Here is a 72,089-nt window from a genome sequence, read left to right on the forward strand (position 1 = left end):
TTATCATAAAAATACATCGAAAAACCTTAATCAATACTTTGATTATTGTTTTTTTTTTTTGCTGTGTTATATCAGAAGCATTACGTTTTGTTAACAATCAGCTGATTTTGAGTTTTAATGGTCCACCCATCTTTGATATTTTTGCGGTATAATAAAAAAAAGATATAATGAATTTAAAAAGTACTATTTAATCTCGATGATTTTTAAGGCTTTTTCTTTAATCTGTATTATGTTCTCTTATGTTTTTTTTATAATTTTATACATGAGGTGTCACACCGTAGCTATCCAGTTGTATTTAATTCGTCAATATCTGAACGCGTATATATGTGTTTTGTACATAATAAACATACTTGTATCTGCAATAGAAATAGGATTTAAATGGCATAATATTAATCAAGCGATAGTTTACAATTTTTATATGTAAAAAAAAAAACAAGTTAAAAGCTTTCTACGAACTGTGTTGTAATAAGTTGCGCTGACCAATATGAGAAAATCGTTCAAATAATTATAAGTTACTAAGATATAGTTTGATGTGTAAAAATCGTTCCTTTAGAATAATTATCACTAATTTAGACTTGGAAAAGACTAATTATTTATACATCTATCATATTTTTATTGTATTAATTTGCCGTTCGTTTCGAAATGCACGAATTCAAAGACTGTATTCGCAAATTTTTATATTTTAACAGTTCATGCCAGAGTCGTTTAGTTAATGAGAGGATGTCTAGTATTTATTATTCGATTCTGAGTATGGAAACGTGTGAATTTTTAGTTTCTTTAAATTGAATATTTATTATTTTCTAATTTATTTGGAATGTCACCAGGAAAGATTGATAAACAAGATTGTTAAATGTTGCTGTAAAACCGTTTTTTGTGAGATCTAAAAATGTAGATAATGACCGCTGTGGTTAAAGCAAAATTATTCATTTTCAAGTATTGTCATGTCTTGAATTTGATGTATACTTCGAACCATAACGAAAAGAGTTACATATCTTAAGTAATCTCATAAGACGTATAACTCTTTTCCTCATATGGACTATATTTTGAATTGTTAATTTGAATTCAGAGTTCAAGTTATGAGCAATGGTAATTTCGTGTAAGAGATTAAGGAGCTTGTTTATTTCGTGTTATGTAAATAGTTGTTTTTTTAATTTTATTCGAGTCATAACATTATTTGTATTATTTTAAAACATTGGTGCATATCATGTGTATAGAACAGATGATTAATCAAATAAATTAGAATGGAAATATAGTTGATTAAGAATGTTTTATTTTCTTCTATATTTACCTAACATCGACTGGCTACAACTCTAGGGAATATGTCAGTTCATCAAGTAATACGTAAGTTTCGACAGACAAGGATAAATATCCTCAGCCATCCTCAGGTCAAATGACCCGGTGTGCATAAGTAAAACTAAATTATGACAGGTCACTAGCCCTCGTGTCGTTCGCAGATGTATGGGCAGGCTTAAGACAAGGTGGAAAGATCTAGTCCAAGTCTCGGACGAATATATTTTGTACAGAGCGAAATAAAAAAGACTAATTAAGAAAGCTGACCCCACCTTCATATGGTTTACAGGCTAGTCAAAGAGAGAGAGAGAGATAGCGAGGAGGGGGAGAGGGAAATAATTACTAGCGAACTCCTGTCATTGTCAAAAAAGGTTTATTTTTATACTGAACTGTCATTTCATTTTTTTTTTCATTTAATCTAATTTCAATGACCATGTAGGTTTTACTAATATTCTTAGGGATATTACCACCATAGCAGCGCCTCATCGAGAGAGACATCCTTGTTACTCGCTGCTTACTACCTCATTTCAGGTCTCAAGGTTCGAATAAAACAACATATTAATATAACATGTTAAATATATATTCATTTCAACGCTACAACATTTTATTTGTAAACATAAATGTCTATTTACAACAATTATTGCAAACCTTAAATAAAATCACAACATAAACCAATGGTGTTCATGAACCATGCCGTATATTAAATAATTATCTATGACTGTCAGTGTCAATACCTTTTATATAAACTTTGTCATTTTTTTTACTATGTTTAGTTATTTTTTTATTTTGTTCAATAACTATTTTCGACAACAGGAATAGAATTTTACATCGATCGGATTTTTCCCAACATCGATATGCTCTGTCGGTAAAACAGTATAATTAAGAAACTGTTTTACCGACATCTGTATTAATTTTCCGATCGATTCTTTGACAAAAACAGTAATTGCACCAAAGATAAACAAGTTTGCACTGACGTCATTAATGAGTAAATATTCATTTCTAGGTTAAACTAGTTTTTTTTATTATTTGACACATCTTTTTACACTATTGTAGATGGAAGTTCGGAATGATAATGTGAAAGTTATTTTTTTTTATATTTAGATTGTATAAAACAAAATATGTGATTGCAATATTTACAACGCAAATGTTAATCTAAAAATAACAAATATTTTATTCGGCTTTAAATTATCCGATATCTAAAAACTTAAGGACGGTGATTAGATGAATTAATGGACAAAATCTTGATTAATATAAAAAAAAATATAGGAAAATGTGCTATTAACAAACTTATTATTTTTATAAATTAAAAATTAAATTATTACGAAAACATAAAAATAACTATTAAAAACAATTTTACAAAAAAATATCACATTACAAAATTTAAAAAAAATTTAGTTGCTTGGTAAAACTTTCATGAAATGTTTATAACGCTGTCAAAAATTAAGACTAGGATTTTTTACGTCAATATTATATTGCAAAGATAAGAAAAATTTAAAGCAGATCTATTTTTCATATAGTCGTTAAAAAAAAACTGTGGTTACGTATGTGATTGAATTTTAACGATATGTTTATATGGACCAATGAAATTTGAACTTTAAGTTACAAACTATTCGATTTCTTTATCATTTTAATGATTCAGTTATACTTTAGATATAAGAATTGTAATACTTTTGAAATTTTCAAACAACTCAAAAAATTTACTACAAGAATGACAAATACGAAAGTTTTTTAGGAAAAATTTCTACGATTTCTGATTTTAAAAGCACAACACTGAAAATAAAAAATATACAAAAGGTTGAATTAAAAAAAAAATAGTGAAAATAAATTATTTTTAGTAAAATACTATTAATTTATTCTAGTTTTGGAAACTCCGGACCGACGTTAATACAAGACCAAAAAAATTATTTGTAACAATTTATCGTTACAAAATAACAAAGATCTAAAGTAAAAATGTATATAGTTCGACAAACTTATTTGCCCTGGTACAATGTTTTATGTGTGTTTATGTCAAGTATATTTTTGACTAACAGTTGTATCAACGCCACCCACCGGGCCAGATAAGTTTGTAGGACTATACTTGGATTTTATATAAGAATTAGTTAACTAAAGTGTCATATCAGCTTTTGAATTACACGAAAATTATTACAATACGTGTAAACCCGCAATGGAATTTAATGTCCAGTTACGTAGTCATTTCTCAACATAAGCTATTAGGACTATACGTCACTATGACGTCATTAGACAAATGTTATGTTATGGTCGAGTGTTTTTTTACAGTTTTTAGCAAAATTTCAAAATTAATTTTTTGGGAAAAAAAAATTTGGATTTTTTTTTTTGGAAAAACCTTCATTTTTTAAGCGTTCTGTAATCCAACACATCAAATGCGACCTAACGACAGATAACTCAGTTACTGTATACAAATAAACAAAAGTATCTTCACGCTACTGCATTTTGAGACAGTCCAGAATCAAGCATATTGCATAGATTATTTTCTTCATATGAAGATAATCTGCATAAATCCTTAAAACATTCGATTTCATACCTTACTGTGTTAGAAATAAAGGCTAATATCATATGGTCTCGACTATTCCCTTTCTTTTGTATCGCGGCACCTCTCCAGAGATGAAGGAAGTTTCTTCAGAGGATGTTGTAACCACTTTTAAAGGTTGACTCGATGTACTCGGTTGGCTCTGTAATATAATTAAAAAAAGTAGATTATGTGAATCAGTATCTTTGTAAATGAAGATTACGTGGGGTTTAACAAATAATTATATTGAAATTTTGAAAATCAACTGTTGAAATTGTACTTTAATCAAATATTTAACTGTGAATTTCCACTGCGGAGACTGTACAAAAAAAATTAAATTTTTCGCTATTTAAGTAACAAATAATAAGTTAAACGCCATCTTTTTTTACTTATTTTCACATCATAATCACTGAACGTCCCCACTGAGAGTCTCGGAACCTACCCCAAGTTAGGAGTGACTAGGCCATAGTCAACCACAGCTATGTGCGGGTTGACTTCACACATATCTTTGAATTTCTTCAGATATGTGCAGGTTGCATCACATAAATCACATCACATGGATAAATGTACATATGTAAATCGAAAATCGAAAAACACATCGGTACATGGCGGGATTTGAACCCAGGACCTGCTTATTGCAAGTCAAGTGCTTAACTCGTGAGGCACTGATCTACTTATTTTCACGTTTTCGTGAAAATATATTGCAAAAAAATTGTGTGATAAATAGTATTTGAGATACACGTTTGAATACGCTTGTGTAAAATTTGGTTTTTTAAGTTACTTAAGTTTACGTTGGAGCCGTCGATATTATCACTGTTTATCAAAATGTTATATGTTACTTACATCTTAAAAAAAATAATTTTCAAAGGAAAAAACTTATCCAATTATTTCTAAATAGTATTCCTTCTAGAAGATTCTGTAACAAACCTGTGTTGTGACAGGCGTTGCTGCTGCCATGTTCCTTCTGATATCTTCTAGAGGTATATCTTCAGATCGGGGACGCGGAGAGCCCTCTCGTGACCCCTGAGTACTGCTGCTTCTTGATACACTGCTGCAGTACATAAAACTAGTTTACATCAGTTATATATTCAAATATAATAAACCAAAAAAAAAAAGTTCAAAACAAAAAAAAACGCGATTAATACAATCAAAAGTAATGAAAAAAAAAATAGGTTACAAAATATTTTTTTTTATAATTAACAATTGATTCAAAGTTAATAATAATTATTGCACACAAATAAAAAGGAGGATTTCCACTAGCGACAAACAAAAACATTTATCACAATATGTATTTGAGAATGTTTCATCAGTGGAAACAGATTAACAACCAAAACATTACAAACAGAAATGATGTATAAAGTTACCTCTCTCTGCTGGTCCTCTCGCGGTACACAACAATGCCATCTTTAAGCAAATGTCCGCTCGGTCTGCGCAGCCGCCGCTCGCACTCCTCGCTCTCACCACCTGCAACAATATACAGCCTGGTGAAATACCACAAACACACAGAAGACAGCTGTGAAATGAAAATCTGATGAGTTTGGTGCCAAAAGTCTAATTTTAAACATCTTTCCTTTCCTTTTAAGGAAAGGATGGGAATAGGAAGTAGATTTGACAGAGAAATTGGAAATTTTCTTTGTCGATTATATGGCAACGGTCGCTATTTCGGCGAATTAAGTTGGCTACTCGCTCATTTGTCCTTATGATATAAAAAAAATTAGGTCTTTCATACACAAGACAACGTTAAATGGTAATTAATATAATATAGTTGCGCGATTAGAATCGCGTTGCGTACACTCCGGATATACAAAGTTGAATCGCCGACGCGAGTCGTCTATTCAGTTAGACATAGCGACTTTTTTAACTGTATTAGATTTGTTAGGCCATGTTTTTTTTATACCCGAAGATCTTCGCACGGTGGAAAGACCGGGTCTTGTGAACAGCGGGCGATGTCTTGTGGCGAGCGCGGGCGCGGAGATGCCCGACACCTCCAGCAGTCGCCCGATCTGCTGCATCTTCTTCTGACGGGCTTTCGTACGACCCTACACAAAATAATTACACAAATTGATATTATTTTTATTATATACTAGCTGTCGCACGCGACTTCGTTCACGCTGAATTAAAAAATAACTTATAATAAGCCCTAGTTTAAAGTCCGTCAAATTCAGTCCAGCCGGAGTTTACCCGGAACAGACGCTGCCTAACGAACATACAGATAGACAGACAAAGATTATAAAAAAAACAATTTTTGTTATAAACAACGCAAATTATCATGTTACGATATAACACACAGACAATCCAATTTAAATAATTGTATAGATGAAATGTGTAACTTAAAAGTGTTGTGTGTATGACCTTGGTGAGACGTTGTTTTGCGGCCATGCTGCGGATGTGGTCGTCAAACTTGAACTTAGCGCGCAGCAGCACAGTGCGGGGGGGCGCGCCCACGCCCACACGCGGCTTGTGCACCGTCAGCTGCAGGCAACGAGGGTCCTCCTTGTCGCCTTGGATCTGTCACACATCAATACGTAATGTATTCTAATATCTTAACGGCCGTTATCATAGAGTGAGTCACAGCTCAGAATATTAGGTGTAGCACTGCGCAGTGGGTGCAGCGCACTTGACCTTGGACCGACAAGATATATGAAAGTTTAACAATAAACTAAGAATATTTGAAACGAGCAAAAAAAAACAACCTGACTGTATATGGATGGAAGGAATACAATTTGGCATTACAATTTATAAGTGTGGATTTCTGTGAACTGTTTATACTCATATAAAAACATTTGTCCCTCTCATTCTTTCTGAAAAGACACAGATAACAAATGTTTTATTTGAAGTGTTTAAGCAGGACTTTTTAAGGGGGGGGGGGAGTACTGAATTTTAATTGTGTCTTACCGATCAATCAAATCACTAACGATCTTTTAATTATTTTTTCACATTGTAAATATCTATTTTGTTAATTATAATTTACTAGCTGTCGCCCGCGACTCCGTCTGCTCAGAATTAAAGGAAACCAAATAAGTAGCTTATGTGTTATTCCAGACTATGTTCTACATCTGTGCCAAATTTCATCAAGATCTGTTAAGCCGTTCCGGAGATACCTTCACACAAACATCCATCCATCCATCCATCTAAACATTCGCATTTATAATATTAGTATGATTATTAATTAATTATAAAATCTTATATACATACTTCTAGATCCTGCAAGCTGCCGACGAGATTGGCAACGCCCCAACCCATCTTCTGCTTGTCAGGCTCCACCAAGATGATCTGGAAATGGTCCACCGCCAGAAACCTATGGTGCCAAGTGCCGTCCTTCTGTATTATGTCGCATGAGATCAGATCTGAATCATCTGGAAAGGAAAAAAGTGCATGAATTGATAAAAATCCCATTCATTTTTCTGTAAATTGTCAGAAAGTAAAACTCAAGGTATAAAGTATCGAGATATATACTGACTGAGGTCGAGGACGTCGCCGACCTGCACGAAGTGTCCGGGGTTGGCGAGCGGCAGTTGTGTGTCCGCGCGACCACTCAACTTCAAGTGCAAGTCGCGGATGAGAAAGAAAGTTCGTATCGCACGACGAGCTCGCTCCATCTACGAATATCAATTATTTGTTTTTATAGTAGATTAGCTATCGCCCGCGACTTGGTCCGTGTGGTATAAAAAATAGTTAATTAGTAGCTTATGTGTTCTTTAAGACTATGTTATCTGTCAAATTTTGATTGTGATCAGTACAGCCTTTTTGGAGATAACTTCTAACAAACATCCATCCATCCATCTAATCTTTCGCATTTACAATATTAGTAAGCAGAAGGCAAAATAACGTCATATATCGTTATAAAATAGAGCAATTACATCTTGTGAAACCCTTTTTTTCAGTGAAAAACTATTAGATGTTTTGTAAAAAAAAACATTCAACCAGACCAGTTTTTCGTTAGATTTAAACTATATAAAATGTTGTGTAGTTTTTAGTTTTCTTATCTAAATTCTTATCATAGCTATATAGTTATTAACAAATAAAAAAAAACTTGCTCTATCCAAATCTATGTAGATGTAGAAATGGTGTTATCACTGACCTCTCCGCTGGGCAGTCGTTTCGCGAACGCAATCCCCGACATGGGCGTGCGAGTGGGCGGCAACAAAATGGCGGCGTCCATACACAACCATTCAACGTTTAATGGACGTTTGCTCATTTCACAATATCTGCAATAAATAGAAATAATACATCGGGAACTTTCTTCACTTATTACCGGGATTTTTAAGGCTATTCTATTTTGTACAAAAATTCTTCCTTGAGATAATAGAACTCAACAATTTCAATAATCATTAGGTTACCTCAATACGTGAACATATAAATATAAAGTAGGCTTTAACATTTATTTTAGACATTAGAAGGTTGCACAAATTAAGCCTTGTTTTTTTTTTGTTCGAATTTTTATTAATCTTAAATGCGAATGTTTAGATGGATGAATGTTTGTTTGAAGGTGTCTCCGGAACTGCTCAACGGATCTTGATAAAATTTGGCACAGATGCAGAGCATAGTTTGGAAGAACACAAAGGCTACTTATCAAGTTTTTTTTTTTAATAACGCGACACAGAATCACGGGCGACAGCTAGTTTCTTATAAATTGTCTGTTGATTACGTAAACATTAGTTTAGTACGCAAGTAAATACTAACTCGTCTTCGAACATATCTAGAAAGATATCATCACACTTGTAGAAATTCCTAGCCAATGCGGCTGCGCGTGCGCGTAACGTCTCCGCTGCGGCGATGTGATGTACACTTGGAACCCCGCTCGTACCTTGCAGCGCCATACGTAACAAACACACACTCAGCTCGCATGTCACCAATCTCACTTTGGATGCTATAGAAAAAAAAAAACACTTCTTTGTTTGTTAAACAAACAAAAAAAACCCTGACTGCATATGACACTCTTTGGTTGGATATAAATCGAATGACATGTCACTCATCGAAATAGGTTTAGTTTTTTAGGCTACAGGCTAATAGAACTTAGCGAGGAGCCTCTATAAGAGAGTCAATGTCCAGTTCCGACGAACGACTTCCGTAGAAACTCAGAGGGACCTCTCAAAGCGAGAAAAACATTGCGGTCTCTTGGACTCTCGCTTATCCAGGTTCGACTTTATTTAAAACGCAACACAAGATCCTTAAGTCAAATAGACTGCGATTTGCTTAAAGCGAAAATTCTTTCCTTGACATAAAAAAATTATTTTTATTATTTTGAAAGAAGTAACAAAATTATTTCATTGTCCTTTAAAAATTACTAATGCGATGAAAAAAAATAGTGCGATTAAATTAAAAAAAAATTTGATACTTGTACCAATAATTGATCAACTTTACCTGGCTTACAACTGAGGTTAGCGATAGCCATCAGCTTATTTATGAGAAGTGCATTGAAACTTTGTAGAGGTTGCTTTGTTCGCACTGGAGTATCTCTTTGTCCACTAGCGACATCTGATCCTTCTTCTTGAACACTTACGTTTGAATTCCTTGATGTGGTATCTTCTTCAGGACATAATAACGTATCCAACAGCTCAGTATTCACTCCTAGAAATAATGTTTTACTTTTTAATACTGTAAAAGATGTTTAAAATATTTCAACAACTTAAGAAATTCTTACCGACTAATACCAAAGGTAGGCAAAAAAAAAAAGAAATCAATTAGTTCATATCTTAGAATAAAACATTTATCCGACGTTATTACAGTGAAGGAAAACATCGTGATGCTGCACATATCTGAGAAGAAATTCAAAGATATGTGTGAAGTCAACCCGCACTTGACCAGCGTGGGCCTAGTCACCCCTAACTTGGGGTAGGCTTCGAGCCCCTCAGTGGGGATGTATAGTGAGCTGATGATGATGATGATAAGAACAAGATCGAGTAACATGTTAAAAATATTTTTGTAGACAATACTCACCTTTGTTATTTATTAAAGCAAATAACAGACATAAAGCGAACAACGCTTTGTAATCGTTTTCACTGCAATCTAAAGAATCTAGAACCGTCCTTAAGAATGGTCTTTTATCAATTTCTTTCAATTCTATCTCTAAAATATTTTCTATAGGCATATTCTTTTCAGCTGACGTACTGGGTATAACAGCTAACAATTTCTGTTTCTCTTCATCGGTAATATTATTTAAATCTGACATAGTTTTAGACGAGCTAGAATCAATACCGGAATCCGGTAATGGTGAATCGGGCATATTTTGTGCTGAAACTATAGAAGATTTAATAGATTGTATTTGTGTCACTAGATCTTCAGTAGAGTCATGAGCTATACTTGATGTTTCACTTATATGTGATGTTGAAGGTAGGGAAGTCGACACAAGTTCTGGATCAAGATCACAACTGGAATGATCTGTATCGTAGCCAAAAGCTTTTGCACCACTGTACTCTGGTGTAGTGTAATCTCTTTCTTGTCCGGATGTTTCTAGAGCTTTCTCTAAACTCAATTGTGGTTTCGAGAATTCCAATTTGACATTAGTTTTTGCTTTACTTAGATACATTTCTAATATTTTAGTTGCACCTTCTTCGAATACTGATAAATCTGATTGCAGAATAATCCAGGCTAGTGCATGGACTATTGGACCGTGGGTAATGATTAAGAATACTTGAGATAACAAGAATAAAGCCACGACACAAGATACTGAAGGTTTAGTTTCCTCTTCCGATTCTATTCTTTGTATAGGATAGTTCATTCTTGTTGGTATATCAGTGTTTTTGCCTTTTAAAATAGCTTCTAAGTTTCTTGTAATAACTTCTATACTTTGAATATGGTCTCTATTATAAGGGGACGAAGTGACAGGTCTTTTAGTCGGTTCACAAGTTAAAGAATAAATGTATAAAGGGATAAGCAGTTTGTGTAACAAATGTTCTGTCAAAACATCATTGAGATCTGGTATATTTAAACATAAAATATCATTTATATAATGCAGATGATCTAAATGCTCTGCAACTAAGTCGTCCAATTTTTGTTGAGATTGATGGCTGAAAAACAATAATTTACTAATTTACAAATAAATAATACGGAAATTTTACATATAATTATAACATTAATACATACTCAGCATCATTTCTGACACATGCGTCTAGTTCCAATATATGCTTTCCGATAAACCAAACTAAGTTACTGAAATAAGGCGCTGCAGTCCTGAAAATATATAATTTACCTTTTGATGTACATATGTATTTAAATACATAATATTAATGAATCAATCTCAATGCAAATGTAAAATTTTTTATTTTAAAGATTGTATAATTGACGAAAAATCTTACCGATCTCTTATAAACCGAAGCATACTGGCATCCTGCACCCTGTATACATTCAATGTAAGAGTGCGTACCGCGATTCGAACCATTGATTCAGGATGGTTGAAAAACTTTATTGCCTCAGTGTACAGTGGGAAATCTTTTGTATGCTGAAAGGCAGTCAACAAAAAACATACAGAGTGTTTTATTTATTTATAAACATATTGATTAAGAATTTAAATAATACTGTGAAGAATACAATTAAATGTAAGTAGAAAATTCAATCTAGTTGTATATATCATTACAACGCATTGGGTACATTTAGGGGTCACCCTTAACTTAAGGTAGTCTCCGAGCTGCTTGGTGGAGATGTACAGTGAACTGATGATGATGGGTACATTTAGAGAAAACATAGTTTTCCATAATTGAATGAATGAGGAGAACTACGTTTTCTCTAAATGGGCGTCAAATTATCTACAAAAAGATGTTCAACACAAAATAAAATAAAATTTATTAATTACATTGTTGGCATTTAGTTTACAATGTTTGCAGTTCAAGAAACATTTTTTTCTAATTAAGATAATTTCTTATCACAAAAGTCGTACGAGTATTCAATATCAGCATTATAAATAATTTTTATGTATGTTATAAAAATAATTTGATAAAGGGAGTCTTGCAAACACTCTGTACACAAAATTAATAAAAAAAAACATATAGTACAGCATTGGTGGTTGAGGGGTTAAGCACTTGAATTGCAATCTGCAGGTCTTGAGTTCAAATCGTGTCATGTATCAATGTGTCTTTACGGTGAAGGTAAACATCATGATGCAACCTGTACATATATCTGATAAGAAAGAAACCCGCACTGGGCCAGCGTGGTTCACTATGATGGCCTAGTCAACCCTAACCTAACCTAACCCTCGGTGATATGATAGGACAAGTTATGGTTCAAAAAATATCAGACTTTGGGTTGGTTAATGTTCCCAGCTTGCCAATATAATAAAACAATCTATCTTCACTTTTTACTACTTTTCTACATTTACTTATTTCTTCCTTATTTAAAATTTATCTATGGGTTCCCATCGCCAAAATACCATTTGCATTAAGTAGGCGCAACTACTGAACCGACTTGAAAAATTCTTTCACTATTGCCACACTATCACTGTGTGATGTAGGCTATATTTATTAGTACATTTTTTAATTCCGCACAGAGTTGCAAAGCAACTGCTATGTTTTTATACGAGTATGTATTTTGTCAGTAAAGGTCACATTTTACATACAATAGTGATAGTATTATTTTAATTTCTTACCTCATTATAAAAGAAATGTATGGTGTGATTATTTAATTTCAGGCTTAAAGTCTTCAAGAATGAAATATAATATGCCATAACTTCTTCATCTGATATATCAAACTTGTGAACTATTATTGAATTAACATGGTTGTTACTTAGTAAATAATCTGAAAATAACAAAGAAATCATTAAAACAGTGAGAGTACTATTCACTACCCAAGTATGGTTTGATGTGTTTTGTGATTTCCTGAGTAAAAATTTACATTTTGTAAGTCAAAATAATTTAATTTACATTTATTGAGAAAATTATCTCATACTTGCTTCTTTCCCAGACAAGACACTGAATAATATTTAAAGGGCTCGACACAAAAGGCAGTTATTGTAGAAACAGCATATATAGTAAGAAGATTTGTCTCTGCAGTCCTGAACTCTGGTTGCCTGGGTCATGGCATTCTGCAGCTGGTGGAGTACTATTTTTTTTTTATATATTTCAGTGTTGTTTTATATAATTTCATGAAATATATTATGTAAAAATAAATATGGATATAAGTTTTAAAATGATTAACATTAAATGTTAAGTATTACTTTAGGAGTTATTTACTTACATAAGGATGTTTCATTCCTAATATTCTCAAATAAAATGTTTAATGTCTGCAATAACTGAACACAGACATAAGAAGATCCGCCACATTTTTGTCTCATTATTTTAAGGAAATAAGAGAGCATATTCTTCTCTAGAAAGAAACTGGAAAGAGCATACAACTTTTAATCTTACAAAACACCCTGTAAAGATGATAAACATAGAATTCCAATAAAGTACATTGTAAAATGTTGGTAACTTAAATTACTTTGGCACATAAACATAAAGTTGTTTGTTTACATGTGGCACTAAGAAACTAAAAAGTAAGCATTTTAAAAGTTGTTTATAAATAATGGAAACTTTAACAAACATATATGTAGTTGGTTCACAATTATACCAAATGTTTTCACAACAGGGACATTAAACATGAAATTGTAAAGTACAACAATTTATAAAAATTACTGTTTTGCAATCATTTTCCATTTGCAGATAAGGTCACTTACTCAAACACAGAACTGTCATTCTGGTCACCCCATATCAGGATTTCTGCAATACATCTCAAAGATTCCACGAGGGTACCGCGGTTACTCTCTGATACGGTTGTGTTTTTAGACAGAATGTTATGTAGATATTTTAACCTCTCCAAAGAATGGGGATTTTTAGGCCTTCCCCAAGATGCACCAAACCAACTTCGACTCCGAAACATTGCGTTCAATTATATTAAACAAGAAAATAAAAAACACAGGTCATTCTACTCTTTTTGTTATTTAATAAACGTCACTTCAATTAACACACATGTTCGCGAATTACTATTTAAAGCTATACCAATAAGAAAATAAATATGCTACATAAATTGTTGCTAGTTTTTCTATTTTTATAGTTTTAGCTTTGTTTATATTTTAAAAGAGTTTCGTGTTATTTTAACATTTTCTTTTCTTACGTGCTAAAGTAATTTTGACAGTTTGTGTCTCGTTCAAAAACTGTCAATCGAACTGATTCTGATTTCACATAACTTTTTAATATTTGCGTATTTTTTTAAAAGTAATTATTAAGGTGTCTAATTATCTGTTTAAAAATTAAAAATAAGTAACTCGCAAAAGAAATAGTATTCATGATACGTAACAAGTTTTTCCTTTTACCCGATCTGGCAATACTTTTTAACTTGTCTTATTATCTCAACGGGCAGCACTATCATCTAATCCTCCTTACTCCACAGCGGGAAATTTATTTAAAGTTACTCGTGTAGTAATTTTATGCAATGTAAGCTTTTTTTATATTACAAATAAATAACATGACCCTTATTCGTGTAGGTAATAGAGTTCAAGTTAATAAAACGGCAATGCTTTTCGTTTCCAAAACCTGAAGTGGATTTGCTATATTCGTGCTGCTAAATGCTGATTGCTTTATAACTTTTTATTTTAAATTTCATAAATGTAAATTAAGGAAAAAAAATCTAGACATTTTTAATAAAAAAAAAATTGTTTACTATCTTTTAAAATGTTTAAAATATCTTGAGACATCTTTATAATTAAACAAAATTGACTACATTCACGTACATTGCATCCAGTGTCGTCAGTGACTTATTTCGAGCCCTAAGGGGGCTCCTTTTCATATTAAGGCAGTGGGATTGGTATTGTTTTCCGTTAGCGGTTCGTGTCTCATTTGATATCTTTTGACTTTTAAATCATAACTACAACTGTAATTTCGTACAGTTTTGACGTAAGGTACAAAAATAAAACAAACATAATATTTAAAAAAATGTATTTATTCTCACTCGTTTTAGGGTATTACATATTTTGTGTATTTGTGAAGTAAAAAAAAACGCAATTTTCCCACATTTGTGTGAAGAATATTATAAGATATTTATGAACTTCGTGACAAAAATGTACTTATTCAATAAACTCCTATTTGATTTATAGCTACGTTGATTTTATAAATTATTGTAAATTTTCAGCTGTCCTTGTTGTTATATTAATTGAACAACTACCACAATTTAAATGTAACAAAGAATTTTTTTTTGTAAAACTTTTTTTTATCAAAAATTACTAAATAATTTCTGAGTTAAAATTAAAGTAAATATTGATAAAATATATAATACTTATTTTAAGTGATGATATCACAATGATAATTTGTGAGAACATAATCGTACCACACTAACATTTCATTTCTAAATGTTTTTGCATTAAAATTGACCTTACATCATTCACTGCACAGTCGTAATACGTTTATTTTATCAAGAAATAATAATCTTTCCGTGAAAAGTTACGTAAAATATGACATAACTATATTCAAGATGAACGTAAAACAATTTAATTGAACTGTATTTTCTCTGTAATTTACGGTGATTATGAAAATTATGAGTATTTTGAATGAACTGTATTATTCAATTTGTATTACAGGTTTTTGGAATAAAGGATCAATACTCCGCTCTGTTTACATACCCTGTTCAACTTTGAGTAAGTACCAAATTACATTAGCCGTACTCGAAAGCAGTTTTGTATCAAAACATTATTTTTTTCGAACATATTGTGGTTTTCGTAAACTCTCTACGTATCTCGTTTACATATAATTCACGAGAGACTAGGAGGAGGCATAATTATATTATCTTAAATCTATCTAATATATGAAATAATTAAGTCTTTCATATGTCGTAAACTAAAAACTAAATTAATATTAAATTTATAAAGCACTGAGTTATAAAATGCAAGTAGTATAAAAGTATTATGTAACTATTTATAATATTATTTATTTTTAAACAATACATTTATTGTGTTGCAACACATTTCTATGTATTACTAGTGGATGGATTAAACATTGCAGTTTTTGTACTTACTTGTCTAAAATAAATTATAATTTTAAATAATCTCTACGTTTTAAAAGAATAAATTAAATTAGAGGCTTCTATCTTAATAATTAAGGACAAATTACTACTTAATTAAATTTATTAATTAATCAATCGTCTCACGACATTAATGAAAAAGACAAAAGTAAAAAGTTTGCTGTGATTTTTTAACAAATCTCGTTGAAGTCTTTTTCTTGATGAAAGGTTCTTTAACTTAAATCCTGTTGTAAACTTTCTTGTATGAAACAAAATAAATTCAATAATTGTATTTGTCCTTGGAATTCTGCAGAAACAAAAATCGGAAATTGCTAAAAAAAATTTAAATACAATCCATACTATTAAAAGTATAACATGTAAGGATAATAAGCTGATTGCATCATTGAACATAAAAACCAAAATTGTTTTTCTGAACACATAAGCTCGATACGAGCCATTAATTTATGTATATCCTATTAGCACCAACTATGTTTTAGGGGTAGAAGTTTTGGAGAGCGTCAGAGTATATTGAATTGTAAGTATCTCTTAGTACATAGACGTTATCGCCTGGCTTTCCATTGAAGACATATGGGCCTTTAAGATTGGTGATCTTAGAATTGCTTGGTGTTGGTTTCGGTTTGGGATATGTTGGAGGGTTGTAGGTCGGTCTCGGTGCGGGTATGATAGGTTGCGGGGCACCATATCCAAAAGGATCGACAGCTCCCATTTGGGGCACCTGGGGATAACCAGCGCCGCTCCACTGGTACACGCCAGTCGGTTTCCCATTCGACACGAAGTCTAAAGGTAGATTGATGAACGGATCGGCTACTTGAGGAACACCTTGAGACATTAGTGGGGACATCGGCGGGCCAAGAGAAGGCGGTTGTGATACATATCCTAAACCGGGAACAAACATGTAAGGTGTAGGGGGTAATCTAATATAGAAAATGGGTGAATTATCGTACTGCAGGGAGTTCAAGTTATCATTCTGATAGAGGTTTCCGTTGCCGTTCTTCTTCTTGTTTTGCTGTCTGCGTGTAGAAGGGATGGTTCTAGATAAATCTTCACCGCTAAAGTTATCATCGTTGACTGCGAAGGTGACGTCATCATCATCATCGTCCGCGTAGTCTAGGCCAGAAGACATGTAGGGTGGAAAGTAGCCGAATAAGTTTAGTGCCTTATTTCTTCTGTGCGTTGGTTCTGGCGCGCTTGTAGTGATATCTTCTTTGTATTTCTCTTCAAGCTTGCTCTCACGGATGGGTGCCTCTGATGTGCCTTCCGTAGGGAGGGCAGCAGCACGAGACCTTCTTCTCGGTGCGGTTTGGCCCGGGCATACCACCGCCAGGACTACTAGCCCAAATAGGAAACTGGACTTCACCATTTTCTTGGATCTGAAAATAAGAAACGATATCACATTACAATGTTATCTATTCAATACCTTAATTTAATAATTCTCAAGTAAATACATCGACTAATAGCTACAGCAAAAATCTATATATATAAAAAAGGCGTGTTAGTTACACTATTTATAACTCAAGAACGGCTGAATCGATTTGACTGAAAATTGGTGGGCAGGTAGCTTAGAACCAGGAAACGGACATAGGATAATTTTTACCCCGTTTTCGGTTTTTTATTCCGCGCGGACGGAGTCGCGGGTAAAAGCTAGTAGTATATAAATAAGTATATTTCATATCTTTGATTTAAATGCTTAGTGGTTTGTTAAAAAGGATAGAGTATGTTAATCATAATGATCATTTTCATAGACTTCCGACACTAATAAACCGGTCACTCATCTATAACAGATCCAGCGTTCGTTTACTTCATAACAAGCGAAGCGTTCTTAATTATAAAGATAAAAAAATAGAAGAGGTAGCGATGTTGTAAAATACTTCGTGTAGATGCTCGAATTAATTAACATCATAAGAACAATTAATTATCATAGCGCCAATTTCCTAGGTATCCAATTATTTATTTAATTAAAGCCGTTTTATAAACTGTAGTATTACTTAATCTTGATGTTTTGGGTTTCATAACATGTTTTGTTATACAAATATCACTGCAATTGAAACGTACTGTGCGTTTCGATTGCAGTGACATTTTTATTGAAAAATATTTTCATCCCTCACATTCTATTTGAAAATACGGAGGCAACATTAAGCAACTCAAAGTTATGTCAACGAAGGATTAGTTTTGCCGACATTACTAAATTTATACTCGTTACTTTTTCTTTATTCAAATTTAATGTTATCCTTAATGAATGATCGCCTTAATATTATTTATTTGTGATAAATGTGTTTGTAGTTATTAAGAATACAATATTCTCATCGTAACAAATTGCAACATAATTATATATTGCAATCACATGTGAATCGTGTTGCATACTTTTCTTGCCAATTTAACATTGGAGCAGTGAAATACCACAACCATACAGAAGACAAGGCTTAAGTAGAAACAAAGTTTTGTCTTATGAGTGCGTTTGCGTGTCGAAGGCTCAATATTAGTCCATTTTCCCTTCCCACTATTTTATTTTAAGGAGAGGATGGGAAGGGGAAGATCATTTGACGGTAGGAAGGAAAAATATCCTCTTTCTATGTGTGCCCTTCTCCATCTGTTAAAGGTAGCCAACGCATCTGAAATTTATGGGCAGCAGTTGCTTAGCGATTTTTGCAAATTCAGATGACCGCAAGCTCTTTTGTCATCTTATGATATAAAACAAAAATACGCTTGATAGGTAAATTGATGTGATATAATCTTCCATGTCCATATTCTATGAATCTTAAAAAAAAGAATCCGGTTAGTTTACTACCTTCTACAGAAAATAAAATAATCGGGTCATTGAACTGGTAGAGTAAACTAATAACAGTCATGTAAACGTATATTACGACAGTTATCAATAAAATAATGCACTATTATTATCTCACAGAAGAAACGTAACATTCGATCACAACACATTAAGATAGTAACAAATTAAAGATCACGAACCATTGCATCAAAATGATTGGGGCCTTATTAAATATGTCCGATTTAAAAAGCAATAAAAATCAAAGCTCGTTTATTATTACTTGGTTATATTAAGTAACGTTATATGAGTTACCGCACTATGTTTAGGCTGGCTGCACACGGTCAATATGAATTAAAAGTCCAGTCGTAAAAAAATCTATTATGGTTTAGTCCACAATAAATTAAATTAAATTAAATAACTAATCCGTAATACTTTTGTGGTATAATTAGACGCCCCCACCGAATAACCCCGTAATAGGAAAAATCAAATTTTTCAGGAGAAGCAAATAACCGTATTTCTTTAATAACTTCATCAATAATTATTGTACAAGAATCTTTTAGATACCAAAACAAAATTAATTTTTATAGCTTCATCGTATTTAATTTTCATTCATGTATTCCGGGCGTATTCTGTGCTATGGCGGAAAAATTATAATACCGGAAATAAATAAAAAAATCTGTTTCAATAATGACTTTTTATTTTCGTAATTAACATTAAGAAAAATATAAAAAAATATTCACAACGTTTAATAGGACCTTTAGATGAAGATTTCGACGGAAAAGCAAGAACCCGGTAAGAGTACATTACGGGATTATTCGATGGGGGCGTCGAATTTATTTATTAATTTTCACAAATGCATTTTACAGATTAGAAAATATCGGTTTCTGTTTTTTACATCTATTCTAATATAATCTGCTAAATTTAAATGAAAAATGGTCAATATGTGGTTCTCATATTAACTAGAATATTTTTCCAAAAAACTTAAATACTATTATATTATTAACTAAAAAGATATTAATGTTATGCACTTTTACAATGACTAAATTTTAATTTTAACGATTTTATAAAATCTCTCGTATCTCTATTTTAAGTATTAACATTACAAAAAATAATATAAGAAAATACTTCTAATCTTTATTGTACATAATTTGATCATGATTAGCGTTATTGTGACCGCAATTTCTAATATTCATGGCGTGTAATTTTCGAATTATTTAAATTTAAATATGGCTTGGCCACACTAAATAAATGTGGCTTGCATTAGACAGTTAAGAAGGTAATTGTAACCTTAAACGGTATCTTTACTGTACTCTACTAAGTTAAAAAAAAACTTAATGATCTCTTAAACTATAGATAGGTACTTAATAGTTTAACATTTTTAACACCTGTATCTAAAATCTATATATATATAAAAGAAAGTCGTGTTAGTTACACTACTTACAACTCAAGAATGGCTGAATCGATTTAACTGAAAATTGGTGGGCAGGTAGCTTAGAACCAGGAAACGGACATAGGATAATTTTTAACCCCGTTTTCTATTTTTTGTTCCGCGCGGACGAAGTCGCGGGTAAAAGCTAGTTACGAATAAAAGTATAACCATAGATTAACTCATCGAGTATATTCATAAGAGAAATGCCTATAGATGCAGTTAAAGTGATTGTATTAAATATTTTATTATTTTTATTTTTAATGAACTAAACGAGCTTCTGTAATCAATTTATGCATAACAGATTGACTTACCATTCCTGATAGACATATTTATCAATACTCAAAGTTTACTGGCTGATGACAAAAAAGTTGTATGAATAAAAAAAAGTAAACGAAGAGTTAATGTCCTCTTGAAATAAAACGTCAAGCAAAGTGAGATGTATTTCCGACCTCAATTATGCTTTTTGCGAAATCTTTTGCATTGCATTAATGATCTCAACACATTCACATGTCATTTTTTGTAACCATTATTGATATATTTATCGTAGATTATGTATGAAAATTGACCGAATCAGAAATATCTTTGTACGTTTTTTATCTGTGCAAATTAAAGGTTTATGTTTATTTTGTATGCTCTTTTGTAAATATTTGGGTCGAGTCATTTAAGTTGATGAAATTAATACGAGATATTTGTACCATTTTTTTAGTAATTTTTAATCTCATTTATGTTATGAAAACCTAGCTGTTGAAGTTAAATATGTTAAGCTAATTTTATTTTCTTTGTATGAGAGGATATATAACAACAGTTTTATTGTCCTTTAATCGATTTTGGTTTTGGCTTATAGAATTTAGAAGCTATCATTGATCTGTAAATTATACACCGCAATAAGTGTATCGTAATTCTGAGTAATAGTTTATCAATGGTTTAACATCATAAATCTTTTTGCCAACAGCTGTAGCTAACCGTTTGCTATAGAAGGCGACAACGCATTACGGTGCATTGCCTACAATTTGTCCACAAGGAGAAAGTCTCGGCCACACACGTTCATAAAACTATACAATTGTATTTATTATTTATGCATGTTTCGTTTCACGTAATCTGTAAATTGAAGTATTTCTCTCTATTCATATTTACCAGTTTCACTGTAAGACGTAAGCATAAAATGAATGTATAATATTACTTATGTATGGGTACCAAATGAAGGTCTAAATATTACAAACAATGTACTTTTTCGTTGTGATAACTACAACGGAATTTAATTTTAATATTTAAAAATAAAAATTTGTACCAGGTGTCCATTCATGTGTAAAACATTTACCTAATATTAAATCATACGGTACTTGAAACTTTAATTAATTATGATTTTTCATTTTAAGAACTTACAATATTGAAAAATGTAATTACGTTTTTTTTCATTTCTTTAAAGCGATTTTATCATCTTACTTATATTATAAGTGCGAAAGTTTAGATGGGTGGCTCTTGATAAAATTTGTACAGATGTAGAACATAGTCTGGAAGAACACGTAGGCTAGTTATTAAGTTTTTTCTTTATTCCGCGGGGACGGAGTCGGTGGGCAACTGCTAGTTTTTATATAAAATGTTTTTTATCAGTTCATATCAGAAAATGCATGTGGGCGTTTGAATAGATAAGCAGTTATTAGTAAGCACAATTGAACATCTAGGCGCAAGATCATTCATTTATAAGCTGTCAAAAATCAAGTGCACTATAGTATAAAAACCAATGAATAAAAAGCGTTAACGCGTATTTTTATTTATATTAATTAAACCTATAATTATGATATGTTAAGTATTTTTTATTTGACGACCGTAGCTCTGATGTCTTCATAAATACACTTATTAACAAATTTACGGGTCCGAAAAAGATAGTTATTTATATACGAGTATAATTAACGTGTGACTAAGAACAAATGTGAAAATTTATAGGTAAAAACAGATTTTCTATCGAGTAATAATTTTCTCTTTTTATATTAGTAATTTTAATTATGTTAGTCGCACTCAGAGAAGTGAAATGGTTCGTCTTCTTCGTCGCTGTAGTGTTTTCAGACTAGTCGTGGTTATAATGTACCAAATGGTTATTAGTGTAGATTCTTTATTTTCTTAGTGTCAATTAAAAGATTGTATTTAAAATTATACATTCTCAGTAGAAGTATAATTTAAATTAATATAAGACACGCAAACATCCGTAATATTTTTTGCAAATTATTTAGTATACCATTAAATTTGACTTGAAGTGTATAATTTATATTGATAAAGCGCGACCATTGACTGATTTGATTGACACTGGTTCTTGTTGTAAATAGTGGTGGTCGTTTAATGAACTTGCCATGTAATCGGATCGGTTCTACTTAGTAAATGCGAATAAGAACATGTTTGACAACTTATGTTCAGCAACTTTTAAACCGATATGGAAGTATACTTCAATGCAAGCTCATTATGGTATAAATTATATAAGAATCGTGTTAATTTATGCATTATATGTAGTACTTAATTTCCATTTACTACATTTAAAAAGATATTAAGTGAATAAACTAGTGTGCGAGATGAACGTATAAAATTAAACTTCAGAATTATTTTGCGCTTTACTCTTGAAATTAATTCCATTTTTTTTTGTATTATTATATCTGTTCATTTATGAGGATGATAATGTATCTCCAGAACGGCTTAACAAAACTCGATGAAATTTGGTATATATATAGAACATACACTGGACGAACATAGAGGCTACTTATTAAGTTTTTATTTTAATTTCGCGCAAACGTAGTTGCAGGCAAATGCTAGTTTAAGTTAATCTATGGATATTTCAAAGACATTTGTAAAGACCACGAGTTAACCGCAAATTAAGAAAACCAAAGTTAATCGATCACAGAAAATTTTGTACTTTGTTCTTATTGTTAAGTTTTCTAAAATCAGTCGTTTGATTAAGTTAATAAATTAATAAACTTGAGAACAATTTAAGTTTTTTGTGGTGATACAACCTCAAAGATTTTAAGTTTTTTTTTTTTGTCAACCACGTTGGCCTAGTGCGGGTTTACTTCACACATATCTTTGAATTTCTTCGCAGATATGTGTATATGTTGACTTAGGTTGTATGACGATGTTTTCTTTCACCGTAAGAACAACGGACAAATGTACATATGTAAATTTAAAATCGAAAAACACATTGGTTTTCCATGGTGGGATTCAAACCCAGGACCTGCAGATTACAAGTCAAGTGCTTAACCCCTGAGCCACCGACACTCCCATTATTTTCAATAACACATAATAAATGTGAAAAAAACCTTAAATAAAAATCAAATCCCAGTGTAAGCGTTGCTAAGTAATTAGTATTGAAGTGTTCTGGTATTTCGCGTACAAATAGAGATCTGCGCGCTTGCATTTCTTGAGGCAATTCTATGCCGTCGACCTGAGTGCAGTTAAAACGCGTTAAATTTTCACTGCACTGCTAAAAAGCCTAACCGATTTCCCAACTACGCGTGAAACTCTCTTTTGCATATAAGCATGTTACATTCGAGTTTAAATATACCTAAATAAAGTATATAAAAGTAATTTAATATATTTTGCTATCCAGACAACAATCATAAAACTTTTTTTTAAAACTTCTTGAAACGATGTTACTAAGAATTAAAGCAGCTCAGATACCTGTCTTTGGGATTGTAATCACTTGAACATTTGCAGGAACGTGATCTTCACTAAGCTTTTTATTTTATTTGTATTCTAACATCTTCAGTGAAAGATAACAAAATGTAAAGCGATCGGCCGTAACATTGCGTCCTGTTAATAGAAATCCAAAGGATTTAAATCTAAGCTCTTGACATTAGTTAATACTTTTCTTTTAATATGCATCTAAGTCTATACAGGATGTTCCATTGATTCACTAAGAATGTTTAAGAGTTAATTTAATATGAGAGATGAGATAACATTTCCTTTTTCAGATAACGTAATGGTAGTAAGGAATGTGAACGACATTTTTTTTAATCTACTTTCACTACGGTTCGTGGACATGAAAGGAAAAGATCCAACGTAATGACGTCATCAAGACACCGACAATCGAACCGCACTCAGACCTCGTTAAGTTTCTTATAAGATACAAGCATCGCAAGTGAATTACATCACTAATGATTGATATTAATGTTTTATGACAAAACCGACGATTACTTGGAATAACCATTGAAGTGAGACGAGAAATTGATTGCATTCCAATATTTATAAACGTGAAACATATACAGTAATGAATAAAATAGAGCATCGTAGCATTTAGATCATACTGTATATTAAATTAATATGCTTTTAACGTCACAATTCTAACAGCAGTATTAAACTGACCGTGGGTTTGTGAGACCAAACACCCCGTTTAAAACATATTGTTATACATATTTTAATACAAAGATTTTGGGTCTCAGAAGCCGACAGTTAGTAATTTGAAGCAGAGGACCAAGTAGGAATACTTTTTATTTCATTGATGATTTGGCCAGTTCACCAATTTGTTAAAGCAAGATCACATGCCCTGTAACAACTTTGCTTCTATAGTCTTCAGTAAACACGAATAGTTTAAGCATAGATCGGCTCTTTCATTATTCTAATGAGCAATTCAATGAAACTTTACTCATTTAAATACTAAGGCGTTATTTTGCACACAAGCACCTAATGATCTGACTAGTTTCTTAATACTAGTCAATGTGTATCACCGTTTTACTACGCATTGCCTCATAGTTAAAGACACTTTCCCTCATAATTCAGGCAATGCTTGACAGATACTAGTTTTAGAATTCAAAGGAAAGATTATTGTATTATCCAAGCTTGTATTTAACAATCAATAATTATAATTTAAAATTAAACATGTTTAGGATAACATAGAAGTATTAACGTAAGTAAGTACGTAAGTATTAAAATAATAATAATAATATGTTGTTATACGAATATTTTGCGAGCGGAGACTCAAAACATCAAAATTTAATAAAGAAAGTTTAAAAATGAGCCTAAATCTACGACCGGTGCGGTACTTTCTTTGGTTGGCGTTCTATAAACAAGTAGGCATCATATTTCTCGACCGCAAATTATTATCCATTTATGTAGTCAAAGGCTTTCCCTCCGACTGACCATTGACCACCAAACCATTACTGTCATGCGGTTCGGTCAAATTTTGCTGGAGACAATAACACTTTAGATTTTTTTTAGTTATGCTTAGAAACTTTAAAATGTACAGTTGCTTTCATTCGCGGTATACCAGTTATAAAAAAATTGCTCAGGACTTACCAAAGAACTTCATACCTTCTTATATATGAACAATTAGGGTGCAATCAATGTTTTTATCAAACAAACAATTGTCAGTTTTCTATGGTACAGTAACATTAGTGTTTAACATTTCAAGGCATACGAGTCGTTCAAACGATTATCGTGTTATGGAATACCGCCATTGGACGTGACTGTACCTTTTCAGTATGGTGTTTGTGTCCTCTATTATAATAATGCACAAGACATCCTGTGGGAACTTTGCCTTGTTAAACAAGTCTAACAAGAAGCGCTTTCCGATAGATTTTCTATAAAAAATAATGTTGAATATCATGATTTAGAATATGTAACAATGTACACATTCAAGCTTGTTAACCAAACTTGTAAAGTGAGTAAGGAGCTTGTTATTAAATATTATCTTGTTCTACGTTTAAATAAAATAAATAGGGCTTCAACCATTTTATGTTTTTTTTTATTCTTAAAATATTTGCAGATTAGAAACAAAATACAAACTTAGAATATTTTCCAGCCCTTTGATGAACCTTCCTTATTCTGAATGAGACAATTAGCAGATTTAGTACAATTTACTAACTTTTAACAATTCCAATTAGGCTTGTGTTTACTTTCACGACAATAGTCGTATGGCGTATTTAAACCATGACTTTGTGATAGGTAATCTGTATCCTTAACCATTAGGGTATTGCAGCTTCATCTTACTGATATTATAAATGCGAATGTTTAGATGGATGGACGGATGGATGTTTGTTTGGAGGTATCTCCATAAAGACTCAACGGATTTTGATGAAATTTGGCACGGTTGTAGAACATGTAGGCTACTTATAAAGTTTTTTTTAATGCCGCGCGAACAGAGTCGCGGGCTACAGCTAGTATGTCTATAAAATTAAAGTTTGTGTCTTAACTTTACCGTTAAATGATTGATAAAAATCAGTATGGAAAATTATTGATGACTTGTTTCTAGCCTAGTTTTCGGTCAATTGACTTGTTTTATAATACATCGCGACATTAACACATGGATTGAAAGGCAGACCACATACCACACGGTCATTGGATTGTGTGCTAATAGTTTATTTGGTGTCAACATATCTTGTTACATTAATAATTTTATACGATTTAAACGTACCTGATTAATTAACATCTTTAATAGAAGACTTATTTCCGGTATGTCAATTTACTGCCAATATTATATACTAATGGCTAATGTTACAGCATTTTGATTGTAAGATACTAAATTACGGGGTTTACATTCTAAAACTTGAATTATACTTAAGATAGAATTGTTAATACGTACTGTCAGTAGTGCAGTTGTTAAGTGCTTGACAGGAGAGAACCAAAATCTATACGTCCATGTTCGATCCTCGTTATGTACTAATGTGTTTTTCGATTTTTTCGAGATTTCATATATACATTTATCGCACAAGGAAAATATCGTGATACAACCTTATCTGGGAAGAAATTCAAACATGAGTCTGAAGTCACAAAACTCGCAATGGGCAAGCGTGGTTAATTATGGCCTAGTCACCCCTAACTTGTGTAGGCGAGCTTTTCGGTTGCGACATGTATCACCTGAAGACGATGACTGTAGATGCAAAATAAAGCTTTTTTTTAATAATAGAGGGATGATAACTTTGCAAGCAATCAATGCATTGCAATATTACAGTATTATTGATATTATAGAGCGGATCACTGAAAACCATTCATAATTATATACGTAAAACAATTATGTAACTTATTTCTATTGTTATGAATGTAACAAACACTTGTTTCTCTATTAAGGAAGTCCACGAACTGATTATTAAAACTATCTCTTTTGTTAATTCAGTGCCAACTAATAGCTAACAATTAGCATTAGTGCCGATAAGTTAGGGCTGTCCAAAAGCGCAACAAAGATAAATAATGATAAATATCGAGAGGCAACCCCAATGGTACTTTCATACATTTAGACTATGCATTAGTTTCAATAATTGAAATTGATTGCAGTGCAAATTACATGCGTTCATTTATTTATTGCAAACAATATTTATATTTATCAACAGTCATTTTTTTATTTACGTGCTTAATTTATTAAAGCATGTTAATAGAAAATTATAAAATATAAAAAATCCTAATTAATGTAGATTTATTAATTATTTTACATAATAAAATGTGTCACTGTGCTTTTGGTTGAATGCATTGTTACGTGATTTATATTCTTTGTCTAATATTTTTATTTCTATTTTATCACTCAATAATGTGAGAGGAATACAAAACTTATTGATAAATAGTTGGTATAACTTCTTTCCTTATAAAGAAAAAATTAACAACTTTTTTCATATCTAGTGGCCAATTTAATAAGATGGACCAACTAGTAAAAACTGTTTGATTTCTGAAGACAACAGTGGAGTAAGAAATAATTGAACGAAAGTAATAAATATCGTGAATCAATCAAAACAAAAAAAAAATCAGACTGAACATATCAATGCTCTAACCTAAATCACACGCTTCACTGGTTGCATAACCACCGCTCTTTTATGTTGTTAATACATACTAATTATGTTGCATTGCAAATTGATAGATTCCGTATTAGAACTACTTTATCATTAAACGTGGCGTTGTACGCACTAGAAATGTGAGCTCGATCGCCATTGACCCGGGACTTACAATTATCAATAAATACTGTAATAGAAAACGTTCAATTGATATTCAAACGTTAAAGAACAAGCGAAAGACTGGATTTATATTATTGCTTCACAAAACGACATTTATACACGAAGTAGAATTAGAGATTCTTAGTATTTGTATGACTTGTTTAAACAAAACTCATGCTATTCTATTATACAGTAGAATAAGGATTAATAATGAAAAATATATAAATTTACACTTACGTCTTAATTTAATAGTTGTAGCTGGAACAAGTCGGGACTGTAGGGATGTCCTACAATACACCTGTAAAAAACAAAGCTGCCGTTAGTGTTTAGTTCGCACAGGAAATGCCAGACGTGGCTTTGATAGAGTCAATGTTCATAAAACGCGACTAGTAGTTCAATATTAATTGTTTTAACCGTACCGGGGAAACTTATGCTTTTCATTAACACAGTATTACATTTAATAAGTCCAAACCGAAGTAGGTAATGTAATAAAATTAATGGTGTTAATTGAATAATGAATTGAAGTTGAAAAAGACAAACTAATCATTAAGACGATTCATAGTAGCCAAAACTCGATGAGGTTTTGTCGTTTCATAGCAATGCTATGGCCACCTTCCAGCTCTTTCAAATTGCAATTTCAGCTTAATCAGTAACCGAGAAGTAGATCAAATTTAATTAGGGACAGGTGAAACTAGATAAAAGCTTGTAAAAAGAAATTCATTCTTCTCAAGTAATCATATCTAGATAATTTTTCTTCGCGTCTAAAATACACAGTTTGTATTGAATTACTATATTATTATTTAGGTGCAGTTCCAAGTTGAAAAAAGGACACGAGACTGCTACGTAATTTTCTACAAAATCAAAAGGTAATGTTTGTAACATTTCCTTCTATTTCAAACTCTACATAAGACTGATTACGAGTAGACAAAAAAAAGTCTATAAAGGAAATTTTAAAAATACATAGTTTTATACAAACTAACCTAACTAAGCTACCTTGTTTAACTGATGCTTAGAGATGAGTAATGACCGAGGTCAACGACCGAAATCTGTTAGCGTTTAAAAAAAATTACCACAAACAGTTATTCAGTGTTTATTCGCGGATTATTGATTAGTTACATTTATTCGTCGACGCAGCGCAAAAAGAGGATTCAAATGTCTCGACTATGATGAATAAGAGAGATTATTCAAACACTATCTGAAATTTAAATTAATATGATATATGCATTTTAAACGCTTTATTTATTCAATGACTTGGTGACAGTAAGCTTTCCTGATCATTAAGTTCATGAACCGTATAACATGTAAACGTGAAGGTCTTCGAGAATTTAATAAATACTTGTTACTTTTAAGATGTTTTTGCAAAGATTTCTATTCTATTATAGAGCTTCTCACTATAGTTTTCTGCGAGAACGTGATAAAGTTAAGAAACCTCATTAAAGTTACTGGCCATTTTCATAAAAATATGTGACATTCAACATTTAAAAAACAATCAAGTCGACAACTGTTTGATTAATTTTAAATTACCAATTTGTTTTATCTTTAAATTTTTTTATAAATCTTTAAAATAGTAGGTGTAAAAAATATTGTCCAGTTAGAAATTTCGCGAGAATTTTAAAGCAGCAAAATTCCGCAGTGGCAAATAAATTAGCGATATTAATATGATTAATTGGCATTGTCTGCGCACGCGTCGGTATTTTTGGGTGCGTATCGAGAGACCGCAAGTCGCGTATTTGCATAACAATAATACGCCTATAATAAATTTGATTCGCTTTTACTGTAAACAAACTTTAAACAAATTAGCTACACGAAATTCATTTATTTTAATTGACGATAGATAGCACTTGGTTAAATAGGAAGGAAGCCATTTGCATTTTAAGAAATAATTTACCACACGTGTTTAAATCCCCTATGAATGCGATAGCCTTAAAAACTGACACTTTACTTATTTAGTTAACTGGTGGCTTAATATAATTTAATATATAAAAATGTAGATATAATTACCGTGAGATTTCTTTGATGTAACAATCTTATAAAAACAAAACAACGTATCTCTTAATCTCTTTGAAAAACTTGAGTTAATAAGTTTTTTTCACTGTTTCGACATAAGAAAAGTTCTTCTTGTTAAACAAAGTAGAACATACTGTATTTATATAACTTGAAACTTTTTGGTTTTTATTAATGGCGTTTGCAACTGTGCAGAATCATGGTAGCAATTACTTTACTTACGAACGTTATAACATAATTAATACAGACAATCCAGATTGCTATTCTGCTTAGAATAGAATAACTTCGGCGAAGCTTTTTCTTTCATTGTTAAATTATTCATTAACTACGTACTTACCGTAACAATATTTACATTCATGAAATAACTCATTATGCTACTTCTGTTGAGTTAATTCCGCGATCTTTTACAAAAGTAAGCACTTAATTAACAGCTGCTCGTTACTGATCATTGATAACGAATAATTGCCCCTCCATAGTGTTAATGACAGTTCTAATGAAAGCTTAGCGTCGCTGTCGGATTATAATCAATTAGAGCTGACGTAGGTTTTAGCTTCGTGCTCTTGATGGAAATCTAATTTAAAATATTCTGGAAATAAATTATTTTTTCTCCGCAATTTTACTCAAGTGATTATCAGGTTAAATAGCGTAAATAATGAATTGAAATCATTACATAAACATTAAAAGAACGAAAAATCCAATAGTTCATTACATAGTTATCATATTTTACATAAAGTAAACATAAGGCTTTTAATATTTACAATGATATGACTGTTCTATGATAGGATCTGAAATAATACAGTTTAAATAAAGAATAGATTAAAATAAAAACAAAAATTCAAATAGATAGCCCTGTCGTCTAAACTCCGACGTGTTTGGAGTATTTATAGTCAAGTTATATAAGGTTGGTTTCAAGATAAGCTATAACTGAAGGCAATCTGTGTGGATATAATAGAAATAAATCTCACACAATCGGAAACCGAACCCCATTAGTGGTTACTACGAGGTACAATGGTGGGTCGATCTGCCATTAAACAGGAACCGCATAATATTTAAGTGTACTCGTACACAAATCAACTGTAACAATAGAGGATCAATTGGACGCAGTATTTTATTATACTAGTATCATTTATATAGTAAACCTATTCATCATTATTAAAGGCTGTTTAGAATTTAAAGATGGAAGGAAAATGTTTATGTAGCACAATGGCAAATTAGCGCTAAAATAGTAGTGAGTTATTTTCATACTTATTTTCCGAATATTTTTCCTTCTTGTTTGTATTATTTTTATTTTTTTAAAGTTAGATGAAAAATTATGTAAAGATAAACTTCTATTTTTTTCTCACGAGATAAAGGATATAAAGGTTAAATTTGAAGTATATTATAATATATGTAAGTAAACATATATGATTATATAGCTTTCTCTTGTCTTTAAATGTTAATTCGTTTCCGATAACTACAGTTAATAAAGTTAATTATAAGCTTTACTCTCTTTACAAGGAAGTTGAAAGCCGTTCTTTCTTCCTGTGCGTACGAACACTAAACATTGACTTATAATGAAAGGAGATTTATAGTCTAATTGAACTGTATAAAAGTAAAGTATTAATTGTTGACATTACAGAACACTAATCTAGAAAATCATCTAAAGAGTAATAATATTAAAACTTTTTTTTATTATATAGTATTTTTTATGGTCAGTACCACTAAAGAATATGACGATCACTACCTAGCGTTCTTGTCGCTTAAAGATTCATTCTATTTATATTGTTTTATTACTCATTTTTATATTTTTAGAAGTATTTTTTAATTATTTAGTTTATATTAAATTTAATTTTAAGATATTCCTTCCAAGTAAGGTTGGCGACAGGCAGGCGACCGGCTGTAAAAAGTTAAGCCTTAAGTTTAACTTTAACTAAAACCTTGTACGCCAACACCACGTGAGTGGGATAAGGCCGGGAAGATGATGAGTATTTTTACGATCACATTTCTTCATCTCGAAATTGACTATTTCTGTCTCTCTAGTTGACATTATGTGTCAAAATAGTTGTATTACGGACTTGATTGACAGTGGTTATTTTGTAGCTATCATTATTGCTAAAACTACTTCTACAACTTAAATACTAAAACTAATCACTTTTCTATTTCAAAATATGTTTGTCTAGTACGATGTCCGTCCAGATAAGTTAACGGTAGTGCTAAATCTATGTCGAAATAGTTGATTTTATTAACATTTATTGAGCACAGGTCTATTGTGAGTCTGAACCGATGGTAACAGGACTGGGCACGCGACATGGGATTTAATGCTGTTGATACTTTGACGTGACGATCTACGAACACGACAACTGAACATGCAACGAGATATAACCCTGCAATGCTGTTTATTTGACGAAATACAGTACTTAATCGTGTCTTTGAGACATATCTAATAAACCATTGGAAAGCAAATGCAAAATTACATATTATTATCAATATTATACTACTAAAAATGAGACTACCAAATTTAATTAACGGAAAAATACTTATATACAAGTTTAAATCAACTTTATCTCAAATTTTTAATTCTAATATTAGTTCTAACTACTACTAAGATAACTAGTTTAATGTACAACAATCATCATCATCAACCTGCCCTTGTCCCTATGGAGGGTCGGCACAGTATGTACTACTCCTCCATACATCTCTATTATCATTACGCATATAATCTTTCACACAATCCATCCATACTTTCTTTGGTCTTCCTCTAACTTTATAGCCATTCACATTCAATCTCATTACTTTAATGTACAACAATATTTACAACAAATATGCAAACAGCAATGCCTTGCCAACGATCCTGTCATTCCTAAGACTAGCAGTTGAGAGCTGGATTAATATTTATCTGACTCATAATAATACATCATTCAAACACTCGTTGGGTAATTTGATTCTAGATGATAGTCCCTTTTATTAGACAGGCGATAGTGTCCGCAACTCATTACTGGTATCGCGATGCCTATGTTAGAACTTGTTTCTATTACTTATTGAATTGCTATTTAATCATTCTTAAAGATTATACAAAGGTAAAAAAAAAAAAACATTTACATAGTTTTTTTTAATTGCAGCTGATTTAAAATTAGGACGTGAAAAAGGTATAGCATATATTGATAATATATTTTAGCAAATCTTAGTTCTAATGGCGAAACACTCGTTTTAACATATACCTATTGTCTTAGTTTTTTTAAAGAGAACAAAAGATGTATGTTTGTACATACAGTGAAAATTTTCACAAAACGTGATAATAAAATAAAGCAAAAATAGATATAATATCTACGATGTAACGAACAAAGCGTAACATTGCACAATTTTCTTCGGCTTCCTTAATTCAAACGTGACTGAGAGCGATTCTAAAATCTTGTACTGGATGAAAAACTCAGAGTTATAATGCATTTTACTTCCACGAATTACTTGTTATTGTTTCGATTTATTGAACACGATACCTGATATTTTTTTTTATATTACAGTCGAACCTGGATAAGCGAGAGTGCAAGGGACCGCGACATCTTTATTACTTATGGAAGTTTCTGTCTTATCTGAGCTTCTCGCTTATGGAGGTCTTCCGTCGAGACACGATAATGTCTCCCCTTTTAGAAGTTTCTCGCTTATCCAATTCTCGGTTATCCAGGTTCGACTGTATCTCTTTTTACATCATGTTTAAAAAAATTATGAATCTTCCCTTTTAAATTTCTATTGGGAAAGGTTGGGATGGAGAGATTGGGTAGCGGAATCGACAGAGAAAAGATCGACACTTATTTTCTTATTATCATATATTTAGGTTATCAGCTCTCTTGTTTGTTACCATATTTCCGATATATAGTCAATTGCAAAAATACTATATACCTAACTAGGTAAGTATGTTAACTACATACTAAGTATTTTCAAACAAGTATTTTAATATCATATTAATATTAATTCGTAATATTAACATGTACTCAAATTTCCTAATCACACGTTAATACTATCTTCATCCGACTTGAAGTTGTTTTATGACTTTTTTTAATACTCTTCGATTGAGCTCTTTTATGCCTGATTATCATGATTTTACAATAAATATAACCGCATTTTCACTAAGGCATGACTATTAGATGTGTTAGTGTCGCATTTTATAGCTTTACAAGTATTTTATAGGTTATAAAAGCTATATTAGTTGTGCTATTAGAGTAACTAAACGGTTTAGTACAAAACATTATCATAATATAAGTCTGCAAGGCGCCTAAGCTTAGGAAATTATAAGGTTACTTCGAGGTATCATCGCTTTTTTTCCTATGTATAATTTTTATTAAAAATATACGATATAAAAAGAAAACTTACTTATGAGTAGTAAATTGTTCACCGTGTTACATTAATTTATTATAGTTCCGATTATTCAAATTGATTGAATTATCAAAAGTAAAAGCCGCTAAAGTCTTATATAAAACACGAACACTTCAATATCTCTGATTCAATGCAACAAAAGATTAAGCGTCAAGCAATAATTTCTATTTCCCGTTGATATAGAAGCGAATGTTTCCACCGACACCGGCTACGATTTACATATGACTACAACAAACTTTATTAGCTTGTTTTAGTATAACATTTACACGCACATTTACAAGCTATTATATCCTTAACCTGTATTAAAATAAAGGATATTTTCATTTGAAAATGTCTACCATGTTATTGGATGCAGTAAACAATTGGTGTCGATTGTACCTACATCTTAGTGAATTGAATTTATTTATCGCATATATCCGGGAACCCATAATTTTGTCTTTACATTCGCGGTAGCAATCTTTTATTTATTATACTTTTAAGTACATTACGTATTTTGTTTCGTGGAGGAAAGTGCTTACGTAAATATATAACTGCCACGACCAGATGTATGTTTTTTTTTATTCTTATAAGGTTGCAAGCGTGTAAACGGTCACCAGAATTCGCGATGCAATTGCAGATCTATCTACCTATAATCGACGGAGGAGGGGAAACACAGAAAGAAAATGTTTCCCCTACCTATGCATCCTCTCCTCCTTAAAATCCACTTCTCATAACTATCCTTTTCTTATAAGAATATAGTGGAAAGGCTAAGAGAACTAAAGTTAGGCCTTCGCACGCAGACTTATGAGACGAAACGCGGAATTACTTCCACTTCACGCCTTTCTTTTGATTGATACATTTAAAAGACGATTAAATTGCTGAAAATTATTTCGTATTATTTTCGATCATGACATAAAGTTTCCACTCCGTGACGTCATCGAAATCATTTTTTAAATGCATTTTCCCAATTTTTTACAAAAAAATCTGACTACATTGTTTTTTTTTTTCATTGTAAGCTCAACCGTTTATTCTTGGCGTCAAGAATAAAAAAGTGTAATTTAGAAAAACAGCACACACGATGTATGAGTTAACTATTCGAACCTGACTCTGCCTTAAGTGGATTCATAAATATTCCAGTACCAGTGTTCCCTTCATGATTAATATACTTGACGACGGGAGATACTTTTTTCCCTTGTTAAAAGATCGTTATAAATTCAGACTAAAATCAAGTTGACAAACTAGCTTGATCTATTATAAAACTTCTATCGATTTAACGCTGCTGGGAAAGTATTTACGAGGGTTTTTTAACTATATTGTGTTAAGTCTTACCGAATTTGCGAGATACTTACAATCATTCTTCGTCAATATTATTTAACATGCATGCAGCTTTGAGGTATTACATATTTCAAATGTTTGATCAAAGTTTACCACTAGAAAATAATCTGTGTAAATAAATCTACAAAGCGCTAGTTTCTAAATACGACTAATGTAAAATCAATTTATCATTTGAATAGTTAGAGAAAAATAACAGAATTATTCAATTAGTGTCATATAGTTACAACACTTAACTCGTGCTATTAAATGATAATAAATCAAATAGAGCGTCGGTGGCTCAGGGGTTAAGCACTTGACTTGCAATCTGCAGGTCCTGGGTTCGAATCCCGCCATGTACCAATGTGTTTTTCGATTTTCGATTTACTTACATATGTAAAAAAAAAATTATCCGAGGTTCTTACGGTGAAGGAAAACATCGTGATGCAACCTGCACATATCTGAGAAGAAATTCAATGATATGTGTGAAGTCAACCAACCCGCACTTGGCCAGCGTGGTTGACTATGGCCTAGTCACCCCTAAAATTGGGGTAGGCTCCGAGCCCCTCGGTGGGGACGTATAGTGAGCTGATGATGATGATGATGATGATGAAATCAAATGCCCATCGCTTTACTCTTCATACTTTTTTTAAAAGCAAGAAAAATAAAAATAAACGTACGTTCATGGCCAGTATTCAATAAAAAAAAGCATTTTAATCTTTTTGTATTTATTCCTTTACTATGTAGTGTTGACAATAGATTATAAAAACTGGGAGGTAATAAAACGGCTTAGTGCATCGTGTAATTAATCTGATATAGTAACCGCGACTAGACTCTATGAAAACTATTTTTATCGGTCTGATTAAGACAGTGTTGTTTTTCTAATATAAAAAGCAGAGAGCATGTCCGCTGCCAACAATTACTAATTCGCAATTTGTATAGTTTTCTTTTGCAAATTGCTTCTGTTTTAGAAAAAAATAAAATCCCACGACTATATTTATAATTACAATACCAGTTACATGTTATAATATAAAGTTATATATAGTATATAAAGTTTCGTTATATAAGTACTTCTTACTGAATCTTCTTTATTCAAGAATCGAAATGAAATATAATAAATAATAAGTACGCGTATCATTTTGTTATATGACAGAGAAGAAAAATATAATGTAGAGATATGAGAGAAAGAGATGTATTATCTTCTCTCTGTGTCTTTTTCTCCAATGTTTCTTATCCTTCACATAAGAAACTAAAATTTTGCCTGTGTTAGCGAAAATGAACAGTTCACTAAACAGCTATTGTTACCTTCAAATGTCATAATCTCACAAGGTTAGTAAACCGTGTAATAATTTTGTAGCATATCGAATTGTAATGGGTTTCGAAAGCGCCCTAAAGGTGTACAATTGATAATCATTACCTGAAATAATTTCACTTCAACGGATACCATTACAGAGGTACAGTTGTATGCAACAAGTATTAAGTAATAATAATTTTAATATTACTTTTTTGTAATATTAAGTATCATCAATATCTTTATTTATGAGTTAAATTATTGATAAAACTTTATACTTACTTTACCTAAAATAGTACCAATTTCATAACATAACTTGGGTATGTACAGCTCTTGAATTAAATAAATGAAAAAGACCGAAAAAGAAGAGATTATTTATTTATAAATAAGAGTAAATTTTAATTTTTGTCATTTTTGTAATTAATGTAATATTGTGATAAAAATATAAAGGTAATATATTTAATAGAAATATAAAGATAGTGCATGTAAGTGTACCAACCTATCGACTTATGCACGCCTCAAAGATCTCTAACTCCATTTCAAGAAAATCACGATCCTCTTTCCATCATAATCAATTTGAGATCTAAGTCTTTATTGTTTCAAATAAGTATGAAGTATAACTAACAATTCAACGTAGTACGAAGTTATATTTTATACTATAGAGTTATACATATAGAGTTAGCGTCTAGTAAAACATTTTCTAATCTTCACATCTACGTATGTTAATAGTTAATAACATTGGAGTGTCTGTTGGTAATATCGAAAAAAAAAAATTTGTACACATGATGTACTTGCGTAGCTTATAATGTGAAAACATCTTTCCTTAAGTCCGCGTTTATTCCTTTATAATCTCTGAAACCGCTGGCTCGATTTTGAAGAGAGTTTGACAAGATTTTGCGTCTCACGCGAACAATGTCACGACCAACGCCACGGTATAAAGTATCAAACATTATAATACACGTTCGTTTGTAAAAGACACTTACGTCATAATAGAATAAATAACAGAGGTCATCGGTCCAAAGATTTGCATATCAACAAATACTTGATACATTGACCCCAGTGAATGAGACAATCATTTTATTCGCCAAAAGTGACAAATTATCAAACGGCTACGAGTCATTATGTGACATTAATCATATCGGATTACTTATACACATTGAATAAAATCTTATGTGATGTTTCTTTATAAATTTGCACTACTATTTCTTGTTCTCGATATAGGTTTACATTTCACCGAAATAATTGTCTGATTGAGGATTTCGTAGTAGTATTTTCACAGATTTTTTTTTAAGTATTATAGATGTTCTCACTGTCCTCTATTAAATTTACCAGTTAATACAATGCTCTACCACTACATGTTTAAATTATAATTTCTTCGTTTAAAGCGTATTCATAATATTATGTATCGATTTTTTCTTGGTTTATTTGACTTATTAATAAAAACCACCTCTATAGCTTTGACAACTGAAACATTGATGGGTTAAAATAACAAAATGTTGTTGAAATATGCAATTATATTAAATAAACCACCTCATTTTATATTCACTTCACGTTTACATAAACGAATTAATTGCCTAGAATTAAAGCTTTGACTGTTTGATTTAAAAATATTTTTTGTATTTAAAATTGCAAAACTGATTGACGTTTGAGTTATAAAAGTTATCATTAAGATATTTATGTGTTTGCTTACGAGACAATTTAATAAACGACGATCATGATCAGCTATACGTTCACATTGAGGGGCTCTTATCCTACCCTAAGTTAGAGGTGATAAGCCATAGTCAACCACGCTAGCCCAATGCGGGTTTGTTGACTTCACACATATCTTTGAATTTCTTCGCAGATATGCAGATTGCTTCACGATGTTTTCCTTCTTTGTAATAACGCCAGATTAATGTACATATGTAAATTGAAAATCGTATTGTACGTTTTACATGGCAGGATTCGAACCCAGGACCTACATATTACAAATCAAGTGCTTAACCCCTGATTTAACGCAGTATATCGTATATACAAATTAGGGAGTAACAAACTGTTATAATACGTTTTATAGTAGCGTTTTCACAATTGAATACAGTAATAATCAAACATACTGCTTCATTGCCTCACTGATGAACAATAATATCTTTTCATATTTGTCTTTTGTTTTTCCAGTCTACTGATACCATCATATAGTGCAACATCATAAATTCCGTCTTATCTCACATCGATAAATGAAGCAAACAAAAACGTACAGTAGAGATCATAAAATATATCTACGTGGTAGACAGATCACCAATCAGGTGATGATATCTATAATATAATGCAAGTAACGCACGTTAGGATTTCTGTGATGGTTTTGACCTTATATAAATAAGATACAATCTCTAGCGTGTGTGTGACAGAATTATATAATTGTGTGTACTATAAAACTCGGTTTTACTTAAAACGATCATCTAAAACCTAACTTGTGTGTTCTATATTATAGTCGTATGAATTAATCAACATTACATCAATTTCACGGCGACAGCTGGTAGCCATCAACCCAATAAGGCGAAGTGAAGGTGCTTCACAGCACGAATGCTAGAAGCATCATTCAATCAATGGCATAGATTAAACATATTCAGAGATGGCAGTGAAATATAAATATATTGAACGAATTAAATCTTTAATTATTATCATATTTTACCTGTATATTACAGTAGCTTGAATCAGAATAAGTAAGCGATATCTAAAACATATCCTATTTAATAAAATTAGTTTTCTTTTATAATTTAGTACGCTAAAATTCATCATGAATTTCTAAACAATAAAAAATTACAATAAAACGTTAAATGTTTTCATTATTACATTTTTATGGTAAATTGTTTGAAATTGATTTAAGCATGCACTTTAAAGGCGAAATTAACAGGTACAACTTCGCCTCTGTCAGTACCTGGTCTGTGCGTGATCGGACGAGTTGCCGACACAATATAAATAGCGCGGTCAGCGACCGGCCTCTGTGCGGCCTTCACTTGCTGCAACTGTCACTGATTAGGGCTGCCCTTTGCCATAAATATTTTTTTGTTTTAAACTACAAAATTTCACTCTGTAAAATAAAAATTTAATCGTACACTTCGTTCCAAATGAACACTTTATAAAAAAAGTTACTGTTAAAAATTTAAAACCTAACCCAAAAATGTAGCTATGAATTTTTGCGTATCGCGAATTCGGGTTTATTAATTTGAGTGTAGGGATTAAATATTGGGACAGCCCTAGTCACAAGTACAGATAAAACAATTCGCTAGCAATTTGAAGTAAAAAACTCTCAATCTGAGACGTAATCGCGCTAATGTTTCCAAGAGAAATTATTAATACACCAGTGTTTCAAACATATCTCTATTTGGTTCTGGAACTTTATTTAAGTACAACGTAATGTGATAAAAAAACTTCGTCGAAAATTAAATTAAGTGCAAAGTAATTTCACAGAAGTCCCGAATAGGTAGGTTGTTCTGAAGGTACAGTATCCATGACTCTATTACTTATAAACGGAAGAAATCCATAACTGTAATTATTGCCATTCGTGACGTGTCAAAAGGGAAATGACGGAAGAAAATCAAGTGAGCCCTCTATTACTAATTAGGGATAACCTGTTACTGTGGCAACGTAAGTATGCCGCCTTTAGCCACAAGGATACGTAATTATGTTAATTGGCAGGTGTAAGCGACTCATCAAATCGACAGGATCGTCTTGTAAGTCTCTAGGAACGTAAGGCATTTGAAAAGAAAATAATCCTTACCAGTCGCAATTTAATGATGCCACGGTGGATTTGTAATACGCCAAGATACCGTAAACTGGATGTTCCTTTATTTTGAACAATTTCAACAATTTTATTTCACATGTGTATATGTTCTGTTTAATTTTTACGACAAATCTCAAAATTACAAGCTTGATTTAAAACGCTAGAAGTCGTAGTAATTATATCTGATGGTACCTCTTACTATTATCGCAAAAGAACTTATTTAAATTGACTAATCTAATTTAATAAAAATTGTCATTTTACTGCTGAATGTACTAAAAACCCCTTTCCACATAAAATACGAATGTATTAAATACAAACTATGTATATACTCGTAGTTACAAAATAACATCATAACGATCTAAAGACATGCATAAAAATTGCAAGCGTTTATCAACAGAAAAACAAGTTCAAACAACGTTTAAGAATCATTTGTAGCTTCTTTATAATGCTACCGACACATAGACAGATAATAAGGGAAGAGGTTCGTTGTTATACACAGTGTGAGTTAATGAGAGAAATTTTTCAAACTCGATCTGGGCTCTGCAACCGACTATTATGTATGCAAAGCCTGGAGCAATCCCTGACGTAACGTGGTAACCCTGTTCATAGAACTATTATTATAGTAGGCTTTCTGTGTTATTTCTTACTACGATATTTAGAAGCGAAAGTTCTATTGCTGATTTTTTTTTTGTAAATCGATTTTTTTTTACTTTGGGGTCATGTGTCATAGAAGTGTACTATAGTATGATTTTTTAAATAGTAATAGTTCGTAGTAAGTATATAAGCCCTTATATACTGTGTAGTCTAAATGTTAAGTTTAGCAATTTCTCCGAACTAATATCTTATTAATTAAGCATAACATCAAAAAGATAATAAACCATTTCTCAACACATAGTCAGTAAATACCCATATCCGTCCTATTGAAGTACAAATTTGCACGTTTTACACAAGCATTTAAAACTGAAGGAATTTTAATTGACATTTGATTCCTACAATTGGATACCGCAATCTAAGGAATCGCAACTTTGTAGGAACCGCTTTATTTCTTCAACAAAGTAACTCAATCGTGACCGCAGCTTACATTCATACCACCCAATTGTCAGCCAATGTTTATTCATTATGTACATACGCTACGAGCACACAATGACCCGTAGATTGTTATTTGGGGGTCTTGACCCCCAGTGTAACTTAATAAGGTATTAACTGTAATCCCTACTAAATATAGTTTAAATCAGAACTCATTGTTTGATAATAAATTAACAAATTTAATTCTTTTTTATTGGGGACTGGTAATTTGGGGGGTGAGTGAAGCTACTACATCGACCCCCTAATGCAAATACAACAATCAATTAATCATCATACATTCCTATTTTTTCCACGAAACATGTCTCATAATAAAGTAAGTGAAGTTAAACGAATGTCATTTATTTTTAAATGTGGTTGTATAAATGCAAATTAAATTGCTACCAAAGCAAACATAATTTGCAATGCATGAGATAAAAAAAATAGTTCAATATAAATAAATTGAAACACGTTGACACAATGATTTATAGTTAGTCAGCAGTTTATCGTGTAATAATTATTGAACAAATTTGCAACTGGAACAATAAAAAAAGAGACATTACAACAGATAATTGAGACATGAACGTATGATAAATCATTACATTACACAATGATGAAATAAATTTACTTTGACGGGTATTTTATTTACAAAAATGCATTATCAGTCTTTGAACATGAATTTTGGGAGTGGATTTTGATATCCCAGTGTTGTTTAGGGAGTTTGTGTTTAGTTATTCTGAAGATTGTAATATCCAACTCTCAACTGTTTCGCCACGTAAGAGACAGAGTCAAGTACAGGACATTAACCGTGAATCTCCACTATTCAGACAGGTACTTAAGGAGAAGATTCGACCTGATGACCTAACCTAGTTACATAACTGACTTTACATTTGTATTAGGACATCTTGTAGTCTTTGTTTGATCAAAGCAAATTAAAGAAGATGATAAAATGTATTTATAGAAATATATCAGTGGAATTCCACGATAATTTAGTAGGTACTTTTTCTCGTGTAAGTACACGATTGTTGCGATGTTCTTACCTGACAATTTGCTACAGGACTGGTCATAGCTACTTCGTCCTTTAAGTAATGTGACTGTTAAAAGGCTAATAAGTATGGTCGCTATGGAGATATAAGCCATAGCAACGCAACCGCAGTGGGAACGTGTTGTGACAAGTTTTTGTATGATACAAAAAATATTCTGCTCGTGTGACTTTTAACTCAAAGCGTGGCGAAGTAATTGCAGTAGATAATAACAGAAGTAGTAATTTACCCACCACCAGACATGGTATGCGATTTATAATTGGTCAAGTTCAGAGTTTATTGATTTTTATTCTTACACTTTATTTGTATGAGAGTACGTTCATAAAGACGTGTTTATTCACGAATATTTATGATACTTCATGAAGTACAAAAAAGTCCAAAAAACAATCTGATTAAGTACATCTTGGTATACAATAAAGTCGTATAATCTCAAAAAAAACTTAACAACGATCATAAATGGGCGGTAAAGTCGTATGTCAATATGTCAATTATACCATCGAAAAAGAAAATCAGCTGATTTAACGGGTACCTTATAAATCTTAGGCATTGTATTCGAATGCAACTGTAAGTTTTTTTTAATATACACATTTTATGCGGAATTTAACACTCTTTTTCCTAGTAAAGACTCAAATATATTTTAATATAAAAGAGGTTAAGTTGTATTCTCGGGAAAATCGAAAGCGTTGTGGACCAATTGGAAATAATCTGTGAGATTTTTGCGTTCTAAAAGATACTTTAACAGAATGCGTTCCGGAGGTCTAATTTTAGTCTTCAATACAAGGAGAGGATAGGAAGGGGGAAATAGATTTGACGGAGGAATCGCAAAGAAATGGGAAATATTGTCTTCTTGCGCGCACCACTTTTAAATAAAGTTAGGCAACGCAACTGCAACTGCGAATGTCTATGAGCAGTCGCTCTTGGCTATTTCGGCGTATTCAGGTGTCCGGTTACTCGCCTGACACATTATAACATAAGAAAAAAAACTTTATTTTACAGCGACAAAAAAGGCCTATATCGATAGGTATTTCCTGCCAGTTTTAAATCTAACATCATAAAATTAACTTACAATGATGTAAACAGCCATTTAAATGCACAAAATATTCCATCGGAACAGGTTGTCCAGTGAGAGCTATTTACAGATAGGTAAATGAACGTAAATGGATTCTTACTAATGAAAGTGATGACGTTTTTCATATTCGCCTACTGCGAAGAGGACGGAATTACAAAAAACAACGAGTTAAATGCATACAATGGTCACGAAGATGAAGCGTTTAACAAAAAAAGCGTAGAATCGTATTTCAAAAGATTCATCTGCGTACAAAAAAATACACTTAATGAAATAGTTAGCTTGCTTCATTTACATTTATTAAAGGTTATATTATTATGTTATTTAATTTATTTTATTGAAAAAATAAAACAACTTAAACATTTGAATACGTTTACGAAATTTCAAGCTTGAAAAAAAAAAGTCTTTTAAACCCGCAGTAAATTGCAAATACCAAGTACAAATGCATTATGGAACATAATTTCGGTGCGGCTTTTTTTTAGAATTTTACTACATATATATAAAATAGTCAGTCACTTTCTAGTTATTTGAGCAATTTGTAAGTGTTTTCACATACTTAATCTACATTAATCGACAATTACAACAGCAGTGATCATTTAACAGTTAAACTGTGAATTAAGTACTAACTTTGAACATACTTTATTGATAGATATTTATAAAATTGTAGTGTCTCTATGTTGATTCTCTATATTGAAAAAAAATGTGATCCGTCACGGGACGCCTGGCAGATGTGAAACATTGTGTGTGTACAAGTAATATGCATAAAAGGTAATATTATTAAAATTATTAAATATTATTTATATATATTATTTATATATATATATATATAAATTGTTTATTCTATGAATAAAAACTTAAATCTTCACAAGAAGTACATTTATTTTCTACAAATTTTCGTTATCTCTTGTCACGTCGTTGCTAGGGTGAAGTCGCGCTCATTCGTCGTTAACATACTCCCCCCCTTGAAACTTGTGGTTTCAAGAAGCTAATAGGAATCCTTTGTAGGCAGATAGCAGATCCTGTTCAGGGCTCTCTTGATGACGCCCTTGGATGTTGTTACATCACCGACTCGGCATATTCCGTCTGGTCCATTGTGCAGTGCGTGAATACGTCCCAGTATCCACTTCATCGGTGGTTGCTCGTCCTTCACCATCACCATGTCGCCAATCTTTATATCTGTTCTACTGTATTGTTTCCATTTGACCCTCTGCTGAAGCTCGGATAAGAATTCTCTGGACCACCTTGACCAGAAATGTTGTCTCAAGCGCTCCAGCTGCTGGTACCGATTAATAGACATCTTGGTTGTTATTGGAGATGGTAAAGACTTGTTGGGCTTGTTTCGCCCGAGTCTTATTTGTTGATCGCGTACGATCTCCCAAAACACGTCCGCTCCCAGTAGCACATCGATGTCGGAGGGACTAAAGAAGCTCGGGTCAGCTAGCTCGATGTTCGCTGGTAAGTTATCTATTTCTACACATGGTAGTCTTGTAGTTATTTGCGGTATAATATGACAAGGTACGTTTACATGGAAATTATTAATACGAGATTTAATTTGTAATGTACATTGCTGAGAAATAGTACTTATATTATTATAAATGCCAGATATTTTAATCGGATAGTTGGTTTCAGAGATGGATAAATTTATTTTCCTTTGCAGATTTTGTGAAATAAACGACGACTGGCTGCCATTATCTAAAAGCGCCTTAACAGAAAAATATTTATTCGAGATTGGGTCTAAAACGTCGACTTGCGCAGTACATAATAACACTGGGCCGGGCATCACGGCGGACAACGAAACTTCGGTATTATTATCGTCGCCGTGAACGCTGCCGGGTGAGTGAGGTAGTTCATTGTCTTTGCCTGGAGAATGAGATAGAACATTATCTTTAATTAATTTAGTATTACCTACCTCTTCCATATGCAACAACGTATTGTGTTTTATGTTACATAGACGACAGCATTGACGAAAACATCGAGAGGGACGATGGCCCGGTTGCAGACAGTTGGCGCAAAGATTAAGTCTGGCAACTTCACTCAACCGAGTTTCCACTCTCATGTTTCTAAACTGATCGCAATTATGTAATAAATGATTCCCTTTGCAAACAACACAAGATTTATTATTTGTGCGTTTATTGGTTATTACAAAGGATCTTGTTACTTTTGGATCATATCTATGAGAACCTTTTTCGTATTTAAAATTATCAGATTTGTTAAATTGTAGTGTTTCTAAAATATCAGCTCGATTACGAAGAAATATATAAAAATCGTCCAGGCAGGGAGAGTCCGGTAAAGAACTTCTATATTCCTCCCATTTACAACTAGTGACGCCATCTAGTTTGGTCGTCATCATAAAAATAATTAATGTATCCCAAGAATCGGTCGGTTCATTTAAAACATTAAGTGATCGTAAATTTTTGGTAAAATAATCAATCATATAACGCAATGATTGGTGAGATTCCTTAGTAAGAGGTTGAAAGGAAAATAATGATTTCAAGTGATTGTTCACTAACAGCCTAGTATTATCGTACCTATTACAAAGCATCCCCCATGCTAATTTATTATTTGCAGCCGTAAAAGCAATTGAGTTTATGACGACAATAGCGCCATCTCTTAGCGAGGAACGTAAATAGTGAAACTTATTAATCTCCGGAATTTGGTCATTTTCATTTACTAATGAATTAAACGTATCGCGAAATTCTAACCATTTTAATGAATTTCAATCAAAGTGAGGCAAATCTATAGTTGGCAATTTGATATTAAATGATTTGGAGTGTTTGGATGAATGTGAATTAACTACCAAATCATTTTCGCCATTATTATGAAAGTTATGAAACCCTTAAATCTATTTTTTCACTTGACAGATTAATGAACCAAAATTATCTTCCATAACATCCCTTTCATTTATCTGTTCTTCAGAATCAGAAGACAACATTTCGATCTGTTAGGTACAGGTAAGTATAACTTTTTATTTATAACAAAATGTTTGGTACAGGTAAGTATAACTTTGATTGTTAACATGTATTGCCGTCGCGGCTGTAAGATGCAGTCTGCTGGCACGGGTCCGGCGCCGGGGTGGGGTCGTGACGTCGCCGTGACGTCGCTCAAGATCCGCCAGGTAAGTACAATTCGTATGTGTAAGTGCACCTGTTGTTACTCGCGGTAACACGATCTTTCCTTGAATTTCATCAAATTGCGACATTAATGATTGGAACCGATCTAGTTTAAATTGAAGTTCATCAATTTGTATTTCAGTAATAGTTTTATAGTCATTCGTTTTGACATTATTAAAATGTTTGGTGAATATAGTAATTCTCGATTTTATGGTACTACGAGCACGGACCAGTGCCTTTAAGTCTTCGGCCATTGTTAAAATCAAGATAAATTAAAAATACGTACGAGCGAATAACGTGCTAAGTAAAGCGAAATAAACAAAGCCAAACCGCGCAGACTATTGCTAAAAGAGCAAAACGGCCAGTCAGCTGATCCCGATGCGGACACCGCGGTGGCGCGGTGATCGGTGACAGCGAGGCTCGGCGCACTCGGCTGACCGGCAGAACTACGGACAGCAGCACGCAGGATCTGGAGGCTGGTGCAGCGGCGGCAGCTGGAGTAGTCGGCATACACCGATATACTAACTGCGATTTACAAAGTATAATGTAGCTATGATTTCTTTAATAAGAACGCCACATACTTATTTTTTGGATGTATAGGCGTACATAAGTGCGCGAAATCAATTTTTATTTCGATTCTAAACGAAATTAAGCAAATGGAGGCAAATTAAACTGGAAAAAGTCAAATTAGAATTTACGTTTTTAACTAAAATTGTTACTTCCTTTGTCGTTTGTCAAAGTCCAATGCAGCAATCCTTCATCGTAATAACTGTTCTTAATGATTTGTTCTTGACGTCCATCCACGTGAAGCCTGGCGTAGGGAAACGGTCTACTTCCACAACGGGAGTCTTCTCGAGTTCGGGGGGAGTTCTCCAACGTCCCCAGGTAGCGTCGGTTCGTTGCCGTGATGTATATTCTTCGACGATTATTTTAATAAATAATCGGACCTTTACATCACGTCGGCAGGGTCACCAATGTTTATTCTATGAATAAAAACTTAAATCTTCACAAGAAGTACATTTATTTTCTACAAATTTTCGTTATCTCTTGTCACGTCGTTGCTATGGTGAAGTCGCGCTCATTCGTCGTTAACAATATTCTAAAACACGATATTGAAGTTTTTCTAGTAGCTTAATATATATGCAAAGCAACGATTTAAAATGTTCGAGGTTCCGATCAGTTCAATTATCGGGATTACATGCTGAACCTTTGTGGTTCCTTCATCCTGTGGAAAGTCCCCGGAGACAAGGACGGAAAGCATCATATTATGGTGGATTCAGGCCGGGTTCGGTATATATGTATACCACCTTAGTATAGCTTGGCGACCCGTCGCCACGGCAAGCGTCGCCAACTCAACGATTCGGTTTACAAGTGATCCTATAGATGTTTCACATCAAAAACATGTTTCGCACACATGATGGTAGCGAAAAACCGATGTTTTTCATTTTTATTTGTCTCTCCGAAAGGCGTCGTTTGTTCCGGGTAACCTCTGGAACGGCTATTCAGTTTGACGGGAATTTAACATTAAGGTAGCTGATCTACGCAGGAATAATATAGAGAATGTTTTTTTTTTTTGCGCTGACGAAATCGCGTGCGTCCTCAAGTTCCAAATGAGTTCAATACCCTACGAACAGATATAGCTCTTACAGGGCGCATTACTCTTCGGTCATATTGCATAAGACTGCAGTCGCCGCGTGAATGAAATTACAGAGATGATTCAGCTAATTCAAGTAATGAGCCCTCACACCATTACAACATAATTTTAATCTTAACCTATAATTTAATAGAGATTTCTTAATGTTATAATAAGATTATGACATCTATCCATTGTTACTTGACGCGTGTTTGATAACAAGTTTTGTATCAGTTCAATCTAATTTACTGTGATTCAATCTTGACCATTAGATCGGAATTTATTTTGTTTATAAACAAGATTGCTTCTTGAATATTATATTTTTTTATTAAAATTAAATTTAAAATATGTATCAAAACGTTTAGAAATAGCAACTAATAATGCGGATATTAAAAATAGCTAATTTTAGAAGTACACTTTCTTAAAAAAATTACAACATAACTCACGCCGGTAACCCAGAGGTGTAGGCAGAGACCACGGACCTCCATTTGGCGCGGTCCTGACAATAAATAATAAAAAATAAATGGTTGGTTAAATTTTACTTTTCAAAAATATATAATGCTTTCTAATTCAATTAAATAATGTATTTACTAAAAATCACTTTCTTTTAAAGTGACTTCGATTTTTAACAGTATTTGTTGTATGTAACACATTCCAGTGAAAGCGAAAAGCGACTGACAAAAATAATAAAAAGAGTGCGTAACTGATTTGACAAAAAATGACAAAGGTGTCGATCTATGTTGAGCCATCGGGCTTTATTGACCGCTCAGGGTTGCCATTTAACATTAGAAATTCATTTAAAATCATACGTGTGTTTGAAAAAAATCTTTAGAACTCGTGATCATGGGTCCTAAATTTGTATATTTGGACGTAAGTTGGTGGTAAGATTTTTGCAGTTTCGTTCAACGATCTGAGTGAATTTTCCACTGATGTAAGTAGTACTTCTAATACTTTTTTCTCTAATAGTATTTAATATTACATTAAAACTAAACTCAACTAATTGGTAACTTAATCTTGTTTATTTATAATTCGAAAGTCGATGGAAAAATAAAGTAAAATTTAAACGTTGTCACAACCGCAGTCCAAGTGAAGGCGACAACCGTGACAATTAAGTTAGGTTTTTTCAACCGCTTTGTACATTCAACAATATATCGTACTAGTTTTTTGTAGAGATGAAAGTGGTTGAAAAACGATCATTATGTTGTCGAGCTTTTGTATCGCTTATTATTGGATCTATTGGTACAACTTTGTAGGTCTCCTCATACTAATATAGTAGATTTAATAAACACCAATGTGAATGTAATTACATTTCTCAATTACACTACACTAGATACTTCTTACACCAGTTAAGTGCTTAATTAAGAGTACATGTTGTGGAACGCCTACAAGGTTAGTAGGGAAATTAAATGTTTCTTTTTTTTATCTGTTTTGTTTCTTTTTTTCTTAGCGAAACTAACTGAAGAGAAAGTATTCTGTACATGTTTGTAATCATATGATTGTACTATAATGATAAAATAATTATAAACCGACTAAACAATATATGCTACTTGTAATGTGAACAGTAGTCATGACAGATGACATGCCAAATAATTTGTATCAGTTGAAAATAAAATACTGGTATTATACGATTCAAACTTTATCTTAGCTCCCGGTTAACTTGCGGCACGGGTAGGGTAACTTCGGGTGAAGGAAAGTGAGCACAGGGGTATGCCCCTGGACTCAAATTATGCGCATCGTTTCTAAATGGTGAGCAGATGGCCCTATATAAATTACATTAACTTCTACATTTTACACCATTACATGTATAATGTAAATCATAGATTACACATTTCACAATACCCAAGCTTCCGCCTTCGATATTCACTTCGTGCACTACACCGCCCGAACATAACACTGAGATGGGCCGAACATGCATGACATTCGCACCTTCCCTATTGTGACGTCACAATCTGATTTATACCACCACCACTCGGTGCGGTATACCAACACTACACACAACAGTAACTCGTATCGAATCGGTTCAAGCAAAGGTCACGCTTGTAAATATTATCTGTAAATATCTAGGCAATGTTATGTGTCGAGTAAGTGTTCCTTAGATTAAAATAAATAACTACTATGATTTCGGAACTTAAACCACGACTGAATCAAGATGATGCGGGATCCAGAAAGGTGGAAATTCTAAATGTAGGAGGCCAAAGAACACGATAAACTGTAGCATCAATTTAGTTAATTTAATATTTGAGAATAATAGAAGACGAAAGACCATTGTATTTCAGACATTAAATAAATGTAAACGCTTAAAATGATGAAATGAATTTTAGCGACTTTAAGGGAAGTATAAAACGTCTTAATCTTAAACCTAGCGCTGGAATGCCATATAATTGTTATTATTAATCGAATTTCCTGTTGTTGAAGACTAATTTTATGTGCATTTTACAAACCGACGCTTGTGCTTTCAGTTAGGTCGTTAACTAGCGATTTATTTTATTACAAGTTTAACTGTTAGACGAGTATATTTACTATTATATAATAAAGCACTATAGCCCAGCGAAGTGCTATAACGGGACTGTTATATGTTTTATAACTTGTTGAGAATAACATAATCGAAAATATTTGAAAACAACACGTCTTTAATATAATAGATGCCGATTTATCCAGTCGTATGTTTATAGCTTTTCTTCCACTATTGTAAACTTAGTATAGAAATAGCACTATCATTTTATTGTATTGTATTGAGACACAGTAGAAGGCTTTAATTTCTGAACGTACGTCGTACGTTTTTTAAAAATTAGTCAAACAAGTTTTCTTTTACAATTTTTTAACAACTATACAAACGTGTTACCATCTATTCAAATAATAACACTAATATCTTTTCACTTACTTCACTTGATCAATTGTATTGCTTTTATACATTTCGTCAATCAAAAGAAGTAAAATATATTCAGCATATATAGACAAGTAAAAAAAGTGCATTGTATTTAAGCACTGTTAATGAATGCACAGCATAAGTCATTGTACAGTATCTGGCACATTTTACCTCTTACAAGACGTTTGACTTATAAGACGTTTTACTCTTTATCACTTAATGAAATCGTAAGGAGGAACTTTTACAAAATGTAAATTATAAAAAATGTGAGTTCATAGGAATAAAAAGTTACAGTATAGAAACTTTGCTACCGTTGTACTATTGATAGAGATCAGCAAAGTCTTTAAGATGTGGCAGCATGAGTTAATGGTACAGATAGACAGTAACAAAGATATGAGCGTAGTTGCAAATAGCCGTTGATGCTTCCACTTTGCGTATCGTAATTATCGCATCAGCAATTACAACGGTCGGACTTTCGCGACACCATAGAGATATAAAAGATTGCTAGAAAAGATTTATTATAATTGGTAGATTAACTATTATTTTATTACCTAATCATTTAGCAGAAAAAAATTGTATAAAACATTTTAGGTGGATTCGTAATATTTTAAAATATGAAATACCACTACCACTTTAAGAATGTGCATATCAGAGGAAGTTTGAAAGTAGCGCCAGTTATCGAGAAATTGAGGAGCAGAAGGTTAGCGTGGTTTGGACATGTTATGCGGAGGGATGATAATCATATAAACAAAAAAGTAATGAGATTGAATGTGGATGGCTATAAAGGTAGAGGAAGACCAAAGAAAGTATGGATGGATTGTGTGAAAGAGGATATGCGTAAGAAGGGGGTAAATTCAGATATGACGGCTGATAGAGATGTATGGAGGAGTAGTACATACTGTGCCGACCCTCCATAGGGATAAGGGCAGGTTGATGATGATGAAATACCACTACTATATTCAGAACCCGCACTGAAATAACTTGCTTGTCCAACTTCTCCATTTAGAGTCCTCTAATGCTTTCTTAAGCAGTTGCTTAGTTTTTTTTCTCTTAATTTAAACTCTTACTTATATTAAATAAACTGATTACAACAATAATTTTCCTTATTATTTTGCTTATTGTAATCACATTACTGGTTAAACATATTTGCATATAAGTGAAGGCAAAACCGCAGGCGAAAGGTAGTTATTTATAGAATTCAACCGAAATTCCTGACGACGAAGTGGAGCGTGCAAGTGCAAAATGCATGCGTTTGTGTTAACATAAGCCGTTACTTCGTACCCACAATAAATACCTCGAAATGGACACTGTGCTAACATAATGAAGCCTTGGCACTTCTGACCGAGTTTGAAGACAACTTGCGTATTTGCCTTAATTAAAAGGTAGCCAAAAGAAAATTTATTGATGGTGGTGAAATAATGGGGAAGATCTTTCATAATAATCTATAATTTTAGTAGAAGCAGTGTATTAAGTAGTTTCAATTGTCAATCTCAGTAATATTATAAATTCGAATGTTGAAGGTATTTCCAGAATGACTGATCAGATTTCGCTGAAATTTTCCATAAATGTAGATCATAGTTTAGAAGAACTACATATGTGGCAAAAGCCAGTATAGCGTAGTTTAATAATGCGTTTTAAAATTATGTTTAACATCCTAGCATATTACTATTTGGGTCACCGTTGTAAACCGTAGGTGTTCAATAGACGAACCAACTGGAATAGGTCATAACCATTTACTGAAGACATAATCCCGGTTTAAGCTGGGTTTAAAGTTCTGTATACTTGAAGTACCTTATCTTGTGTAGCTTTGGCATTTTGCGAAGGGCACGTCCGTACCGTTGCCGACCGGACAATGCAAGTCAGATAAGCTACGGGTTTAATGTTTTACTTTATCTATGATGGTGTTACCAGATATAAACATTTGTTAAACAAAATGCTTGTTTATTTAAAAGTAAAATTTTCTAGTGACAATAAATATTATATGATACTAGCTTTTTCTCCGTTAAAATTTATGTCCACAATAACAGATCAGTGCTTACATAGAATTTAGATTTTTAAATCTTAGCACATCTTACTAATATTATAAATGGGAAAGTTCGATGAATGGATCTTAGAAGGTAAATATGGCACAGATGTAGAACATAGTCTGGAAGAACACATAGGCTACTTATTAAGTTTTTTATTAATTCCGTGCCGACGGAGTTGCGGGCGACAGCTAGTATAAGCTATAAACCAAAGAGGTTCTACTTAATAATAGGACGTAAACAATGACACTGGCAACTTGTTCTAATCCTTAACGGTACAAAGGAAGATTCAAATTCAAAATTTACATGTAGCTGTAACTTGTCTCTTCGTGGTGGGTACATAACAAATATGGTAGCTGATTTATTATTATCCCATTACGTTGGAGTCAGGTAAATCTGATCAGGTTCTGGAACGGCAGCAGTCTCAAGAGGCAGGATTGTGTACTAACAATGTAAATTTCCTGCTGCCACGATCAAGTGATGCAAAACATTATTGAAAGAAATAATACTTTTATATACAATGATATCTTTACATTAGTTAATTATGTGACAATTATCTTTCGGGTGTGTTGTAGTTGAAAAAAAATTCTAATCTTGTCTATTTTCAAATCTCTTCTCGATCTTTATTGCCGCTTACTTTAAATCTTCTTTATTTACAGTTGCCTAAATCATAACATAAAGTTCATCAATCATATTAAAATAGTCATAATTATCTTGCTATGGTCTAGTTGACGTTATCTTGTATAAGCTTCCGCATCGGTCGGAGAAATTAAAACGAACCTTGTCCACAATTTACTTTTGATTTATAGTTAATTTATTCATACTCTATTAGTTATTATAACTAAACGAGCAACAATTAATGATACAGTACGAAAATAAACTTAGTTAAACTTTTGACTTTTAAACGACAGGACCTGTCAAGGGTCTTCCCCTCTGTCATATTCTAATAAAGTGTGTGAATATTTGCGTCAGTAGGCGTTCATGAAGATGTAAGTGTCAGTATGATACACACACACACACACACACACACACACACATGAGGTATTTTTATCTTTATCTTTACCCCGCGAATCGTGGCAGAATTAATTTAGTACAAGGGCTGTGTTTAGTCCGTTTCTATATGGTCAAAGAGTTAAACTATCGGGTATCTGTCATCATGTCTTAAAATAAACTGTTCCATTTCCTTACGCACTTAAACAAGGACTTCACGATTCGTTTAATGTTTATTTTATTGTCGTCAACGATAATTATGCATAAACGTTTAACGTTTATGTGACCAGATTGGTTGTGAACAAATGTACTGAGAAATAACTCGAAGATGTGTTTAATTACGTTCCGTATTCATATTAAATCTTTCTTATTTAATATCTTTTAACATTATCGTTAACAAAATTTATTATATAAAAATTATACATGGGTAAAATATCACGAAACCCACTGATTTTGATAGTTATCTCTGCTTAACAAAGTTGATTTGACTAGTTAGCAGATAACCGATATCAGGTAATACAAATTGAAATATGAAAAAGACATGTACCAGAATTTCGTCAAAAGATTTAATATTAAATGACAAGTCTATTCAAATCGTAACTAGTAATCCTTTTAGAATATAACTGTACAGAACTTAGATGCAATATCAAAACAATGATTCCTCTTTCTAAATGTAAAACATCTGATTGACTTTACTGGGCCAAGAGACATCTTATAAATGTAAATTTCGCCTACAACGGTATCCAGTGCTCGTCTGGTTAACAAATTTGATTTAATACGAATTTATTTTACATTGATCGCATCGAACTTTCCAGAAAGTACGGTTCATAAGCAAAATAAGCGAAGCGAATATGGTTCGTACTTATACTGAATCGTATATAGTAACTTTATAGTGGTTCAAGCTTAGCTACGAGCATATGTATGCAGATAGGTACCAGATGGTTCACTGAGCGTATAGAAAACTATGCTTCCCGCCGATATCCAAACGCTGGTGCAAAATTTCGAGCTGCTATAAATTTCGAATGAAACTATTCATAAAATAAATTTGTTTCTATAAAATAAAATTATTTATTGTTTTATCATTGGAAATATTATCGCTGTTTTTTTACTATCATTATATTAAGTCTTCTCTTAATAAACTTTTGATAAACATACGTAATCATAAAGTAGAAGTATTTATTTAAATAACTACTTTTATTGGATGTTATCAAAATAACAAACTAGATAAAATTAACACTAAGAATACGGTTAACATAATCGTGAAGTTAAGATAGATTTAGTATCTTTTGATATGTAAATTTAAATTCTTAGCTGCGCATTCGTTGGCAACGGAAAGGTTCATCCGGGAAGTCATTACAATTTTCACACAATAGTAACTTGCCAGCGAAGCCTTTAACTTGTATCACACTGCTAACTTAGCTGGATAATGGTTTCTTGTAAAGTAGATTGTCTTCAAGTTATTCATATATTTTTGAAGTGTTGTGTTAAGTTTTATAACTTTAGGGCATTATAGTAAAGTAATATTAAAACAACGACTCAACAATTAAAAAGAATATGACAGCGTATATGACTATTGTATTCAAGGAAATAAGGTTTTATTTAATCTGAAATACGATTTATTATTTCCTTCAATTTCCATCAAATAAGTATGCATGACTAACATGTACACAAAGAAAATACAACTAGTTACTATTAATACAAATTAACAATTCTTTATTTCTTTTAAATACATGATTTTTCTATTTCACAGTTTTTAATTTTAAAAAAAACTGTATATAGTTGAACTGAGCGACTAGTGGTTACTCTGAAACCCTGCTGCAAGTTTTCTTAACTGCTGCTTGATATTATTATTATTACTACTTATTTTTCTTTGTATAATAAATTAAATAAAAATAGCTCCAAAATATAAAAAATGGTGGCCGCCGGCAAATGTAATAAATTTTCAAGTTAACTAATGGTAATAAGATGCACATGCGAGCTTGTTACGGAACATTATGAAGCACTTATCACTCTAAAATAATATTTAAATGATATTTTACGAACATCTATCAAAATTATAAGCACGTAAAACGGCACACAGCCTTTAGGTTATTTACCGTTATAATTATGACGATTAGCCTTAAAAATAACAAGCCATCGGTCTTCTTCAGTTCGTTAAAAACTAATTATCACTTAACATACATTGTTATTATTTTTCATTTATTCCTAAGTACGATAAAGTAATTAAAACTGTACGCAATATTTTATTGTTGTCAGCATTGTAATCAAAAGTATGTGTTAATTTTTTTTTATCATAAGGTTGCAAACGAGCTAACGGCCAGATGCGATGTTGCGTTGTTTTATATAGTTATTTTTTAAAACTAGAATATTTAACTGTTACATTTTTTTTATCTTTGTACAAATTAATAGACACTAATTTCTTTTCTTAGATCTTTTAAAGGATTTGAAAACGATAATTACTATCGTATAACTAATTATATTTAAATTACACAAATAAACCTGTATAGGTTTTATTTCATTTATAAGTTTGATAATTAAAATCGAAGAAACTTTTTATAATGATCCAATAAAAGTTTTTGTTGCGTTGAGAAAATTGTAAAAAAAAATCTGTAACGTATCAATAAATAAACCGTTGAACTATTAAGTTTAATATTCGATGACCATTGATGTTATTAAACAAGTCCTGTGACCGGTTAAAAATAAATAAATCTTGTAGTTTTAATAAAAACAAATTATTCTGAAGATTGATTCATTTTACATCTAACTTATATTACGAGTATATGCGAATGTTTAGATGAATGGATGGATGGATGTTTGTTAAAACATATCTCTAGAACCGTTTACCGAAAATCGCTGATATTTGGCACAGATGTAGAACATAGTTGTAGGATACGAAATAAGTTTTTTTAACTCCGCGCGGACGGAGTCGCGGGCGACAACTAAATAGTTAGTAATAAATTAATTCTTAAAAAAGTTCCTTGAGAACAAAAGAAATGAAACTAATATTGTTTAGTTAATAGAATTCAATAATTTTAAATTTTATCAATTTCAAAACGAACTTATAAAATTTCATTACTACTCAAAAATATTACAAATAACAAGTGAAACTTTGTACGGAATTTTAAGAAAATAGCGCGAAGGGATAAACGTGAAATGTAACACAATTAAAGTAAGTGTGAAGAAGAAGAATAAAGCTGTTATTAATAAAAAAAATGATAATGAATTATGATCGAATTTCGACTAATGAGCAAACAATATGATAAGTATGTTTCGTGCATTTATTTTCAATGTTATTGACCAAAACAGTATTGCTTTAACAAACATATTCAAACAAAATATTACTAAAATAAATATTCAATTCGTTACATCGGACAACAAACTGACAGACAGATATCGTTGTTATATTAATACGTTCTCATAAAAAGCCATTTCCTCTATTACAAGACACGCCTCTGATTGATGCGATGTTACTATTACACGGTTTATGCTCGGTGTATGCTCTTTAACTACGTGTAATTAAGTTTCTATTTACATTTTAAATATAAATACAAAATAAAAAAACTTATTGGGAACCCTTTAGAGATGTAAGTAAATCTTTTCGTCGAATGACCAAATGTTTTTTTTTTGTTTTTACTGCCAGCAATAATAATTTATACCAAGTTAGTTTACCAAGTTGTTAATTTTTATTATCTATGTTAATATTAATATTATAAAGAGAGAAAAGATACAACTATTTGTTTTGCATTGAATAGACCTCTGAAACTACTGAACCGATTTAGAAAAAAATCTTTCATAATTGGGAAGCTACACTATACCCATCTGTCATAGGCTATATATTAAGTTATTTGTTAAGTTTTTTAATGAGCGCGGACGATGCCGCGAGTGACTGCTAGTGGTAAAATAAACGTAGGTAATTTTTATATACCAATTTTTTACTATATTTTTATTGTCTCATTATTTTTAATGCTAATTGCTAAATAGAATAGAAATAATTTATTAAAAACTTTAAATCTAATTTTTTATGATTTTAAATATGTATCCATATCAAGAAGTCCACATTATTCCTTTAACCATCTCGCCGATGTCACATGTAATTTCCTACGTTTCCGGTAGAATATTAAGCGATGACTCTTCATTAAGATTCACCCAACACTGGCGGATAAAATCGCATATGGTAATTCTGTATAAACATGCAAAACAAATCCTAATACAAATCTCGTAGTCTCAACTGGACAGAGCACTGCCGACGTATTTAAATAAAATGTATCTTGATTTAACTGATAATAGTTGTAACATGTAAATATCCCGGTTATGCATATTAAAATTCTTTAAACGTAAAATTACTAAGAAATTTCTAGAAATTACTAACTAAAGTATATATAAAATGATGTATATAATGATATATGTAGCATTATACTCGTATATTAAGTTAAAGCTCTACGAACGTAATTTAGTAAAAGTATTTTTTAATAAGTCGGAGAAGTCAAGGTAAAACATACGAAATTATTTTAAAGTCATATAATATATATACAACTCAACATACACAATTATGGACTATGTTATATCTTTTTGTTTATTGGAATTAAATTTAAAAATAATTGCCATAATGTCAGATTACTCGATTGCTCTAGAAATCATGCAACAGAACATGAAAAGGTCATAATATTAATATAAATTTAACTCATACATAAACAGGAAACTCTAGGGCTTCAACAAAAAGATCACAAAGTGCAGCATCCGATATAATTCAATGTCAAGTGACATTTACAAATCACTTTAATGGAACTAATTTCCCGGATTTTTACGCGTTAAGTGCCCGATGTTTCTAGTACTTAGTACTCATGGCCAAGGAATTGTTTAACAATGTCCATTAAATTAACTTTGAGTTAAAGGTTACAAAAATAAACAAATGTTCATACAAACTGTTAAGGTTGCGTTCGTATGAACAACTCTAACAGTCAAAGAATTATATTTGCTTCCCATATAGGATCGAATATTGATTGGAAAATTGTTACCGTAGGTAATTCGGTTGTTAAGGTATGTATTCGATTGCATTGTGAGCGTTACACATTTCTTCGCATGGGTAGGAAATAAACGTCTCCGACTGTTCAAAGTTCTTCACACAACTCGAAGTAAGCTAATTAGAAGTATACTCACGCGCTAGCTCGTCTTCCTTCACACTTATCTCCCAATCTGTAACAGATAAGAGAAAATTAACAATAGCCTATTAGATAGAAACCGAATAATTCGGTGTAAAAGATGACGGAAACAAGATAAAAACTAAATTATCATTAGTTTAACACGTGATAGCGACTTAGATATGAGAAAGGCGCGCGTTTATACCATTATTTATTTAGTGCGCGTAATTCATATAATGCAACGCCCTGTATTACCCACACTAACAAATATGTCATATAACCTAGTTAATAATTACTCCTACAAAATCATGCTAATATTATAAATTAAAATGTTTGGATTGATGGATGTTTGTTATAAGGTTAATCCCGAACGGTTCAGGGATCTGGATGAAGATCTGGTAGAATATAATATAGAAGAATACACAGCCTACTTAACTAATTAACTTAACTTACTTATCTAATTAAGTTCTTTTTTTAATTCCACGCGGACCGAGTCGCGGGCATCGGCTAGTTAATACCTATTTTCAGCCCTACATTTGTTTTAAATAGTAAGTAGTGTAGGTAAACAATCATAACTGCAACACAGTCTAGTTAAATGGTTAACTATACAATCCTTGAGATTTCCCATACAATTATACACTCTGGGTGATCCTCGGAATTCATTCAAGTAAGTCATAGGTGTTACAAATTGATTAAAATTATTTAGTCAATTCGCTGTTATGAATCTAGTAGAAATATAAAGATCTCAACGTCGCCAAAATAAACAAATACAAGTATGAAAAAAGTCAGGGTCGCTGCTTTCAAGAGTGTTTTTTTAAGTTTTAATGTAAACAACTTCATTATAAAATCGAAATATATTTAACATTGACAGTGTGGTTTTTAAAAACAAAAATTATTCATAGCATAGTGAAGGTATAATTACCGTCATTTAATTAGACGTCAAATTGTCAAGAGAAGTGTCTATAAAATGTAACGTTAATTAGTCAATAATATGCAATTACGATAAATTCAAATTATCAGGCAAAGATATCCGGGTACATTTTTGTCAAAGCTCATACCACTCCCATTTGTCTGAAATGTTAAATTCAAATTAAGAGGCGGATTAACATTGGCGCTATATTTTGTGTTTAGTTGAGTTAATGATACAATAACTAAAGAGTTAATAAAACAATAACTAAAAAGTTAATAATACAATAACTAAACACAAAGTTGATGCTGCAATAAAATCAGTTATAATTAGCCTATAAATTCATGTGATATGGCGAATGAATTTCTAAAAACTTTCATCGTAAAAAAAAAGATAAATGGAACCAATCTATATTAATAGAAGTAATTGTGTTATACATATTTTGATAATAAAAATTTTAGAGACTAAAATAAATTGACTTTACAAGTTCATAATATTATACTTGAAATACGCCATCCCTTTCTAAATATAATATAACTTGTTAAATATCACCTTGAAAGCCATAAAAATGGTATTGAATAAAAAAAAACAATTAACATCAATAACAGCAAAACGATCGTGTTCACAATTTGATGCGTGAAGGCCACGCAGCCAAACCACTGAACTATATACGTGATCTTTTTCTTTTATTTTTTTATTAAGAGTGAAAGTAACTCTCTCAGTAATGCACAATTTACTGTTCGACATGATGTTAATATTCTTATTGCATTACAGCAAATTAACTGGCAAATTAGTGATATAGTTACGAGGGGAAATTGAGTTGAGTGTGAAAACGTATCTAATTAGTTCTATTAAGCTTTCGTGTTGAATTAACAAGTGATAGCTGTTACAGTAGATGTGTATTTACAAGAAGGAAGTACTACTCAAAGCGTAGTTTTAGGACATAGAAATACATCTAGACTTTGTCTTCCATATGTCGGTGTAGTCTCGACAACTAAATAGAACGAGTATATGGTCGTATTGAATGTTTTAATATTGTTACTCACCTTAGCGATGGGCGTACTTAGTACCACGTATAACATATTAGTTTAGTATAAAAATTTGCATTAATTAAAAAAAAAACTATAATCTATTTCCAATATCGCACCATTGTAATTTGATTTTGATAGCAAATAACAGAACTTGTTCTAGTTACTATTGAGGCAAATAGAAATTCATAAGTCCGAGGCCGTTATGATCTATTATATTAGATGTCTAGACCGCAGACGAAACTAATTCATAGTTTTCAGAAAAAAAAAGTATTCTGAAAGTGAATGGTTAGTCTGTTGGCAGAAAGAAAGTCGGTATTTCTGTACTTTATTAGTTGAGGCACGAAGCGAGGCATGATTATCCTAATGTTGTAAATAAATCCTATAAAATCAGTCTACTTTCGAAACCATGCTATGTAGTTGTACTGTACTGTGTCGTACTGCTGACTAATATAAACTGTATATGTTTCTAAATTGTTTTTGTACAATTAATTTTTTTTAAAAATTGGTAAAAACATGTTATTACAATGGAAAAAGTAATATTTAGTAAGTTTAAATGTATAGATTTGGGACTCTTAATCTATAGTCGACTTCGTTTGTGCCTTACTAAATAACTCTGGAAAGGCTGAAGGAATCTATATTAAATTAGGACAGACATAGATTACAGCCTGGAATAGTTCAAAAGCCACTTAGTTTTTTTTTTAATTTCATAAGGACGAAGTCATGGACGAGACCTAGTAATTTTATATTATAAGATAAGCGTGCGTTGCATCTTTTAAATGAATATCTAAAGAATCTTTACTAGTCTTGCCCCAGGCCGTAATTCTCTTCTAACTATTAAAGGCTTCAATGGTCGCTGCGCCTGTCATCTTCTCTACAATAAGGCGAATAGTATACGTTTGAATATCATAATTTATCGTCAAAAAATATGGACTTTTAAACTTACACAACATATAATATTTATGTTATAAAATATATATATTGTGTGAAAATTTAATTGTGATGTAAACTAAATGTTTACTTTTAATTATATTTTAATAACTTTTTAATTTGTACAGGTAGTAGGACATAGTCATTTTTTGAATTTATTTAAATTAAGTAAATTTCGTATGTCAATTTGTAAATTGTAAAAAAAATCTGAAAACTTTTGACTACTCCATTAGTAGTTAGAATAGATGTTAGCAGTATTATTCAGTCCTATCATTATTAAGAAGAGAGTATTTTGAACCATATTTAATCACATAGTGGATATGTAGTTATTAAGTTTTTTTTTAATGCTGCGCGAACATATTCGCGGGCAATAGCTATATTTAAAAAATATAAATGCCTATTACTTCACCGCACATTTATCACATTTACAGGGTGAAGGAGGAGTCGGGTAAAAATAAAGTATTCTAAGAAGAAAAAGATAAACCTATTTCGAACTACCAATATAATATGCATTGAAAACCCTAATAGAACGCTTGCAACATAGAAAAATAAACGCAATTTATCTTCGAGTTAAATGAGTGATAACTAGTGTCACCAAAATCAAAAATTAAATATTTTTCTTAATATTTTAATGATTCTCTAATGTAATGAAATCCGTATATCTTATATAGTCACGTTTTCACAAACGTGGAGAATTTTCCTATGAACCCAATAAAAAAAACAATAAAAACATTTTATAATAACAGATAAGAAATTCCGCGACGCCATGTTACCTCGTCAATCGCAATTACAGCATTATAGATCTCTAAATCGGCAGATGTTTTTTACAACGTCTCTTTTTGCAGTCGCGTGCAATCCACCTTACCTATTTTCACCCGAGGTTCAATCATAACTGTGCAACCGATACACATATTTGTAAGCACACAAGAATTTAAAATTATCACAATTTATGATTCTCTCAATATCACCATCTCTCGGCCGGTTAATGCTCCGTGAAAAACAATATTTCAGTTTATAACGAGACGGAATATTTTAATGTATTTACTTTCTATTCAATACTTGATACAGCTTCAAACGCCTCGTTATGGATATCCTAGAATTCAATCTGTAAGTATCCATCCAAACCAGGTATGTTTACCCACAAACTCATTCTAAGGCAAGTAAATATTTATAATTTGCGGTCAAATTGTACCCACTTATCATTTGTCACTATAGCTGTTTTTAAAGTGCCCATTGTCCAATTAGGTCTCGGTACTCAGTTATTTGCGATGCAAAAAAACTCATCTTGAAACAACGCGAAGTGGCAAGCAAACATATTGTAGAGTTCGCATGTTTGCAAACAATTAGAGTCGATGAAATAATGAAGAGAGCATTAGTGGAGTGCGTTAAATCGTTTTACAGACGCACTCGACATAATGTGGACGAGGCAACCGTTAATGCGGTGTATGAGTTTATAAAAAAAACAACGCCGATGCGAAATTAATGACCATTTAAAAGTCACGATGTTACATTTTTTGTTCGCTTGTTTCAAATTAATATAGACATCGCACGCGGTTTGTGACTCTACAGACAATACAGAATAATGTAAATCGTGTTTATTACTTGGAAATAGAATTGTAACACAAAGAACATTATTTCCTACGTGTTATTTCCAGTTTTTTGTCGTGGTTTTTCCGAATTATTAACATAATTAGGAAATTATAAACTGAAAATGGTAAAAAGAAAACCGTTTACGATACGTTTACTAGCTGTAAATTAAATAATTTTTTTTAATAATAACTGTTGTGGCTACTATAAGTAAGACGTCTTGAGTATAATCTCGAAGTAATGTGTTTTCGTTCATCAATTAAAGGTAAAAAAGTACAAGTCTTTTATAGCAAAAATTTAATTAAGTGCCTGTAACGAACTTGGTACGTTGAAGGAACCATGTCATTTAACAGATACTTGCACTTCAAAGATCAGATTACGAAGTTAACGGAACGTCCAAATATAGTGACCGTGGAAAGTTGACAGAGTATACTGACGAGAAAATTTATAGCTTTGTCGCTTTATATTTATCGAGATGTCTTAAATCAGTCCCTGGAGTTTAAGAATAAGCTTCACTGATAAAGAAGTTTTAAAAGTAAAAACAATTGGCTAAAGAAGAAAAGAGAACTAAATTCATGTACATGATGCATGACTAGATATTTTTCTTGCATTTTTATATCACATTGTGTTAGAAAACTTAATGTGGATACGTATATATAAAACTCGGAACACAATCATAAGTCTGTATGAATTATGACATTATCGGCCGGTGCATTATTGTACCTGTACATCGGACCGTAATATTTATTATTTGCAATAACACTTTGCATAAATTTGCATGTGTTATGCAAAAAATAACATATTTAATAGACATTACCTTTCTACAAAAATCATACCTTATACTAGTGAAAACTAATACTACGAACAGAGTAATTCACAAATCAGTCTCGCACGTTTCAAGGTATGATAACCATCAAAACCCGTCAGTAAGTACCGCATCCGTATCGTACCGCTCTGATTACTGTATGACTTGTGTAAATAAATCATCAGAATGTTATTCAAAGATCTCGATTGTCCCTTGCAATAACATTTACACAGCACGATCGTTCTACACAAAGATCTTATTAAAACAACTTATAAATCGTTACGGTATAAGGCAATAAAGGTTTAATATTAGAAAATTATTTTGTACCGTATAGATAAATAATGATGGTGAAAAGTTGAAGTTAGTGGATGATTTTGTGTAAACAAAGTGCACTGAGATGACAGATATTATAAATATATTAAAGTTGACTTATAGCCAAAGAAAGCTTCTTGGGCAAGAAGAATTATAAGTCGAGTAGCTTCACAGTAAGATCAAAAAACAACTGTTCATTTTAGCGTGTGATTATAAAATAAAAAACCTGTCATTAAGTCAAAAGCTTAACATCAAACCTGTCGCCGTTTAATAAAACAACTTGTAGCATTTCATTTTTTCACACACACCTGGCTCTAATAATCAATAAATCGCATCAAATTCTTTGTTTATTTGTAATTGTAAGTAAGCATTGGACCTTAGCCGTGTACATGAATAGAAATTATTTCTTGATCAGATAAAAACTACGTCTCTCCAGATGGTTAAAAACTTGCTTTAAAACATCTTTTCAAGATTATTTGTTTGATCCTCATTTAAAAACGATAAGTGGCAAAAAAGTTGAATATAACCGGCAAATATTTTCACACTATTAACATTTCTTATTACACTGATCTAGATATAACTGTCAATTACCATTTATCGTTGGCTTCTGAGTTCAGAACCTCTATGTAAAACATATCGTCATCCCTCTCGTTATCTTTGACAAAACAGAGACAACAATATGTTTTATACAAGGTTTTGGTCTCAGAAACCAAAAATAAGTCAAACTTAAAAAGGCTTGACAAGACAGTTATTAATTACGTTATGGACGTCCAATTAATACCTTGATCTTAATTAAAAGTAATTATCGTTTGGTAGATTTAATTAACACATTTTGACATGTAACTAGATACTCGTAATTTGTAAAACTGTCAAAGCGTTTAACTTATAAGTTAATGATAGGTGAAAAAAATATATTAAGATAACAATACATTATATTTGCTTTTAAAATAAATTCCAAAACGTCTTCTACAAGTTAAGTTATATCTTGTTAAACGTTGCTATAATTTCCATATAAAAACTAATTAAAGCAGTAAAGCTACTAAATACTATCAAGTCATTAAGGTCTTAATTATGTAGTTTTCATTACATTTCCCGTTTATTACTGAAATTGTATCAGTTCGTTGCACGACTCAACTTCGTGACAGCGTTCATCGCAATCGTAAAGTCTAGTTTAAATTAAACTTGCATCAATATTTATCCCTCGCTTCCTTTATTTTAGCGCCAATTAGAAGTACTAGTCACGAAATCCTTTAAGATTATACTGCTTTAATTTTATTAACAAGTGGTTTTTGATTGATTTTGGTGAGCGTATATATCTTATAATTTTTGTTAAGTTTTCGCTAATCGACTTATATAGTTGTATTAACACTATTTCTTTCATTAATCTTCAATCTTAAGTTTAATCAAATTAAATATATATCCTAATCATTTTAAGAAATATACAAAGGACAGTACTTTGTTGTCTTCCAAGTCCTTTTTATTTTTTATTTTTCTGCATATACATGGCCAGTCAATAGCCATTTATCCACGCAGTCTACAGATAATTAAAAATGAAGAAGCAATATTTTTATATCAACGAAAGAGGTTCGACAAACTTTTTGCTTAAACACGCTCATTATACTGTGACGCCGGCGTCTCTTACGCCTCGGTTAACAGTAACCATTGTTTTTAACTGTACTTCTCTTAAAATCCTCGTCTTAACTTTTGTACGTAAGTGTACACGTGTATACTTGCCTCGACTATCCATTATCATGGTCTAATACTTTTGTGTAGTATTGTACGTCTCTTCAAATGTACTTGACGTTTTCATTTACTTTTAGTTACTCGTAAATATTGTTTAATCATTGTCACTTGTGGAATATTTTGTAGTGTTTAAGTACCTTTTATTAGCACTATAACTTTTAAGAGACTGACCTTGACGGTATTCACTTACCGAGGTTTTTAAAGTTAAAAAGTATGTGAAATGTAAAGAGGTACAAAAAAAATCATTTTTAATAGCAATATATTATGTTGCCTATCGTTCGACGCAGAAGGGGACGCCTAAAAAGAGGATATTTTCCCTTCATTCGCGTCCTTTCCTCCTCTCTTCTGTGTACTGATCGAGGTACTGCAACGGGCAAGCCTGCTTATTCATACGCCCAACATTGTTGCGGGCTCTACTAATGTTAAAAATATATACTGTATGTCTGGTCCATATGACGTAATCTAGCTTAAACAGCTTGACCACCAATTTTAAAGAGAAATATATCATACTAGCTTTTACCCGCGACTCCGTCCGCGCGGAATAAAAAATAGAAAACGGGGTAAAAATTTATCCTATGTCCATTTCCTGGTTCTAAGCTACCTGCCCACCAAATTTCAGTCAAATCGATTCAGCCGTTCTTGAGTTATAAATAGTGTAACTAACACGACTTTCTTTTATATATATAGATTTATGTCAATATTCGTATTCACCCAAATGGAATGAAAGAATTAAATGGACTTCGTTGAATTTTCAATTAAATTAATTATTGTTTGTTTTAACAGTAAAATTAAATTACTTTCGAGAAGTTTTCGAGGTCATTATGACTTCATGAATGTAAAATAATTAAAATTATATGCTATAAAGTTCACATAACTAGTTTTATTCGGTATAATATTCGCATAAATGAAAAAATATATATGTTTATTAAATGCATAAAGAGTATAATCCACACTAACTGCTTTTGTTTGCTAACCTCAATTTAAACGCTCGTGTTACATGGACGAACTTTGTGCGTTTATAAATTTCACGCTGCGTGGTATTGTTGATATTACCTAAATCTATTACGAGTTTGATGTTAAATATGATGTGGAGCTAAAAAATAAGTTAAAACATAAGGCGTAATTTTATTCAATGTAAACAATATGATTTTTTTTTATAAGAGAAGGGGGCAAACGAGCAGCGGGCACACCAAGGTGTTCATCGACGCCCATGGACATCTGCAATACCAGAGGAATCGCAGATGCGTTGCCGGCCTTTGAGAAGGTGATACGCTCGCTTCTTGAAGGACCCTAAGTCGTAGCGGTTTGGAAATACCACCGAGGACAGACCATTCCACAACGCGGTATTAATTTTTTTTAACTTTAGTGAGACATAAATTAATATATAATCGGCTAAACACTCACGTATTTGTCCGGTGTCGGCCTCAAATATAATTTTAATGAAATAGCACAAATAAATATGTACTGTTATAGGGTCTTTAGGTTTTAGAATGAAAATAGAGATTTATAATTAAATCGATATTAAAATTTTAATGGTTAAAAGAGAGTTTTCATTTACATAACTATCAAAAAGTCATCCTTTTCCCTTTGAATAAACAGAAACAAAAGAGGGATAGGTGAGCGGAAATTACAAATTCCTATCGGAGGAATCTAAATGAATAAATTGAAATCAAACTAATACTTAAACGGATGTAAATAGTAGGTATTACAACTCTTTAGGTCAATAATTTCAAAATCTAACACCACATTTATACATTGCACGAAATTGACCTTGTAAATGTCGAATATTTTACAACGGACGCATCGGAATTGTATCGAATTATCTAGAATTAAATCCGTTTTTGCGGATCGCAGTTTGCAAATGAGCTTGTAATTTTCGACTGCATTCTTCACAGTTGTCCGTTCCCACGGCGTAACTGAACCGATAGCGTTGAATATTTATTACGTATACGCTCCCGAAATTAGAATCTGAACGGCGATACTCGAAAAACAGTTAGATAAATAAAATAAATTAAGGAAAACACAACTAGATAAATTAATGTATTACATAAATAATGCATCAAGAGACTATTGACAGTAATCTCTAGACTCATCGGGGTTTTGTTCGGAAAAATGTTCGAATAATGTTAGCTCCGTTCGAGTTATACTCTTCAAAGATACATAAAAATGTATATAAAAATATTTTTCTTTTTTAAATAAACAATATTTGTGGGTTAAAGGTACCTTTTATGTCGTTCTTTAGTATGTTCGTAATCAGATCTTATCTTTCTTTCATTAAAATTGTCCATTTTGAGATTGCGCTTTTAAAAGAAAGAGGTTATTTCACAGATTAAAAGGGTGTTATCGGAATGCATTCTTAATGTTGAAAGTATTTTTTTAAAATATATTAATTGGGTTAAGATTTGTCACTGCGTTTAATCGAAACATACGTAAGCAAGGAAATAATTTAAATCGTAATATATCCATAATTAAAATGGAGAACGGTCCTGTAACAAGATTGTATAGTTTCTACGAAAATACGTCGTGACATTAAGAACAATATTTTGACATTTCATTTATATGTTTACAATAAACAAATTAACGAAGAAGGTTATATATAAGAGGAAAAGATTTTACAGATTGCAGTCACTTCTTATTTAAGAAATAAAATGAATGCAATATATTTTATCTAGTAAAATATTTTTTTTTATCGAAATAAAAAAAAATAATTAAAAAACAACCAATAAGCCCGACTGACACATAGAACTTGACACTCCGAAGAATAGTACGATCCAAATAACATCTCACTCTTCAAAAGTCCAGCAATTTATAGGATCACAATCAGATACCATCAAAAAACATTGTCCGTCGGTTATATATCTAGTTAAATATATCAGTAATACTTCAGTATAAGACAAAATAAAGGATTACGGAAGTTAGAGGATGTAAATCTCCCAAGAAGAATTAACATAAGATAACGTTCGTGTAATGGCCGTCAAGCCTAGCCGGCGCGGACAGTTACTTATTTAACGAGGCGCTTCACGTACTCCGCGTTACGGATATTTTAATTTTCAGTTCACACGCGGCCCTCGTATCTTCCAGATACATAACAACGCAAGTAATGTAACAGTATTTTGTTTTAATGTATTTTCTATAAAATTGTCTCCAGTCAATCGTATGACCTTGATAAAATTTTAAGATTAACTCATTTACTGGTAAACAGTCAACCAGCTCGTTAAACACATATCAATACTTACTATCCGACATTCATACTATCAAAGAAAATATCGTGATCCAACCGAGTAGGTTAAAAAAAATCATATCAGTGAATAAATTCAAAGATATGTGTCTGAGACTATGGTCTAGTCAAACTTAACTTGAAGTGACTTATCTCTATCGGTTGAATTTTAAATTAAAAATGCATGGAAATAAATTAACACATTGATTTAAATTTTTAGAATAAAGTCATAATATTTTTTCAATTTCAAAATTAAATAATATAACAACTTAAAATTCAGCGATTGTTTTCTGATTAATTCCAAATAACAGTTCACTCGAATCGTAATTCAAATGGAATCGAACAACGTAAATTCCTATTATAAATGACTCTATCGAACAAATATGGCCGTACTCAATACACAGTTCACGAGGAGAATTTGTATTTGGTTTGTTTAAAAATTAAAAATTTTACCGTAGGTTTCTGATACCAAAAACTTTGTATTATAACTAGTTTATATCTGTTTATCTCTGTTTTTATTTAAATTTTTGGTCTCAGAAACCCACGGTTAGTCGTACTTCGAGGTTGTAATTAATTTTGAAAAATCAATTTTGAACCCTTGGTTAAATTTGATATTTGTATAGCATTTCCGGACAGAAAAAAAATAAACTTTGTTCATCTTTATTACTTACTAGCTGTCGCCCGCGACTCCGTCCGCACGCAGTTAAAAAAAAAAAAGAAAAAAAAAATGAAAAATAGATGTTGGCCGATTCTCAGACCTACTGAATATGCTCACAAAATTTCATGAGAATCGGTCAAGCCGTTTCGGAGGAGTACGGTGACGAAAACTGTGACACGAGAATTTTATATATTAGATGTACTTTATGTTTTGAATGTATGAATCAAAGAAGTTTTTAAGAAAAATGCTGAAAAAGTTTTTAAATAACTAATCATATTAAAAGTTGATTTTAATTCACATGCATTGAAAATTGCATTTCTAGATTACATCAACTTTATGTAATCGTTATTGATACGGACATTTAAACGCATCTGTATGCCTAGTCGTTGCTTAGCGGATGTGTCTAGTAATTTATCGTTTTATTTTCTTTGAATACAAATAGATTGTATATCTGCCATTAAAGCCTGTTTTAAGGTTATTTCTTATGTCGTTTCTAATGTTAGTTATATACTAAAGTGATTTATTTATAAGGGATGTTCAATCTCTTGATGAACATTATTACAACCAATACAACTTAAGGATAATATCTATATAAATATCTTGCTAAGTTATAAAGCAATAAATAGAGAGAACTTTCACGATATTCATGTCTTTATACGTGAGAAATACAGAATCAATTTTAATAATTATTTATCCATTAAAAACTAAAATAATTCGGCAAACTTTGGACTAATTTTTTTTTTAATATTTATCCTTCGATTAATCGAAGCCGGACAGAATTACTCTTTTATGTATTACTATCTATCGCCCGCGACATGATTAAAAAGAAACCTTAGTAGCCTATATGTTCTTCCAGACTATGTTCTACATCTGTGTCAAATTTCATCAAAATCCGTTAAGCAATTCCGGAGATACCTTCAAATAAACATCCATCCATCTAAACATTCGCATTATAATATTAGTAAGATTGTCCTTATCAAATTAGTAAAGCTGTTGTATCTATTTTATTTATAATCAAAATGTAAACTAAGGCTAATATAACCATGTGAACTAGGAACTTTACATAGTAGCCATGGAAAAGCAATACTACGTGCAATATTGTAACTCTACATTATTAATTTGAAATGATTAGAGTAATCACTACGGAATAATTTTATGTCGTTATTTTTATATTTCGAAAGAGACTGAATATTAATACTAGACGTCCTACGGTTGATCAAAGGATTCGGTTTACAAAAAATAATAGAAGCAAAGAGTAGGATTTTCAATTTTTATTAGTATAAATGAGTTTCCTAGGATTTTAAAAATCAAACTTATTTTATTAAAGAGACTTTTGTATAAACTACAAGTTTAAAATGACCTTAATTTTATACATTATTTAAAAACAAGCATCT

At 31.8% G+C, this 72,089-nt stretch overlaps 3 protein-coding genes across 3 annotated transcripts; all 3 read right to left on the minus strand.

Moving 5' to 3' along the window:
- Nucleotides 1-3,751: 3,751 nt before the first annotated feature.
- Nucleotides 3,752-13,831, minus strand: LOC106717476 (protein CLEC16A homolog). Its single transcript, XM_045679594.1, has 16 exons — nucleotides 13,464-13,831; nucleotides 12,986-13,125; nucleotides 12,399-12,547; nucleotides 11,116-11,258; nucleotides 10,904-10,990; nucleotides 9,758-10,827; nucleotides 9,182-9,388; nucleotides 8,501-8,687; nucleotides 7,899-8,025; nucleotides 7,278-7,416; nucleotides 7,013-7,173; nucleotides 6,170-6,325; nucleotides 5,715-5,856; nucleotides 5,182-5,281; nucleotides 4,745-4,868; nucleotides 3,752-3,980 (listed from the first exon to the last, which is right to left on the minus strand). Exons 1-16 carry the CDS (start codon nucleotides 13,664-13,666, stop codon nucleotides 3,861-3,863), a joined length of 3,255 nt encoding a protein of 1,084 aa, XP_045535550.1. The 5' UTR covers nucleotides 13,667-13,831; the 3' UTR covers nucleotides 3,752-3,860.
- A 2,117-nt stretch (nucleotides 13,832-15,948) lies between these two features.
- Nucleotides 15,949-28,175, minus strand: LOC106717511. The gene is made up of 2 exons (XM_014511383.2): nucleotides 28,122-28,175; nucleotides 15,949-17,169 (listed from the first exon to the last, which is right to left on the minus strand). The coding sequence occupies exon 2, from the start codon at nucleotides 17,157-17,159 to the stop codon at nucleotides 16,272-16,274; it is 888 nt and encodes a 295-aa protein (XP_014366869.2). The 5' UTR covers nucleotides 17,160-17,169; nucleotides 28,122-28,175; the 3' UTR covers nucleotides 15,949-16,271.
- Nucleotides 28,176-44,732: 16,557 nt separating this feature from the next.
- Nucleotides 44,733-46,454, minus strand: LOC123721317 (the record flags this gene model as incomplete). Its single annotated transcript, XM_045679777.1, has 1 exon — nucleotides 44,733-46,454. A coding segment is annotated over one exon (1,722 nt), but the record flags the coding sequence as incomplete, so codon positions are not given.
- Between the last annotated feature and the right edge of the window lie 25,635 nt (nucleotides 46,455-72,089).

This window comes from Papilio machaon, chromosome 10, assembly GCF_912999745.1.
Source record: "Papilio machaon chromosome 10, ilPapMach1.1, whole genome shotgun sequence".
NCBI classification, from domain to species: domain Eukaryota; kingdom Metazoa; phylum Arthropoda; class Insecta; order Lepidoptera; family Papilionidae; genus Papilio; species Papilio machaon.

Excerpts from the sequence above, each read along its gene's own strand:
- LOC106717476 (XM_045679594.1), bottom strand. The coding sequence starts at position 13,666 with ATGTTTCGGAGTCGAAGTTGGTTTGGTGCATCTTGGGGAAGGCCTAAA. Across the intron at positions 7,174-7,277 it reads CGGCGACGTCCTCGACCTCA|ATGATTCAGATCTGATCTCA; the intron begins GTCAGTATATAT and ends TTTCCTTTCCAG. Across the intron at positions 6,326-7,012 it reads GCAGCTTGCAGGATCTAGAA|ATCCAAGGCGACAAGGAGGA; the intron begins GTATGTATATAA and ends GATGTGTGACAG.
- LOC106717511 (XM_014511383.2), bottom strand. The coding sequence starts at position 17,159 with ATGGTGAAGTCCAGTTTCCTATTTGGGCTAGTAGTCCTGGCGGTGGTA.